General features: G+C 44.1%; 1 long non-coding RNA gene across 1 annotated transcript; it reads left to right on the forward strand.

Annotated features, from left to right (window-relative positions):
• Positions 1–15,140: 15,140 nt before the first annotated feature.
• On the forward strand, positions 15,141–31,762 carry LOC125754862 (uncharacterized). Its single transcript, XR_007409846.1, has 2 exons — positions 15,141–28,692; positions 30,821–31,762. It is a non-coding gene; the product is annotated as an uncharacterized LOC125754862 (long non-coding RNA).
• The last annotated feature ends 40,327 nt before the right edge of the window (positions 31,763–72,089 follow it).

The raw sequence follows: 72,089 nt of genomic DNA on the forward strand, positions 1-72,089 counted from the left end.
GAGCAGGAGGGTCTATGGCAAATGGATCCATCTCGGAGGGGCTAACCTAAGCCAGGGACCTACACCGCCACCTTCGAATTAGCAGGAGACAGAAGTTGCCATGAGGAACAGGGGTCATAGGAATGACCATTCCTTCCATAAATGTCTTTGCTATTTGTTATGAGCCATATAAAGGTGTATCTTCTAGTGTGACAGTTTTGGCTGATTAGAATATTTTCAGCAAAGAGAAAGAGAATTTAGATTTAATAGGGAAAGATATTTGCATAGCTGGCCTCGACTCTCTTTTGCTTTTCCTGGGGTACAAAACTATGTACAATCAGCAATTGTCCCTTTGCACCACGGAGAAGACAACATGAAGCTTGGGTGGTGCAGGTTTTATTGGAACCAGCTCACTGAAGCACTGTTGAAACAGGAGCAAGATGGTTTATGCAGAAACCTATAAGGAATTTGCCCTGAGCTCTGAAAACAGGGCTTAGGACGTAAATTCATACACACAATTCCAGCTCGAGTGGTGGTTTCTGCCCAACGTTCAAGGATGCTTATCAGAGCAGGAATCATAGACCTTAAGGGTTCTTAACGTTTTTGCTAGGTTTTTTTTTCTCTTTATTCAGAAGCATCAAATGAAGGCATTAGTTGGACTTAAGTATATTTCAGAATCCTGAAAGTAGAACTAGAGAGTTCACCGAGCCTCCCCCTTGCCCACCCACCCCCACATGCTGCACTCACGCTCCCTTTCCCTCTCCCTCTCTCTCTCTCTCTCTCTCATGGTCTCCAACTTTCCAATTCCCCCTAGGAATTCCCTCTGATCTGCTCCATCAGAGCCTCCAAGGAGCTTCAGGGTTCTGCCCTCCTCACTGGGACAGTGATGTTGGTTTCCAGTCCTTCCTAGGGATGTCTTCCACTCAGAACTTCTTCCCAATTCACTGTCCTGGCTGCCTTGATCATCTTTCCCAGGGTCGTAGTCCTGCTATCCTCCCCCTCAACTGGATCTGACAACCAGGAGCCTGGTGTGCCGCCACCTCTGCTACCCGCTCAGTCTCCTATGTCAACCTTTCCCCAGCCTGGGTTCCAGGGGCCTTTCCCCAGTCATCCCTGAGTCAGGGGCAGAGCCCCAAGAGTCGGTCTTATGAAAAATGCAAAGCACCTGCTTCTGGAAACCATCCCCATCTTCATTTCCAAATGACACAAAACAGGGTCTTCTTGGCCTGGCCCCCTGGCCCTCCGACAAGCTGTGTTCTGGCAGCCCTCTCTGCCTGGCCAAGCCCCAAACCAGCCCTCTTCTTGCTCAGCAACACAAACTCTGGGAAAGCACTGTCCAGCCAACCAAATGGAAGACCTTCTGACGGCACCCCGCGACAGGAGTCTGGTACACGGGCTTCACCTTTCTAGAATGAAGGGGAAATAAGAAGACCCCATCAGAGACACTGTGGCCTGCTCTTGGCGACAAGTAGTAGGCCAAGTAACCATCGGCTGGTGACGCTTCCCTGATGAAACTGGGTATCTGCAGGCAGAGGAGCCCTCTCACAGGGAAGCCCTGGCAGCCACCAATCAAAAGCCCCACTGAGGACCTACAGATGCCTTAGGATCCCCAGCAGGGAACATCCCACCCCAAGCCCAGAGCACACAGAGGATGCCACTGTGTGCCCGGGCAGACCACGAGGCCGGGTCACAGGGTGCCTTGGGAAGGGTTAATGCAGTGATAGAACGAGAAACCCGAAATCCAGCCAGACTAGCACTAGTGAAAGAGAGCTTTCTTTTAAGTAGAAAGGAGACTATCACAGAACAGAGAACAGAAACTGGAAGAGCAGTCTCAGCATCTCCATGTCTCTCCCGCTAGACTGGCGGGTCTGCTCCGAGGCCCCTCTGGGCAGAGGAGTTGCGTTGATTCCTGCCTGCATATTCGCACATGGGCAGCAGAAGGGAGATCCCCAGGTTGCCGTGCATGGCAATGGCCCACAACTGTCTATTTCTCAGATAAAATTCTCCAGTGAGAGCCACCAACAGATTCCTTATCCTCTTCCCCCAACCCCCCACTGCCTACCCAGGGACCAAAGACCTGCCCCAGACCAGTACCTCGGGGAAAAGAGAACAGGATCGCCTGGGAGGAACGTGGCCCCAATGGTGAAGCAAGAAGGGAGGTGGGGGAGATGGGAGCACACACCTCTGTATGGCAGGGGTGACAGTATCGTGTCAAGTGGCATGTACCACGCCCACCTAAGGCCTGACTCTGCACCCCCCCCCCACTAGAGTAGCATGACCAAAGTCACAGGTGGGGCTCCAGAAATCAGTGGTCCTGCAGGACAAACTGCCTCCAAGAAACCAAGAGGCCTGAGCGCCCAAGAAAGGTCTCAGACTCTTGACCCAAAGTCCCACTGGTCTGCAAGCAGAGGCAGCAGAGGGGAAAGGAGATAGAGTAGCCAGCCACCTGGGCAGAGGACAGGAAGGAAGAGGTGACCCAAGAGGCTGAGTGAGGACCTTCTGGAGAAGGAGGGGTTGGAAATGAAGACTGGAGGTGTAGCCCTTTCCCAGAGGGCAGTGTCCACCAGAGGAGGGACGAGTGTTAGGTTTGAACCCCAGCCCTGCAGGTGACTCTAAGGTTCTACTCTGTGCCTCAATTTCCTCTTCTGTAAAGCAAAAGCAGCCCATATTTCACAGGGATGGTATGAGGATCATACACATTCCTTGCTTGACCTATGCTGGCTTCATGGTAAGGGTTCAATAAATGAGGCCTGTTAACAGTCCAGAAGCTTCCCCCATGTGAGGAGAAGCGATTCCCTCCTCTGGACACACATCATCCGCGCTGATTTTCTCTCAGACCTTAACACACACCACCCTGGGCTCCCTCAACTCCCCACCTAGCCGGCCAGGGCAGGAGGGCCCCATCCTGTCAGCCATCCCACCCTCACCCAGGGAGTGACACAGGGCCAGGCACCCATGCATCTGCATATGGCACTTAGTACCCTGCCCATCCCTAGAAGGTGATGTAGATGAGTAGCTGAGGGGACCTCCTCCTGAGCCTCAGCTTCAGTCCAGTCCCTGGCCACATGTAAGTAAAGAATGCATATCTGTGGACCTCAGTGTCCTTATCTGTAAAATGGGACTCCAGGCCTTCAAGCGCTCTTAAAGGCCTCTCTCAGAAAAGAAGCCAATTTTTTTTTTTTTAAGGAAACAGACTCATCTTCTGGATTTAATACACTGAGAAACATGAGAAAGTTACCCTCACAGAAAATGTCTGATTCAAAAGTGCATTAGATGATAAGAAGTGGTCAAGTTGACCCCAGACAGCTCCACCTGAGGTCAGAGTAGCATTATAGTTAAAAACAAACAAAAACAAACAAAACAAAACAAACAAACAAACAAAATACCCCAGAGCAGGCGATGTCTATGAAGAAGAAAAAAATTCAGAAGTGAGACTGGCTCCGTCTTAGTGAGCCAAATCACAGAGTCCTGTCCTCCATGGTCATACAAACCTCTGTGTGGGCGAGGGCGTTTCAAACCCCATAGAGTCTTGACCAATGCTGAAAATGTGGCCTTACAACAGCTGGGAGGCCCCCGTCCACAGGCAGCATGCCCTTATCCTCAGAGAGGCCCTGCCTGGACAGGATGATTGTTTGCCCTCCTTACCCCTCCCCACCCCACCGTCCCCAACCTGCTCAGATCCACCACCCAGGCAGGCCCTACAGCTGGCATGTCTGCCACCCCCGCTAGACTGTGAGCTCCTTGAGGGCGGGACACTGTCTTCCTCTCTCTCTCCAACGAGCACACACACTTTCAGACAGCTGACCTCAAGAGATGACTTAAATATTTGAGACATGTTTTAATTAGGCAACAGGCTTTGAGAAGTAGTGGTACCACGGAACTAAAGGGATACAGACAGAAAAGATGTGAGGAGTGAAGACTGGCAGTGGACTCAGTGCCACTGAGATGGGTGTGCCAACCAATGGCATCCAGCCAGGTGAAAGCACCTGCAGAGATGGGGCTAGCACTCAGACAAGCAGCTGGGAAGATGTCTGGGGGAACTGATGCGTTGGCGAAGTGCCCTGGGCCCATATGAGATGAGCCTAGGAGAGAAAGGTGACCGGGGCTCTGAGGCTGTGGTTCTGGAGAAGCCCCATCCCTTAGAGGAGGGAGGCTGGCCTCAGAGCAGAGAAGCAGAGGGAGAACGAGAAGGATCATGGAAGTAAAGGGAGGAGGGAGTTTCAAGAAGAAAAGGCTGAATATTGAGTCAGGGTTATAGGTTATAGAGTGGTTTTGAGAGAGATGTGGCCAAGGGCAGAGAAAACACCAGTGAAATGGTGATACCAGTGGTAAAATTCTGCAGAAGAGAGAGGAAATAAATCGAGGCATGATAATAATACAATGAGTAAAAGAGGAGCAAGGAAGATTTCTCATAAAAAAAAGCAAGCACGGGAGCCTTAGCCAGCTCTCTGTTTTTTTCTTTTTACGGGGAAAGTCAAATTTTTCCGCACTCTAGTAACCAAGTTTTAACCAGGAGAGAAGGAGTTGAGGTTTTCCAAGCCTTCTTTAAATTCCTCTTTGGTCAGCCCCCTCTCATTCAAGTGTGCCACTTATACCGTGGGAGAATGGCAAGAGGGAGAAACTCGCATTAGGGAAATTCCCCAAAAGGACAAATTGGAACCCTGTCACCCGCCTGGGCTCTGTGTCTCACTGCACAGAGCACAAGGAAGTGTGGGTTCTTCCAGAGGCGAACATGGAAAAAATTTGCCTTCCCCACATCGCAAGCATAATCTGCATCTACAGACCCAAAGATCACCTCCCATGCACTCAAGAGATTTCTCAGAGGAAATTGTGCAAGGAGAGATGGGGCAGGTGGGGATGGCAGCAAAACACCTGCCCCCCAAAACACAGTGCACGTGTGGACTCTGCACCTCCATGCAAGTGTCAAGGTTCTCTTGAGTCTGGGAATCATCCAGACCTGAATCTGGGGGCACTGAACCCACCGACGGCTGACCTTGAGTAAGAGACATTAATTCCTTGAGGCCTGTTTCTTTGCCCATAATACAGGATGACTTTCTCACTTTTTTGTGAGCACTGAAATAACGTATTCAAAGCCCCTGGCACAGAGGCTGGCATACATACTGAATGAAGAGTTGCTGTTATCACTATGGATACAGTGTGAAGATGGAGTTCATGCCAGATTTGGCAAGGTGGGCAGGGAAAAATGCAAGGGGCTTCTTGGCGGAAGTAGAAATTTAAATTAGCCTTTCAAAAATAAAAATGAAAAATAAGATAAAATTCACCTTTAAAGATACACAGGGCTTTACCTAAGCAAAGTACTGCTTAGGAAGTTTCATCTATTCACCCAGTCACCCATCCATCCATCCATCCATCCATCCATCCATCTATCCCTTCATTCATTCATTCATTCATTCATTCATTCAACAAACATTTTTGGAGTGCCTAGAATTCACCAGCATACAAGGAGCATTAGTAATGTTCACAGTGAGTCTTTTATTTAATCTGTGTTGTGCAGACATTAACACTAAGGCTAGGTAACATAGTTAAGTGACCAAGGTTTTCTAGTCAGGTGTCAGAAAATAAGCCAAACTGCAAGCCCAGGACATTCCTATTTTCCTTTTTCTTACACATAATCAGAAATACTGTAGAGAAATGACCTGTGGCCTGGATCTCTAGAACCAATCACACTGTATTTCTTAGTAGAATGTTTCCTTTTCTTTTCAGCAGCCATGGCTTTTCACAAAGAATCAGGTGTACACATTGTGGAATTTCTGCTTAAAACATCTTTCCTTCTCATATATAATGGCTTTTAAAGTAATTCTTGATATGTCCTTTTGCTGGAAGTTCTTTACTGGAGAACCACTCTTTGCTTCCCCACAGGGAGCGTACTCTCCACAGCAGAAGCAAGAGCAAATGAACACGAGAATGGGGATGATTGGCAGAGGGGGTGTGAGAGACTTGAGGGTCTTTTTTCTGGCCAGAATCTCACTTTTGCGAAGAAAACTCAAGTACTTAACGAAGTTTGACTGATTTGTTCTTTGTTATCCAGTCTCATATGCCCATTTTTCCAATTTCTCTGTAGAAGTCAAGCCCATGCTTTTTCACTATGCTCCCTATTCCTTTTTCCCTATTCTAAGACAAAGCCAACAGGTAGCCTATCCCAAACCCAATGGTACCTGGAGCTAAAATTGCTGCAAAAACAAAAGGGTAGAAGCTGTTCAAGGTTGTCCTGGACCTGTGGAGCCCAGATCCTACGGTTTGAAAGGGTCTTCGACCATCCACCTACCTCTTCCTGAAGCTCTTTGCACCTGGATATTCCATGTCCTCAGGAAAGAAAGGCTAAGTCCTGTCTTCCACCTGTATGTGGGACCTGGAAGAGCTGTAGTCATACTTTTGTCAACCGTGGGGTTATTTTTCCCATGGCTGAATCATAAGGCCTATCATTGTGGGTGGCTTGGATTCCCTCTCCAGAACGAAGCCATACTAATCTACTTTGTGGGTATCTATCTGTCCAGAAAGGGAGCTTAGGTACCCAGCACATGTCTTTAGAAAACTTGGTGTTTATTACTTGTGTTGATTCATATCATCTTCAAAACAACCATTAAGAGCCTTATCACTCAGAGTGTGGTCTGTGAACCAGCAGCATCACCACCATCTGGGAGCTAATTAAAGCTGCAGAATCTCAGGCCCCGCTCCAGGCCAAGTAAGTCAGGATGTGCATTGTCATAAGCTTATGGGTGTTCGTATTCCAGTTTGAGAGGCTCTGCTCTATCTAGACACTTACTAGTCCTAGTGTCCCCATTTTATAGATAAAGAAACCAAGGTGCAGAGAGACGAGATAACCTGCATTAAGAATATGGGAAGAGAGGGATCCCTGGGTGGCTCGGTGGTTTGGCTCCTGTCTTCAGCCCAAGGCGTGATCCTGGAGTTCGGGGATCAGGTCCACATCGGGCTCCCTGCATGGGGCCTGCTTCTCCCTCTCCCTGTGTCTTTGCCTCTCTCTCTCTCTCTCTCTCATGAATAAATAAAATCTTAAAAAAAAATAGGGGAAGAGTAATTGGCAGAGCCAGGATTCAAACCCAAGATGTCAGGGGCAGAGCTCATCCTTTTCCCACTACACAACACTGACATTTAATCACAAGTTAAGTATCTTCCCAAAGTAATTTCTTATTCCCAGCCCCAGCCCTGAGTCAGAGCCCCCACCCCTTTGTTACCACAGGCTGTCTGAAGTACTACGCTCCCCGTACTTCCCTGGATAGCATGTTCAGTGTCTCCCCAAGACTTGAAAGACCAGGTCTAAATCCTATATGCTAGGACAAGACCTCTGACAATATGGCCCCAAGGCAATGCCTTGCCAACTTCATCTTTCAGCTCTTCCTGCCTCCCCACTCATGTCACCCAAACTCATGGTACTTTGTATCTTCTCATTTACTGGGTATTCTCTCAACCTCGCTCCTCCTTCCACACCTGGTAAAAAGCCAGACCCTCCTACAAATCCCAGCCTTAGTGTCCTTTCAACATGGGAGCATTTCCCAGCTGCCTAGATCAAATATTACCACCCCAGGCCCTCTGCTCTCATCACCTCCAGTTCATACCACTCTGGTAAATCTTAAGTGTGTTTCCAGATGTATGTGTCTCCTCCAACTCAGGATGTGATCTCCACATTCAGAGGCCACACTATATGTGTTTTTGAGTTCATGTTGCCCACCACAGGGGAAGGCTTCTACTGGGAGTCAATGCAAAGCGCAGGCTACCTGGTCCTATGGACAAATGGCGGGGATCAGGATGTCTTACAGAAATGAACCCTCTGCTTGGTAGAGTAAAATGGCCACCTTTCAGATTGTGTCTTCACTCGAATGAGGCCTGGAAGAAGTGGCCGACATTGGTCAATGAAGAGCCTCATCTTAAAAGGCACAGGTTGGAGAAGATGGTGTTGCTACCAGAGTTGTTCCCTCTGTATCAGAGACCAGAAGGAATTCCTGCAATGTTCTGTGAGCCAAAAATGATAGCACATATGAAGCCTACAACAACCGGGCCATTGGGCGTGGTGCAACCGGACCCTTCAGGGTGGAGAGGGAATTATTTCAGTTGTTCATAATTCAGGGTCATTGGTTACTCCAACGTGCATTTTCTTTTACCAAATTTCAATGTCTTATGCCAAATCAACTTGCCCTTCACAATAGGTTTTGGGGAAGTTTGGGTCCTTTTAGAAGCAGTCCAGAACACAAAACCAATTCCTTGACCATATCCACTTGCGTGGCAATATTTGGTGTTTTGTTTTGTTTTGTTTTTTGAAAAATCTCAGATGTCAACACCTCCTCCAAAATATTCAAAGAAAAACCAAAAAATAGGCCGAAGCCTGTGTCAGAAGAAGGAGCTTGAACAGCTTCTCCATTTTTTCTTTAGCATTAGAGATCATGCCTATTTGGAGAGAATCTCTATCCTCTGTATTGTAACTTCATTACCCCCTGAATTTTCAAGCCTTCATAATATTCACAAGTGACCTCCAAAGACAGTGATCCTGGAGGATGTGCAAGATGTGTTTCTACTTCTCACTTCCCTGCTGTGCGGAGACCCTAGGAGTGGTCTGTGCATGTCTGCCATGGAATATTCCCTTGCCCAGTGCCACTCCAAACCTTCCATGCTATCAGCCCCCATTTCCCCAGCTCTCAACCTGGGTGAAGACAAACTGGACAACTGACTCCAGGCTTTTAACAGCACTCTTCTAGGCACCTGCAGAATTGCTTCACACTTGCCTGTTTGTCACTATTCTAAATCCAACCAGTCTCTCCCAAGTACAGTTCCTCTGCCGGCATGGAAGGTTGTGCCATGAAAGGCTACCCACAGTACGCCCACCATGCCCACCGTGAAGCCCTCCCTGCCACCTCCCTTCACTGGTAAAGAACTTTTGAAACTCAGTGGTAATTGATATTTGGCATACCTGACTCTATGTTTCCACTATATTGATGGCAGGGGCTAAATTATGCTCCCATCTGTCTCTCCCCAAGGTACCTGGCACCTTAGCAAGTGCTCAATAAATGTTAGTTGGATTACTCGGGTGAATAAGTTCCCTACTCTTACGTGTGCACAAGTTTGTGATTATCCAAAAATCTATGTTTAGATATTTATCTGTCCTAAGTACAAATTTAAATTTTGCTGTATTAAGATGAGGCAAATTCAAGAGTGAGAATATTCGTAGGAGTCTGACTCACAAAATCTTTCTTTTCTGTTAGTGTTAGGAAAGTGCTAGTAGCTGCCAGTAAAATGGTGGTTACATCCCCCACGCAATAGGGATGAAGCAGTAAGGCAGTAAGACAGAAAGCCCAGGTGAGCCAGAGTTTTGCCACCCAAAGGCAGCTTTTTACCTCCATAGCTACTGCTGACAGGAGGTGGGGGTGAGGGGGATCTGTAAGGATATTGAAAAATGCTATGGAGGGAAAGGGGGTTGAATTAGAGTAAACGAGCCTTGTGTGAGCAGCCCTCAGACAGAGTCTCTTGAAAATATGTATAACTGCAAACAGCAATAGGAGTAACCATGAAAATAAAAATAAAGATCCTGCCTTCTGGATGTCTGAACCCTAGTGCTCCTGTTCTTATAAAATTTTGAAAATTCATTTTGAAAAACTGTAGCAGAGTGATCGAGATCCCTTGTAGCATCCAACTTGTGGTGAGAAGCACATGTAGTGGTTCAGAGTTTAGAGCCGGGCTGCCTGGGCTGGAAACTGGATCCTCCATTGACCAGCTATGATCTTTAGCAAGTAACCTAACCCCATTATGTCTTAGTTTCTTCCTCTGTAAAATGAAGGTAATAGCTTATAAGGCTGCTTTGAAAACTAGAATGGTTCATACTGAGGAATCGATGAGTTAACATTGTCAAGTGCTTAGAACATGGCTTGGCACATTTAAGCACTGTTGTTTAACACAGAGCAACTTTCCACACACAAGTGATAAGTGTGAATCAGAAAAAGATACAAAGCCAAAGATAATAGTATTCATATTGTCTTCTTCTGTGAAGTGTCTGTTCAAGTGTTTTGCCCATTTTCATTGGGTATTTTGTCTTTTTATTATTGATTTCTGAGAGTTTTTTATATATTCTAAATGCAAATCCTTTGTCAGCTGTGTATATTTGCACTAAATGCAAAAGGGGCTCTGTATCATTAGTCATTAAGGAAATGCAAATTAGAACCACAATGATGACACTTGCCCACAAGACTGCCTAACATTAAAAAGACAGATGATGCCAAGTGTTGGTGAGGATGATGAGCCAACTATGGCTCTCAGTGTATCGCTGGTGGGAGTATAAAATGATGTGACCATTTTGGAAAACAGTCTGGCAGTTTGTCCCAGAATCAAACATTCACCTACCGTATGACTTGGGTATTTAGCCAAGAGAAATGAACACACATGTTTACACAAAGGCTCATACCAGAATGTTTGCAGCCACTTTGTTCATAATAACCAAGCACTGGAAACAACCCAAATGTCCATCAACAAAGGAATGGATGACATCTCTTGGTATTAACATAGTGGGATTGATACACACAATGACTGAGATGAATCTCATGGATAGTATGTTTTATCTAAAGATGCCAGACATGGAAGAGTACATACTGTGTGCTTTCATTTATGTTAAGCTCAAGGACAGTCCAAACTGGCCCGTAGAGCTAGAAATCAGAAAGTTGTTACCTCTGGGAGAGAAAGGGATTGATTGGAAAGAGCCAGAAAGGAATATTCTCTGGCAGTGGTTCTAACCGGGGGTAATTTTGTCTCCCAGGAAACATCCAGCAAGGTGAATGTTGACATTTGATTATTGTGCTTCTGGCAGCTAGTGCACAGATGCTGGTAACCATCCTACCCTACGCAGGACAGCTCCCTGCCAACAAAGAATGATCCAGCCCCACATGTCAATAGTGCAGAGGTTGAGAAATCCTGCTCTAGGGTAAAGGAAATGCTCTACATCTTGACTGGTTAAATGAGTTCTGTGAAGTTCACTTTGTTATTGTACCTCCACTGAAGAATAACACTGAACAAAATGACAAAAGACAAGGAACCAGACCAGGAGAGAGGTGTTCACTTAGGCACATTTGGTTTCTTTGCTAACCTTATCCCGAGGAAGAATTGTCAGTTTTACTACACCTATGCTGTACCTATACCAATATTTTATGTGTTTTTTATTTTGCTTTAGTTAACCATTAGTCAATATATATAATTCACATAGAGTGTAAGTTCATTTACTCTTCACTAATCTTGGGTGGTACTAACAAAATCCTGCATTAACCACCAGAGTTCCCTCTGGGGTGGAGAAGAGAGCTTAACCAAGAAGAGCCAGTCCATCAATATCCTGGTGATTAGAAACCTCACACACAATGAATGCGTAACTAACGTATGAGACACAGTCCCCGAGCAGTTTGGAAGATACTGATAGCGTTTTTAGTAATTTTTAAGCCTTTCAGAAATAAGTCTATAGGAAAGCATGAAAAGCTAGGAAGAGCGAGAACTTTCTGACAAAACAACAGAGTGCAAGCACATCCGACCACAGACCACACGTTGGTACAACAGTCAGGGAAGTGTTCGTAGTAACAATCCCATCAGACTACATGTAGTTGGAGCATTTATTCCATGAGCATTTTCATAGATCATAAGTTAATAAGTTGTCACAGCAACTCTCCAAGATAAGGCAGGTATTAATTTTGTCATGAATAATCTGACACTTAAGAGTTCAGAGGCTGTGCTGAAGTCATTATGGAGGTTTCAGAACACAAAGACACCCTCTTGTGGATGGGCATTGATGGGGCAAGTACAGGACAAGGAGAGTGTGGGGCCAGGACAACAGGTAGCCTAGAGCCTGAGCCTCCCATTCCACTTCTGGACCGCGCTTTGGGTACTTGGGAAGGATGAGTTGCTTGTCCAATGAACCCCAAGCCCACTTCTTTGGCCAGCAGCAAAAGACTCTTCCCTGGGTCTGTTTTCCTGAAGATAGGCCACACTGCCAGTACGAACCTGCCATGTCCATGTCCATGGGGCAAGAAAGGAAGGTACAGTTAAAGCATGGGATTGAGGTTGGGTCATTCACAGGCGAGTACTCGTTCTCTGCTGCATGGGCTGCTGTTTGGGGTGAGAAGAAAAAGAGCAGTCAGGCCAGGGGCCATCTCTCCCTGTGTGGCAATGTTCTGATATACAAATGCAAGAGTCCTGAGAGCTCTAAATGTGAACCAAGCCGTTCAGGTGATCATTAAAGTGAGTAAGCGTTGATAGTTTGCTAGCTTGGTTTGTAACTTCTATTTTGTCAGACATTATGTGAGCCGCCTTTGGTACTCTTGTCCTAGGCCTTAGAAATGTTTGGGCAGGTCTGCGGTCAATTAAAAACAGGACGTTCCAGGACATGTAGTTGGACCATAACACTAGGGGCTTGTAGCTTCAGTGTGGGTAGTAAAGGGGAATAAAGAGGTTCAAAGACTTCCCGTTTGCTTAGAGTCCCCTACCCCTTCTGTCTTGGAATTCTTTTCCATTGTGCACTATTGTTTTTTCTCCCAGCTCCTCCCTGACTCCCTTTTATACTCCTAGTAAAGTCAAAGGAGTTTGGGGTGACTGTTTCATTAACGTTATTTCTAAAATACCTATGCTCCTGACTTTAATGGGAATAACATTAATGCTTCACTTTTAAGTTTGGATACAGGATGTTTCAGGAAAAACTCTTTTTTTTTTTTTTCATGGAAAAACTCTTCACTACCTTTCTGTGTAAGTACCCATCCCCAATTTCCTGAAGTTTATTTGATATGGATGCTCTGTTTTATCAAATAATTTGGAACATCAACTATTATTGTCTGCTCTTTTTTTTTAAGATTCTATTTATTCACGAGATACACAGAGAGAAAGGCAGAGACATAGGCAGAGGGGGAAGCAGGCTCCCTGCAGGGAGCCCAATGCGGGACTGGATCCCAGGACCCTGGGATCAATCACCACCTGATCCAAACGCAGGCACTCAACCACTGAGCCAGCCAGGCGTCGCATATGATTAACCTACTCTTGTTGATAGAAACATTCAACAATCATTATGCATTTCCTCTGTAAATCCTTTTTAGTCACTTCAAAATGTTAAATGTTGGTATTTTAAGATTTTGTATCATTGTTGATAAGCAATACTTTTCTACAGTGTTACTTTCCCCCTCTTTTGTCTGATTTTTTTAAAGCCAGAGATAGTTAACAAAAGATGGTACAGGTTTTAATTTGTGAGAATTTGCTTGTAAATCTAATAGTTTTAAAGATTTTTAAAATATCTTGTTTTTTTAAGGATTATTATTTGAGAGAGCGAGAGACAGAGATAGAGCATGAGTGGGGAGGAGAGGGAGAAGCAGGTTCCCCACTGAGCAAGGAGGATGCGGGGCTCCATCCCAGGACCCAAGGATCATGACCTAAGCCAAATAAGTTGCTTAACCAACTAAGCCACCCAGGCACTCTTAAAAATGAAGCAAAATGGAAACTTTTAGTGAACTTTCATTCCAGTTACTATACATTAAAGCCACAAGATTTCTGGTTGGTTCCTTTTTATAATTGTTAATTCTTTATCGACATTCTGTGTTTGGTGAGAAATCATTCTCCTGGTTCCCATTAGCCCTTTGAGCATAGTTAAGACAGTTGATTTAAAGTCAAAGTCATCATTTAGTAAATCCAATGTCTGGGCCTCCCCCGGGGGGCTTGGGGTTAATTTTTTTTTCCCTCTAACTGGGCCATACTTTCTCGTTTGCATGCCTTGTCTCTTTTTTTTTTTTTTTAAGATATTTTTTATTCATGAGAGACACAGAGAGAGACAGAAAGAGAGACAGACACAGGCAGAGGGAGAAGCAGGCTCCATGCAGGGAGCCCGATGTGGGACTCAATCCCAGGACTCCAGGATCCAGCCCTGACTGAAGGCGGCACTAAACTGCTGAGCCACCCAGGCTGCCCTGCCTTGTCATTTTTTGTTGAAAACTAGATATTTTGAAGTACTTATAATGTGCTGGTTCTGGAAATCTGCTTCTGCCTATTCCCCGGGGTTTCTTGTGGCTGCTTGTAATCATTTGTCACTGTCTGTTCAGTGATCTTTTTAACTGTTTTCGTAAAAATTGTATCCTTTTGGGGGTGTTGGTGCCCCAAAGTTCTATTAGCTTAGCGGTCAGCTAGTGATTTGACAGAGATTTTCTTAAACACCTAAAGCCAAAAGAAAAAATTTTCTTAAACACCTAAAGCCAAAAGAAAAAATTACTCAAAAATTACTTTGCAGATTGCTTTGGAGTTGTCCTCCTTCGACCCTTGGCCCAACTGCTGACGGTTCTGCCCTAGCCTTCCCTTCCTGCTACACAGAGCCTGAAAAATCAGCCAGACATCCAAGCTCAGCGCAGCCCTGGGCTTGCACACTGCATTCTAGTTTCCCCAATCTCCCCAGAACTCTTCAAAGCCCATATTCACTCCTTCCTCAGTCTCTTCCTTCCCTGGCTTTCCAGCCCACCTGCTGCTTGACCACCTGTTGGCCCCAGCCCCAAGGGCCTTCGGGTCATTAAATACTTTTGACAATGACCATCCAGGAAGCCACCCTGGTCCTGGGAGGGTTCCAAGAGGATGAAACAAAGGAAAGGCCTGAGCTCATCCCTCAGGGTGCCACACAACAGTTAAAACCCACAGTCACGATTTTTTTAGAACAGAGCCCCCATTGCCCCCTGTGGCACCAGCAAGCCACACCAGGCATATAGGCTGATGTAGTCTCCATATTTGCAGCTGCACAGAGCTGGGGAGTCAAAGTCAAAACACCACGATGCTCTCACAAAAATTTAGCAGTTTCTTTCTTCATGAAGCACTCCCGACTGTTGTATTTTTATTCGATTCCAAACTTCCGAAAAGGTGGGTCCTGACAGTTCTTGTCAGCTTAAGCTGGCTTCAGTGAAAAGCTGAGCTTCCTTTTCAACAATGGTACTTTTTTTTAAAGATTTTATTTATTTATTCCTAGAGGCACAGAGAAAGAGAGAGAGAGAGAGAGAGAGAGAGAGAGGCAGAGACACAGGCAGAGGGAGAAGCAGGCTCCATGCAAGGAGCCCCACGTGGGACTCGATCCCAGGTCTCCAGGATCACGCCCTGGGCTGCAGGCGGCGCTAAACCGCTGCGCCACCGGGGCTGCAACACTGGTACTTTTAAAACTTCCTTAATTTTTAAATTTTTGAGCAGAATCACCAAAAGGTCCAATTTTAACATACTGAAGTTTCATTCATTACCCGGGTTAATATCAACTTTTCTTAAAATTTTGACAGTAGTTTGAAAAAAAAACGTATCCTATAGGGCACAGAATATAGTTTATATACATTAAATCAATACTATTACCTAATTTACTCAAATTTTTCATATGTAAGCTTTTCCTATTTACTAGAGATGAATGACACATTTTGTTATTACTACATTTTTCACTTTTCCTCACATTTTTAAATTATTACTTTATATTTTTGTGCTGTTATTCATCATACCAAAGTAAATGATTTCTAAATGTTTATTGTGGCTTGTAGTCTTTAATTCTTTATTCCATTTCATTTTTTTGCCCAAAATTCTATTTTGTCTAATATTAAAAATACCATCTGTGCTTTTTTGCTTTGTATTTTTCACATCTATTTTTGTCATTTCTTTCCCCTTTAACTTGAATATGTAATTTTTAGTCTTCTAAAGTAGTGCATACTTTCATTGTATTGTTTTATAACCAATTTATTATAAAATTTAGTGACACCTCAGTCATTTTGCCTTATTTTTTTTTATCCTTGCTTACTCTTTTCCATTTTTTCTATGCTAAATGGTATGTTTTCTTTCACCCATTGATTTAAAAGTTGTGATTGTTTCTTTTCTACAAGTGATTTCTTTAATTAGAAATATGTATCTATATTCTTTTTTAAATATTTTATGTATTTATTCATGAGAGACACAGAGGCAGAGACCTAGACAGTGGTAGAAGCAGGCTCCCCACAGGGAGCGTGATGCAGGACTCCATCCTGGGACTCTGGGATCACGACCTGAGCCAAAGGCAGAGGCTCAACCACTGAGCCACCCAGGTGTCCCTGTATCCATATTTGAATTCCTTTTTCTCTGCCAATGTCAAAGATTAAATGGCATTCATTGATTAGCCCTACCTGTGAGTGATGATATTTGGCCTGCTTTTTCTTTTCTTACTAGCTTTCATAATTTTCTATATTTGGTTTTAATAATCTAGGATGTAGATGCATATTCTTAACATATTTAACATCTATTCTTTAAGGAATAATTTGTGGCACTTGCAGTATTATAATTATATTAATAACAGTTTGAATTTATTTATACATCTTATAAGCTTCATTGCTCACTGACAATTCTAGGAAACCACAATTCCCTCAGCCTTGGGATGATTATATGTCTAAGACTGAGAGAAAGCATTTCAATTTTTCAGGAAGAGTTGATAATCTTTCAAATGTCTGGGTCCTCACAGCAGGTCTAAGAATTCCTGGTACAGGACTGCTTATTTCTCCATTATACTCAGTAGGCACAAGGATCCAAGATATTATTAGGGACACATAAAAATATTTTCTTTAAAAATTGGGAGAAAAAATTAATATGATCCAGCCTGGATATTATTAACTTCTACAGATATCATTTTAATATCTTTTTGTGGAGGAAGGGACCCACAAAGACTTTGTCAGCTTAAATCACCATCTTCCTCCTCAAATCTCTATTGATATCATTCAATTGTCTCTCATTGCTATTGATTCAGAAAATGATGGCTTTGGTTTCTTGGTGTTTGACCCAATCTTTTGATCCTGAAATTTTTTATTCTTTATGTTCAAAACACTACTAGTATAAGTCTAGATGATTATCATTAACTTCATCTAATATGCAGGAGGAGCTCCAATGTGTTTAAACCTTCAACTAGGCAAGTGTCTTCTATTTTTTTTTTTTTTTGGCTTGATGACTATTTATGTACATTGTAACTTATTACAAAGCAAATACTCCACTCCATCCATGACTCTGATCCACTTTCCCATTATGACTCTGACCCATCCTCCCATCATTTTAGATTGACTCCTGGGAGGATTTCTCAGGCCAGCATTTTTACTGACTCAATTTTTAGAGTCTCCAATCTGCTGTTCATTGCCTCTCTGCCATTCTTTTTTTCTTCTTTTAAAATCTCTTTAAAGAGCAAGCACAAGCCGTGAGGGTGGGTAGGAGGGATAGAGGGAGAGGGAGAGAGAATTCTAAGCAGGCTCCGCACCCAGCATGGAGCCCAACACAGGGCTTGATCTCACAACCCTGAGACCATTACCTGAGTCCAAATCAAGAGTCAGAAGCCTACCTAACTGAGCCACCCAGGCTCCCCCTTCTCTGCCATTCTTAAGTCAACAGTCAAGGTTTTCATCCCCGTGCAGGATTTCTTGATCTCACCTGTTTCTTCTTTTTTTCTTTTAAGATTTTATTTATTTATTCATAGAGACACACACACACACACACAGAGGCAGAGACACAGGCAGAGGGAGAAGCAGGCTCCATGCAGGGAGCCCGACATGGGACTCGATCCCTGGTCTCCAGGATCACACCCCGGGCTGCAGGCGGCACTAAACCGCTGGGCCACCGGGGCTGCCCTCACCTGTTTCTTCTTCCTAACAATCATCAGAGAGATAGAATTCTCTCCTTAATCTTGCTGCATCTAACATCTAACCCATGTTTCCAAAGTTATCTTTTAGCAACAGTAGCATGGGCATTCATTCATTCTGATTCCTCAGTGTAAACATCTTCTTTGCAAAGGCAATTTATTTACTTGCTAGTAATGTTTTACTCCTTTTTCCTATCTTTATAGAGGAAAGTTTTTGCTTGTCCAGCATTGGCATTTGAGACAAGTTCCATCAGAGAACATAAAGTTCTCTAGTCATTCCAGCCCAAATTAAGAGAAGAGGGGACATTTTGAATAAAGTATGCTGTTATTTTGATCTTCTGAAAGCCAGCAAGGGTACAGCAGGGAGGTTCCAGAATCAACAGCTGTGAGAGAAAGGAGCTCCATAAGCATGATCCAGAAAATCTTGTCTGTATTTAAGCAGCAGCCAGGAATCACTCAGGCCAGATGAACCACTCATTGTCTGAAAAAGTTGCCCTTGATAGGTGTTAGCCATTCACTGCATGACCATCCACACCCAGGACTGACAAGAAACATCTGCTTCCTATGGCTGCCAGGCCATATGTACTAAAGTGCCTGCTAAACAACCAGGAGGTAAGGGTGAAATTGAGATGAGTCTAAGGCTTTGTGGCCTACACTTTCTGCCAGTCCTAATACCTCCAAGGAAGGGGACACAGGTCTTCAATCCTTTTTCTCATCCCTTGAGGCCATCTGGGTTTCAGAATTCAGAATTTAGAAAGAGGCAGAAGAAGGTCACCATACAGCAAAGTATCTTGATGGGCAATGGGAATGTAAGTTCTATCTCCATGATGTACTACTTGAAACAAGGAAGCTGGGTATCCAGTCAGTAGATGATTAAGAGTGAAGGAGAGGGAAGATAAGGCATGAATTCTTAAGTACTTTCAGTACTTTCAACTATGCAGGAGCAAAGCAGGCTCCAGTAGCCTGAGGGAAGTCCTCTAAGGAAGGTTTTTGGGTCTCCAGTGCTGGGAAATAAAAGCATACGAAAATGAAATGATAAAAACAGATACCAGGATTCTGATCAGAACACTGACCTTGCCCACCACATAGGTATCACAGGACATCCCAGACAGGTTTCAGGCAACCTCTTGAAATCAAATACATTATTCTGCTATTAAAAAAAAAAAAAAAAGGAAGATTCCCCAGTAAGTGGAATAATGGGTACAAAATAATCACCTTGGAGATTTTTTTCATAATGTATATTATTAAAGACTACTGAAATAATGAGACATAGATCATAAATATTGTAGCACCTTTTTTTTTTTTGGCCCTTTGAGGTATGAATGGTATATAAAAAGCCATACATGAGTTTGAGGATAAGTATACACTCTCTAGCACTTCTTCTTAAGAGTATTATTCAGTGTTAACTTCAAATGCATATTGATTCAAACTAAGCTAATAGCTTCTGCCCCAGGAGGTGAGGGGGTGTTTTTCAGGACTGGGTTAGAGGCAGGCATCCTTGAGGTGGGAGCAAATGCTCTGGTGAAGACCCAACCCCATGAAGCATGGTTTTTCAAAGTTTTCCCTGTGCCCTTGCTCTCACTAGCCACAAGTTTCTACCCAAACAGTTTCCCCTTGAATAAACAGCTGCTGTCTCCCTTGGGTAAGTCTATGCTGTCCCAAGCCTTCACACTTCCTCTGTGGGAATGTTTTCTCCTATGCTCACAATGTCATGACTCTGATCCATTACAGCTGAGGCTAGATTTTGCAGCCAAATCTATCTTGGTACCAATTTTGAAGTCCAAACTGTGCTTTCTCAAATCCACTCATGTTTTGGATTTGCAGATATGGGGATCTCAGGCCTATACTAGGAGCTTGAGATCTCTTAATGCCCCCATCCCCTAACTCCTCTCCCAAGCAAGCTCTTTCTTTAAGCGAGTGAAATGGCAGGCAAATTCCTCCTCGATCCATGAATAGCCATGCAGCAGAAATTCCTCAAAGTTTCCAGAATGTGGATGCCACACTACAGCACTGAGGTAGCTCCTATTTTATTTTCCAGTGGAAATCAAGAAGGGGAGAAATGTGTTTTTGCAGATTGCTCTCTTCCCCAAAAGTCCTGCTTATGACATATAATGCTGGAAGTGAGGACTAGCGTGGAGGGGGGAGGGGGGGAGATGGCGAGAGCCATGAACTTTCCAATAAAGTGTCCTGTTTTGCTAATCAGGGCCTTTATTACTGCCAGCAAGTACTAAGTTCTTTCCTAGGTATTTACGGCAGTGTCTGCCAGTGTGTGTGTGCTGTTTAATGTTTCTTGGCCTCATTTCAAATACCTCCTTCAAGATATAAACTCTCTTGATGTTGCTGTTGTGTGCTCTCCCATAGAGCTGGCATCATTTATGTCAGGAACATTTATCTGTTAATTTATACCAACCAATTATTTATAGACCCAAGTACTATAAGTCAATTTGCTTTGGCAATTTGGAAATCACACATAATAAGCTGTTCTGGCTTTAGGGGACAAAACACTCTAGTCCAGCTCTATGTCCATCAGATCAGAAATGTCTCCCCTATAGCAGCAAAGGTACCAAAGTACTCTAACAAGAGAAATAGAAGTTTAGGGAAAATAGAAAGTTAGTTTTTCTTCCTTGCCCATCATAAGAACCAAACTCTTAGTATTTATTGGTATATCCAACAGAAACAGTGGTCTGGAGCATACCTCAACTCAATTAGTTGTAGAAGGATTAATCCTCTGTAGACCACTGTTAAAAAGTGTAACCAAGAAACCAGATTAGAATGAGCCCCAGTCTGTGCACAAAAATCTAACCCAAATCTCACACATCATGAAGAATCAATACATTATCAGTAGAACTTTGGTCTTTCTCTCCAGCTTCTATATCCCTTGGAACCCAAATATTGGACACCTGGAATGGAGGGCAGCAAGGGCTCTGAAACCAAGCAGCCCCAATTTCACTGGGCCTGGGTCTAGTTTTGGAAATTAATTTCACCTCTAAAACCTAATTGCTCATTAGTGAAGTGTGCCTCTTACCACCTACCCCATAGATTTGTTGGGAAATTAAATGAGAGGACATTCTTGAAAACATTGGCCATCTCAGATGGCACTCAGAAGTTGCTATCACCATTATCATGAGTGAAAAATGCTCACCCCAGGCCTTGGTCAAAAGACCAAGCTATATTATGGCCATTATGCTCTCCAGTTTGCATTATTTTCTATAAAAGTTGATAGAAATCCGGCCTCCATTGTAATGATGGCCAGTCACCCACCAACCTAGAGAAGATGCATTTGTCGCTGCAGGTGATGACTACAGAAGTGGACAAACCAGCTGCTGAGCAAACCTGCTGGAGGTGAGCATGGGCCAGAGATGGTTGGTGACTCAGAGCCTCAGGCAGAAGGGCTTTCTCCACCTGCAAGACACTGAGCTAGGAGCAGGGAACCCAACTCAAAGAGAGTCCTTGTCTTCAAAATAGTTACCAAAGGCAATGGAACAAGGCAGCCAATGCCCAGTGCCATAGGAGAAATAAATAGGGGGTCTTGGACTTACTAAGTCTAGCATTTGGGTGAGCCTTGAAGACGGGCAAAATTTGAAGCAGGGGAACTGGACGGGAAAACACTACAGCACGAGGAGGAGGGGGGTCACTTCCCTGTCACCGGCAAAATTATCAGAAAAAGATAAAAGTTGACCAAACAGCACCCAGTGGAGTCAGGCTGGCCTCTTGGGTCAGGCATGACTCTGTATGGGTATGACATAGGGGCATGGGCACAAGCATTTCCATGTCCTGTTCCCTCTAATGGAACTTCAGCTTTGCTTTTCTCTCCTAACATACATTTAAAGGCACATTGAAAAATTTTTCTCTGCCCACTGAGGGCTAAAACTAGAGCAGCTGGAAGTGCATTAAACAGCACATTAGCAATTTGTATGTAGTCAGTTTCTCTAGCTTGAAACATGGGGCACAGAATCTCAATATTCTGCTTCCTAAGCTACTGACTCAGGAACAGACCTCAGATAATCTCCTCCGCTGCCCTCGGCAGAATCTGCAGGAGAAGCCACTCCAGAAAGTTCCCCCGAGCTTGAACATCTGTGGCTCTCAGATATTTCATTCCCAGCCCAGACTTCCTGTCTGTGCCAACCACTCTGATTAAAAATGCGTCCAAAGTAAACCTCAGGCGACTGAACCTTCCTCAGCAACGTGGGGGGCACTTGGCATTAGAGGGTGGTCACCCCAAGTCATTGTAAACCATTGCCCCAGGTGCTCAGCAGCTGGCTGGAATGGCTCATGAAATTCTATCCTTCCAGCTTCCCAACATGCTGAGAAGGAACCCAGGGAAGCCAACAACCCTGTCCCACCTGTGGAAATTAATGGTGCCAGCTCAGCATATTGGCAGAGAAAAAAAAATTTACACAGCAAACAAACCTGCTGAAAAATTGGAAATATTTGCTTAACAGAAGCACATTGATTAAAGTCACTCCAAGATCAAATTACTCTCCTAGGCCGGGCAGTTTCATCCTGGAGGGCAGCAAGACTTCTATTGGCAGAGTATTGATGAAAAGCTCACGCTATGTCCAGATGCACCATATTAGGGGCGTTAATCTCAGAAGTGGTCCATAATTTTACTCCTACACTCTTCATTTGGAAGAGTTAATTCCAATACAAACAGTAATAAGGGAAATAAAATCATTGATGTATGTCTTTCCAATATCCGTCTTTGGTAAGAACTTTTCATTTCTATGGTCAATTAAAGCTCATCTTAAATAAAAAGTTAAGCTCATTTTCAAATTGACTTCCAAGGTTATTTGGTTTCTTAAGTCCTCTACAATTTCAAAGGAAAAAGGCAGAGGCAGAGCCACTTCACTACAAAAGCAAACAAATCACCAAATAAATATGTTTAACATGAGATTTATAAGATAATTTCTATACAGAGAGCATACTTATATATACGGAAAACATACATATGGAGAGCTACATATCGAGAGAGAGATTAGCAGTTCCAAGAAAGGTCCCTCACCTGGTACCTGAAGAGAAGGGCATCTGAGGGCCAGGCCAAGGTCAGCTAGCTATGTAGGGCAGTCTTTCAGCTGTTTGAAGAGCCTGGCTAAGATCTCTCTAGGCCAGTGCAACTAGCCAACTGAGAAACCAATTCTTCACTGCAACCCTGAAAATAACTCCCATTCAATTTGCCACAGCATTTTAAATAATCTGAGAAGGGGCAGCCAGTGCTTTGCCTGCCTCTGCTCCCTAAGACCAGCCATGATGAAACAAGAACATTTCAAACTCTGGCTCAAGTGGCTTCTTTTGTGACCCTCTGAGAGTTGGAGCCCAAGCCGCACCCTGGAAAAGAAAATTTCAGCGCAGGTCTCCTTGCCCTGTGGGCCTAAATATGCAATAGGTACACGGCCCAAGAAACCTAAAAGGTAGTGAGAAAAAGTAGCAAGGCGCATTGGGGCCAACTGACTACACATGCCTGGACCCTCCTAGCTTCTGCTGCCCTGTTCCCACCCAATAGGACTCAGGACTACCCACTACTCCCATGCAGGGCATTTGGACAGTTTCCAAATGCTGAGCTCAGGCCTGGAATGACCCTCCCTTAACTCCCACTAAGTGTGAGTCTCCAAGCCACAGGAGCATGCAACTCTCTCCCCGACCTCAACCACATTCAGGCCACCTGTCTCCAGGCTAGGACAGTCTACACTTGCAGACTAGACACCCAAGTAACAATGACCGTGAATGCTCCAAGAAGTTCCTCCAGTAGGCAAGATAAGCTCCCTCCACCCTGCTAGAAATCATAGACCCACACTTCTGGGGTGCCTGGGTGGCTCAGTTGGCTAAGTGTCTGCCTTTGGCTCAGGTCATGATACCAGAGTCCTGAGATCGAGTCCCGCATCCTTTGGCTCTGGTCATGATACCAGAGTCCTGAGATTGGGCTCCTGGCTCAGCAGGGAGTCTTCTTCACCCTCTGCTCCTACCCCTGCCCATGCTCTCTCTCTCTCTCTTTCACTCTTTCAAATAAAATCTTTAAAAAAAAAAAAAAGAATCCACACTTCCCACCCAACCACCTGCCTCTGAAGAAGGCATGGAACCCACACGTGCTTGTGCAGACACACACATACACACACGAGAGCACTTAGATGGGATTTGCAAAGGTTGTTTACATTCATCAGGAACCTAGAAAGGACAGGGAATGAACAATGGGATGGAGGGTATCAGTGCAATGGGGGTGGGGCAAACACAGTGGTGGCCAGAGGAGACAAGGGAAGGGAAGCCACCATGTTTAAGCACCTAGATTCCAGGAACTGTTCTGGGTATGCTTTTTCTTATTTTTCTCATTTTATCCCCACATTACTTCTCTGTGAGAAGCCAGGGTGACAATCCTGCCTGCACATTAAAATCACCTGGGGGGGTGGGGGATTCTTTAATACAGGTACTGAGCTCCCAACTACATCAATTGAATCAATCTCTAGAGGTAGGGACCATGCATCCATGGGTTTTAAAAGCATCCCAAAGGGACACCTGGGTGGCTCAGTGGTTGAGCATCTGTCTTTGGTTCAGGTCGTGATCCCAGGGTGGTGGGATCGAATCCCACATCGGGATCCCCACAAGGAGCCTGCTTCTCCCTCTGCCTATGCCTCTGCCTCTCTCTGTGTGTCTCTCATGAATACATAAAAAATAAAAACAAAAGCTTCCCAGGAAATTCCACTATGCAGCCAGGACTGACAATCACCCTACCAAGGAATCCTAAGCCCCTTTCTCACTCTTGTATTATGAAATATCCCCCATAGCATTGAAGAGCAGGCCACACTGGGTGCCTGGAGACAGCCCTTGCGGGGCCAGCCTTCTGAAGCTCTCTCTCCCCCCAGGCTCTGGACTTGCTGAAATAGCAATGAAGTGTCACTCAGAAGAACTTGGGATTCTTGCTTTCCATGATTCAATTAGGGGATGAACTGGAGTTAATTTTGCTTTCTTAAACTCCTCAAATTCCTAAGACTGTTTCAGTCTTGAAAATATAGAATCATGTACCTTAAAAGATTCACAACTTTTCAGATAAGACGGTTTGTTCTCAGGGATCCCTGGGTGGCTCAGCGGTTTGGCGCCTGCCTTTGGCCCAGGGCACGATCCTGGAGTCCCAGGATGGAGTCCCGCGTCGGGCTCCCGGCATGGAGCCTGCTCCTCCCTCCTGTGTCTCTGCCTCTCTCTCTCTCTCTCTCTCTCTATGTCTATCATAAATAAATAAATCTTTAAAAAAATATTTTTAAAAAAGAAGGTTTGTTCTCTTTTTTTTTCTTTTTTCATCAGGATGCGGAGCCACCTTGCAGGAGCTCCCTCTGATTATGACATGCAGTGAGCAGCCAAATGTCATTTTGAAAAATAAATTTTTTGACTTAGGAGAAAATGCATGCTCTAGTTCCTGATAATTGATTCGCAAGGTTTCAATTTCAGTAGCAAATTGCTTCTGCTGCCCAGGTATTTCGTATCTTACATGAGCACTTAGAAAACTCAATATTCTTTATGCTGACCAAGAAGTGACAGGAAGAATTGTAATTTAAATTTTGGATCACTTCTCTGCCTTTAAACATACAGATATATTTATATATTATATATAATTATATGTATAACTCTAAGAGTTTCTAGTTACAAATAGATCAGGGTAGTTGAAAAAATGAATAATGTTAATAGTGTTTCTTAAGTGGACTTTTACCCTAAGAAGAGGCTCTGTGCTCCCCAACCATGGGACTAGTCCTGATGATAACAGCATCTGAGAGGGAGTGCACCATGCTGGAGGACTAAGAGTCTAAGGTTGGCTCAGCTGTCAATGATGGAACCAGGGTAAGAAGCCAGCACCCAAACAAAAAGAAAAAGAGCAGTGGACCCAGGTCAGGATTCCAGAGCTTCAAATCCCAGTTCTGTCCAACTGTGAACCTTTAAAAAAAAAAAAAAAAAATCCATGCATTTCTCTCTGCAGGCACAATTTTCCCTTTGTAAAAGTAGCAGGTTGGGAGACAGACCCTCAATGTCTTTTCCAACATGACCATCCTGCGGCCTGAGGACCCTGAGGCCTAAGCATGGTTGAGGCACCAGCCTCAGAGTCAGGCTGACCTGAACTTGGCACCCCCTTGGCCGCTTAGTGGATGGATGGCTCTGACCATCCTTTTCCTCCTCCCTGCATGTCTGTTTCATCCAATGTAAAACTGAAACGATAAACAGCTGCCATCTCACAACATTATAGACCCTAAAATGCCTGGCAAGCAGGTAAAGTGCCATAGAGGTGTGCTCTTACTAACTATCCACTGGGAAATGGGTCAGGCCTGAAGACTTGCTCAGTCTTCTAACTGGACCACCTGGACCTTGTGCTACCTTTGAGAGTTCACATCTAGATTATCCAGAAATGCTCTTGACCACTCCTCAGTAACCATCATGGACAGCATATGAAACCATTCGAACAGGACCTGCACTCCTTATGGGTTAGATCAGGGCACTCCAACTTCTTTTTTTTTTAAGATTTTATTCATGAGAGACACAGAGAGGGAGGCAGAGACATAGGCAGAGGGAGAAGCAGGCTCCCTGTGAGGAGCCTGATGCAGGACTCGATCCCAGGATCCCAGGATCACAATCCAAACCAAAAGCAGATGCTCAACCACTGAGCCACCCAGGTATCCCAGGGCACTCCAATGTCTAAGGGTGATACTGCTGTCCAGGGACCACTGCCCCAGAACAAAGCAGCTGTGGGTTAACCCTCAAGCCTGCAGGGTCCCTGCTACTGCTCAGAGGAACTGTCTTCCCTCTCTTTCTCTTTCTCTCTCCCCACATTCACCCAAACCCTTCACTTCAATGCATCCCAAACTTCATTTTCTTCCTGGCCCTTCCTTTTGTCCCCTTTTCCTACAAAAGGCCTCACTATGTTCCCAGGACTTGAGTTTAGCCCTTAAATGACATGAATTACAGGTCCTCCAGGTAAATATTTCCCTGAAACCTCCCAAGCATCACACTTCAACACAGACTATCACAGCCAAGGTCTCCTCCAAATGTACCTCAGTTCCTTCAATAGGATCCAACCAAAACCTTCCCACAAAGACTAAAGGAAAGGCTGGGCAGTCCTAAATGGGGAAGAGGGCAAGAAAAACACCAGACCCTAGAGTCACTGCTTCAAGAGTGGATAAGAAATATAAAACTATTTGACCCAGCATCTCATCTGACAATTGGGACCCTCCTACCACAGCTCCACTGTATAGCCCCCATGTCATTTTTGTTCACATCCAATAAGGAAACTTTTGCCTGTTGATGGTAGTCTTCTCATCTGCAGAGAGCTCATGATTCAAATCCCTTCCTTAGATCACTTCCCTATGGTTCCCTTCTCTGTAGCTAGTTTGCTGGATGAAGGAATCTCAACATATCCCCCTGGGTGCCTGACACCTTCACATGGATACCAGGCTTCTCACCCATGAGTATCACACTAACTGTCCCTTGATGCTTCATCACCCTCACTGCCTTCAGGCCCTCTTGCACCTGGACAAGAAATCTAAATCCAGAGATACCAGCCTGAGTCCTAAGTGAGGTGATTATATTGAGAGAAATGTCTGATTCTGGGGAAGGGATAGAATAAGTATGATCAGGGAGGTGCTCTTCAAGGCTCATATACTCCCAATGTATTATGACATCACATCCACCAAAGGAAAGCCCTGAAATCACAATAAAAAAAAATCCTGTTCACTCAATCTCAGGTGCCTTCTGCTCAGGAGAGAGAATACCCCAGGGTTACGATGCCCATAGTCCCAAGAATATAGTATGATACCCTAGGACTGTTGGTTTTAGTAACTTTTCCCCAGTGCTCACCTCTCCCCTTCCCCACCTAGTTGTCTTGCACTCACGTGCAGAAAAGGCAATCATCACTTCAAACACATAAAGCCCAGATTCTAGGCTGCTGCCAAATAGGAAAGAGAGGGGCAGAGGTATCAAGTATTTCATATCACAGAATGTGAGCTCCAGCAGGTATGGTCTAAAAAATGAGAGCAACTTGCTTATGACTTTATTTGGCCAATATTCCACCTATTACCATGATTACTATTGATAGTGGTTATGTGCAGTACATGAAGTATGGAGAGAAACAGAGTCATACAGATTCACATACACAAGCACAAGAACATGTGTGTATACACACACATTCCACACACACACACCTTTGCTCTATTCCAAACTTAGCAAAGGGAAGAGATGGTGCATCAAGCCATAACCTCAGCCCTCTATTATGGACTTTGAAGGTGTTACACACATCCCTGAATAGAGGCATCATTATCCTCATGTTATGAATAAGGAAACTGAGGCTCAGAGAAGTAACACAAATTCTACAGCTAAATTACTTAGAGCCAAAATTCACATCAACGTCTATCAAATCCTCCCAAGTCTGGGACTCGACCCCTCCTATTCTTCTCTCGATACAGCCACAAATCACATCACGTAAAGAGAGAGCCCAGCACACATAATTCTGTGCTTCAATACATAGTTTAGTGATCTCAGCTGATAACCACTGTTCTGGCTGGGCAAAACACACACGCAAAGGAAACAGAGATGAGCAGAGTCAGCAGGAGTTGATCTGGTCCCATTTGTCATAACCCAAACTACTTTAGAATCACTGTAACAGGATATGACATGCAACTCCTCCTTTTGTCTCAGAGTTTCAGTTTTGGCAGAGCTCCCAAAGACTGAAAAGAGCAGTGGTGCCATGTGCCCCCATTATGAGGTCATGTGGTAGATGTAGCAGGCTCTTCATGCAGGAAGCACAACACCACTTCTGTCTGTGTGGGTTGGTCACCCACCTTCTCCCTTCAAAAGATGGCCTGGGAGAGGAAGTTTCTTCAGAGGAGTTAAGCAAGTCTGTAGAGGTTCCCACACACCTCCACAGGACATGGGGTCTGTCACTTGATCTCAAGCTGAGTGAAGGAACTGCAAAAGTGTTAACAGAGAGCATTTAGGGGTCATAAGGATTGGCATCTACACCTACTTGTGGGGAGAGTTAAAGACAAAAGATTACAATTCATCTTCCCTGCCCGGTGGCACAGCACTGGAGCAAGCTTTACCTCTGCAGGTGGCTGGCAAAGGTAGGTGGGATTTTGTGGTGGTAGTTTCCAGGGAAGAGCCAGCCAAAAGTCCCATCCAAGAGGATCCTCATGATATTAATTATTCTAGCTTCATCTTAAATCTTTGTATTAGATGAATAGCCTCCCAGGTTGCTCTTCTTCTGGGAAGACTTGGTGGTCCGCTGATATTCCACTGAAAAGTTCAAAACCAGTTTGTGCTAGTCCATTTGGAATTGTTATAGATCCATTTAGCAAACACTATCCCCTATATGATATTCAATTATCCTATCCATAAACATGGTATGTATTTTCATTTATTTAGGTCTTTCCTAAAGACCTAAATGAAGATTTATGTATTTTGGCTAGATAAAAATATTAGATATCTGTTTTTAGATTTATCTCCCAGATGCCAAACTTACATTGTTTGTTTGTCTTAAATGCTATCAGATATTCTAATGGCTGCATAGAAATGCGATTTGAATTGTGTTCATTTTATATTCACTTGAGCTATTAATAATTTTAATAACTTGCCTGTAGATCTTTTAGGTTTTATGTATAGATCCTTAGGCTTTATTTCATTTAATTCGTTGCTTTGTCTAGGATTGCAGTACAAAGTTTAAAAGATGCAATTAGAGCAAGCATCCTTGTCTTATTTCTTATTCTAAAGTGTTTCTAGGTGGGGCAGCCCCGGTGGCTCAGCGGTTTAGCGCCGCCTACAGCTCAGGGCGTGATCCTGGAGACCCGGGATCGAGTCCCACATCAGGCTCCCTGCATGGAGCCTGCTTCTCTCTGCCTGTGTCTCTGCCTCTCTCTCTCCTCTCTGTGTATTCTCATGAATAAATAAATAAAATATTTTTAAAAAAATAAAGTGTTTCTAGGGATGCCTGCGTGGCTCAGTGGTTGAGCGGCTGCCTTTGGCTTAGGTTATAATCCCAGAGTCCAGGGATCGAGTCCTACATAGGGCATCGGGCATGGAGCCTGCTTCTCCCTCTGCCTATGTCTCTACCTCTGTGTGTGTGTGTGTGTGTTGTGAATAAATAAATAAAATCTTTTAAAAATAAAAATTAAAAAAGTGTTTCTAAGGGTTTACCATTAAGTATGAGTCTTGCTATAGATTGATTAGGGAATTGCCTTTATCAGATCTAAAAGTTATCTTAGTTTGCTAAGAATATCATGAACAAATGCTAAGTTGTATTGAATAATTTCTCTACCTCAATTGTAATGATCACATGCTTTTTCTCCTTTATCTGCATAATCTAGTGAATACCATTAATTTCCCATTTAAGTCAATCTTACATTCAGGATTTACTCTAGTAAAACCTTTTTGCTCTAAAGCATATTTTGCATGATATTAATACAGCTCCATGAATGAGGGCTTATGGACTATTTGCTAATAAATCTTTTTCTATCTGTGTGTTTACAAACTCTGTATGTCCTGATGCTTTCAGTTAAAAAGCATGTAGCTGTTTTACTTATTTTTAAGCCATTCTGATAATCTGTCCAAACCAGCAAGCTTAGAATACACACACACACACAAGTGTATATATGGTGAATGCTAAAATACTTGAATTCATTATGCTATCTTTGTGCTTTCTGCAAGTTTTCTTCCCTATTTTTTCTCTCTGCTTGTATCTTTAATATTGTTTATAATTTGTCCTACTTGATTTTCTCCCTCTAAATGTGTAGAAGTTACATGCACTATTTTATCTTTCTTGGTTTTTGAGAAATTCTATCTCTGGAAGTTCTTTAAGACCTGAATAAAGAGGGCTTTTTCTTACAAGAGTGTTTGTATTTACTTAAGCCAAATGGCAGGAGGTGTTACCAAATCATTACTTTCTTTCTTTCTTTCTTTCTTTCTTTCTTTCTTCTTTCTTTCTTTCTTTCTTTCTTTCTTTATAGTAAGCTCCATAGCCAACATTGAGTTCAGTGTGGGGCTCCAACTCATGACCATGAGATCACGACTTGAGCCTAGATCAAGAGTCTAACACTCAACCAACTGAACACCCGGGAGTCCAAAATCATTACTACTTTAAACTCAATGAATTCTCTTCTTAGGGTCCTTTAGATCTTCAGTTAGTGTAAATTCTAGCTCCAAGCCAAGATTGCAGTTAAAAATTCTCAAGGGACGTTGTGTTTATTTTTTTATTAGGTTTTGTTGCTGCTGTTGTTGTATGCTTGAATCTGGAGCCATGACTGATGGAAAGACGTTTCTTTTTGTGGGATTGACTGTGTGGACATCCCTTGGCTCTATAACGACTCAATCCGCATCACTTGCCATCAGGGAAATACAAATAAAAACCACAATGAGATACCACCTCACACCAGTGAGAATGAGGAAAATTAACAAAGCAGGAAACCACAAATGTTGGAGAGGACGTGGAGAAAGGGGAACCCTCCCGCTATTGGTGGGAATGTGAACTGGTGCAGCCACTCTGGAAAACTGTGTGGAGGTTCCTCAAAGAGTTAAAAATAGATCTGCCCTACGACCCAGCAATTGAATTGCTGGGGATTTACCCCAAAGATACAGATGCAATGAAACGGCAGGACACCTGCACCCCGATGTTTATAGTAGCAATGTCCACAATAGCCAAACTGTGGAAGGAGCCTCGGTGTCCATGGAAAGATGAATGGATAAAGAAGATGTGGTTTATGTATACAATGGAATATTACTCAGCCATCAGAAACAATAAATACCCACCATTTGCTTCGATGTGGATGGAACTGGAGGGTGTTATGCTGAGTGAAATAAGTCAATCGGAAAAGGACAAACATTATATGGTCTCATTCATTTGGGGAATATAAAAAATAGTGTAAGGGAATAAAGGGGAAAGGAGAAAAAAATGAGTGGGAAATATCAGAAAGGGAGACAGAACATGAAAGACTCCTAACTCTGGGAAACGAACTAGAGGTGGTGGAAGGGGAGGTGGGCGGGGCGTGGGGGGGGTTACTGGGTGACGGGCACTGAGGTGGGCACTTGACAGGATGAACACTGGGTGTTATTCTATATGTTGGCAAATTGAACACCAATAAAAAATACATTTATAAAAAAACACAAAATTACCTTTTATAAAACTTCAAAAAAATATATAAAGGGCCATCCCTTGCTTGCTTACTGTTGGTTTGCTTGCTTAAACTTATTCATCTCTGTTTCACATCCTTGCTCCCTTGCCCTGTATAGCCAACCATTCTCATATGTTTGATTTATATGCAGTTGAATAGTGTGCCCCCCACCAAAAAAAATTCATGTCTACCCAGAACGTATGAATGTGAACTTATTTAAAAATAGGGTCTTTTGCAGTTATAATGAAGTCACAGTCGAGTCATATTGGATCAGAGTAGGCCTTTAAACCCAACATGACTGGTGTCCTTATAAGAAGAGATAAATTTGGACACAGAGAAAGACTGAGACATATAGAGAAGGAAGGCAAAGGCAGAGATTGAAGGGATGTATCTGGAAGCCAATGAACACCAAGGATTGCCAGCAACCACCAGAAGCAAGGAGAGAGGCATGAAGCAGATTCTTCAGAGTGTCTCCAAAAGGTACCAGCCCTGCCGACACTTTAATTTCAGATTTCTGGCTTCTAGAACTTCGAAAGAATAAACTTCTATTTGTGTAAGTCACATAGTCCATGATATTCTCTAGAAACCTATGGACCTCATACAATGGGGACCCTTCCACATGTGTTCTTGCAAAGCATGCATTGCTTCATACGACTGTAATCTTAATTTACACAAATAAGATTGCACTGGGGATCACTCCTGCTTCCATCTCATGTCTCGTAGCATTTTCTTTGTGATATATTCATGGCATATGTAATCTGCTACTGTATATTCACCTATTGCCAATCTACCCACAGCGAGGGGCACCCAGAAAGCTTCCAGCTCCCTACCACAAACAGCTGTGATATACATCTGCACTAATGTCAAATGACTCTTAAGACAACTTCTTTTGTTCCTATACCCAAAAGTAGGAATGCTAGGTCAGAAGGACTGTGCCTATTTAATTGAAATAACAATGAGGAGATTGCTTCCCAGAATGGCTATACTTTTCACACTTCCAGCAAGGGCTTCCTCTGTCCTCACAGCACACCAATACTTGTCATTACGTGGCTTTCTACACCTGCCAGGAATAGGTATAAAGTAATGTCACAGGGGGCGGGGCCAGATGGCAGAGGAGTAGGGTCCCCAAGTCACCTGTTCCCACCAACTTACCCAGATAACGTTCAAATCATCCTGAAAACCTACGAATTTAACCTGAGATCTAAAGAGAGGGCAGCTGGAACCACTAGGGTTCTAGGGAAGAGTTTGCGCTTCTAACAAGGTAGGAAGACGGAAAAAGAAAAAGAAAAAGAATCCAGTGGGGGAGGGGCCCCGCGAGGAGCCGGGCTAAGGCCCCCGGCAAGTGTCCCCAGGACAGGAAAGCCCCATCCCTGAGAAGCAGGAGCTTCACCAATCTTCCCGGACACGGAAAGGCGCTTGCAGGGAGCTCGGGCAGGATCCCAGGAGGGGCGGGGATGCCCTCAGGCTCCCGGGGGCACTAACAGAGGACCTGCGCCGTGGGGGAGAGCGGGCAACACCCCGCGGCCCAGCTCCCTAAAGGGCTGCAGCGGGCGCCCGGCGGGCCCGGGAGCAGCTCGGAGGCGGCTCAGGTGGCGGCTCCGTGGAGGGGGCTGCACGGCCCTGGGAGCGCGATTCCAGCCGCGCAGGCCCTGGAACCCAGGGCGCTGGGGGACACAGCCCAGGATCCGGCGCTCCCCCAGGACAGGCGGAGGCCGCGAGGGCCCAGGACAGCAAGGACGCTCCTGCCACCAGGCGCCCCCGAGCTGTGCAGATCGGTGCCGCCCACCCCAGCGCCCCCCACACCCGGAGCATCCAGGCTCCCGCGGACTGGGAGCTGCGGGAGTTACTGGGGAGCTGACTCCAGGGCTGGAGAGCGGGCTGCTGCCAGGGGAGTTTTCCCTCCTGGTGTCACTCTGAGCCTGGGACGGAGCAGGGCCACAGGGAACAGGGGCCTCATCGGGTAAACAGCTCCCACCTAGCGGTGCACCAGGCAGGGGCGAGGCAGCTCCCCAGGTGCACACACCTGAGAATCAGCACAGCAGGCCCCTCCCCCAGAAGGCCAGCTGGAAAGACAGGGGAAGAGTAAGTTTTTGACCAAGCCGTGCTGGAAAGCTCCAGGGGAAGTCGAGGGATTTACAGTATATAGAACCAGAGGATACCCCTCCTTGTTTTTTTGTTTTGTTTTGTTTTTTTTATTTGGGGGGAATTTTTGGTTTTTTCTTTTTTTTTTTTTTTTCTTTTTTGTCCTCTTTTTTTCTTCCTTTTTCCAGTACAACTCGTTTTTTGCCACTCTGCACTAAGCACAATGACTAGAAAGAAAAGCTCACCACAAAAGAAAGAATCAGAAACAGTACTCTCTCCCACAGAGTTACAGAATTTGGATTACAATTCAGTGTCAGAAAGCCAATTCAGAAGCACAATTATAAAGCTCCTGGTGGCTCTGGAGAAAAGCATAAAGGATTCAAGAGACTTCATGAGTTCAGAATTTAGATCTAATCAGGTCGAAATTTAAAAATCAATTAAATGAGATGTAATCCAAACTGGAGGTCCTAACAACAAGGGTTAATGAGGTAGAAGAACGAATGAGTGACATTGAAGACAAGTTGATGGCAAGGAAGGAAACTGAAGAAAAAAAGAGAAAAACAAAAGATGATGAGGAAAGGTTAAGGGAAATAAATGACAGCCTCAGAAGGAAAAATCTACATTTAATTGGGGTTCCAGAGGGCTCCAAAAAGGACAGAGGACCAGAAAGCATATTTGAACAAATCATAGCTGAGAACTTCCCTAACTTGGGGAGGGAAACAGGCATTCAGATCCAGGAGATAGAGAGATCCCCCCCTAAAATCAATAAAAACCATTCAACACCTCAACATTTAATAGTGAAACTTGCAAACTCCAAAGATAAAGAGAAAATCCTTAAAGCAGCAAGAGACAAGAGATCCCTAACTTATATGGGGAGAACTATTAGATTAATAGCAGACCTCTCCACAGAGACCTGGCAGGCCAGAAAGGGCTGGCAGGATATATTCAGGGTCCTAAATGAGAAGAACATGCAGCCAAGAATACTGTATCCAGCAAGGCTCTCATTCAGAATAGAAGGAAAGATAAAGAACTTCCAAAATAGGCAGAAACTGAAAGAATATGTGACCACCAAACCAGCTCTGCAAGAAGTGTTAAGGGGGGCTCTGTAAAAGAAAGAGGAAGCCCAAAGAAATAATCCACAAAAACAGGGACTGAATAGGTATTATGATGACACTAAACTCATATCTTTCAATAGTAACTCTGAACGTGAATGGGCTTAATGATCCCATCAAAAGATGCAGGGTTTCAGACTGGATAAAAAAGCAGGACCCATCTATTTGCTGTCTACAAGAGACTCATTTTAGACCCAAGGACACCTACAGCCTGAAAATAAAAGGTTGGAGAACCATTTACCATCCAAATGGTCCTCAAAAGAAAGCAGGGGTAGCCATCCTCATATCAGATAAATTAAAGTTTATCCCAGAGAGTGTAGTAAGAGATGAAGAGGGACACTATATCATACTTAAAGGTTCTATCCAACAAGAGGACCTAACAATCATGAATACTTATGCCCCTAATGTGGGAGCTGCCAAGTATATCAATCAATTAATAACCAAAGTTAAGACATACTTAGATAATAATACACTACTACTGGAAGACTTCAACACAGCACTTTCTACAAATGACAAATCTACTAAGCACAACATCTCCAAAGAAACAAGAGCTTTAAATGATACACTGGACCAGATGGATTTCACAGATATTTACAGAACTTTACATCCAAATGCAACTGAATGCACATTCTTCTCAAGTACACATGGAAATTCTCCAAAATAGACCACATACTGGGTCACAAATCAGGTCTTAACTGATACCAAAAGATTGGGATTGTTACCTGCATATTTTCAGGCCATAATGCTTTGAAACTAGAATTCAATCAGAAGATGAAATTTGGAAGAAATTCAAACACGTGGAGGTTAAAGACCATCCTGCTAAAAGATGAAAGGGTCAACCAGGAGATTAGAGAAGAATTGAAAAGATTCATGGAAATTAATAGAACAAAGATACAACTGTTCAAAATCTTTGGGATACAGCAAAAGCAGTCCTGAGAGGGAAATACATCACAATACAAGCATCCCTCAAAAAACTGGAAAAAAACTTAAATACACAAGCTAACCTTGCACCTACAGGAACTGGAGAAAGAACAGCAAATAAAACCTACACCCAGCAGAAGAAGAGAGTTAATAAAGATTTGAACAGAAATCAATGAAATAGAGACCAGAAGAACTGTAGAACAGATCAACAAAACCAGGCGTTGGTTCTTTGAAAGAATAAGATAGATAAATCATTAGCCAGCCTTATTAAAAACAAAAGCGAAAAAACTCTAATTAATAAACTCATAAATGAAAAAGGGGAGATCACAACCAAACCAAGGAAATACAAACCATTTTAAAGACATATTATGAGCAGCTATTCGCCAATGAATTAGGCAATCTAGAAGAAATGGACGCATTTCTGGAAAACCAGAAACTACCAAAACTGGAACAAGAAGAACTAGAAAACCTGAACAAGCTGATAACCAGGGAGGAAATTGAAACAGTCATCAAAAACCTCCCAAGACACAAAAGTCCAGGCCCAGATGGCTTCCCAGGGGAATTCTAACAAACATTTAAAGAAACAATACCTATTCTACAAAGCTGTTCCGAAAGATAGAAAGGGATGGAGTACTTCCAAACTCATTCTATGAGGCCAGCATCACCTTAATTCCAAAACCAGACAAAGACCCCACTAAAAAGAATCATAGACCAATATCCCTGATGAACACAGATGCAAAAATTCTCAACAAGATACTAGCCAATAGGATCGAACAATACATTAAGAAGATTATTCACCATGACCCCAACGGTACATTAAGAAGATTATTTACCATGACCAAGTGGGATTTATCCCCAGGATGCAAGGCTGGTTCAACACTCATAAAGCAATCAAGGTGATAGATCATATCAACAAGAGAAAAAACAAGAACCATATGATCATCTCAATAGATGCAGAGAAACCATTTGACAAAATACAGCATCCATTCCTGATCAAAACTCTTCAGAGTGTAGGGATACAGGGAACATTCCTCAGCATCTTAAATGCCATCTACAAAAAACCCCCAGCAAATTATCCTTGATGGGAAAGCACTGGGAGCCTTTCCCCTAAGATCAAGAACATGACAGGGATGTCCACTCTCACCACTGCTATTCAACATAGTACTGGAAGTCCTAGCCTCAGCAATCAGACAACAAAAAGAAAAGGCATTCAAATTAGCAAAGAAGTCAAACTCTCCCTCTTTGCAGATGACATGATACTGTACATAGAAAACCCAAAAGCCTCCACCCCAAGATTGCTAGAACTCATACAGCAATTTGCAGTGTGGCAGGATACAAAATCAATGCCCAGAAATCAGTGGCACTTCTATACACTAACAATGAGGCTGAAGAAAGAGAAATTAAGGAGTCAATCCCATTTACAATTGCACCCAAAAGCATAAGATACTTAGGAATAAACCTAACCAAAGACGTAAAAGATCTATACCCTAAAAACTACAGAAAACTTCTGAAAGAAATTGAGGAAGACACAAAGAGATGGAAAAATATTCCATGCTTATGGGTTGGAAGAATTAATATTGTGAAAATGTCAATGCTACCCAGGGCAATTTACACATTTAATGTAATCCCTATCAAAACACCGTGGACTTTTTCAGAGACTTGGAACAAATAATCTTAAAATTTGTGTGGAATTAGGAAAGACCCCAAACAGCCAAAGGAAATATTAAAAAAGAAAACCAGAGCCAGGGGTATCACAATGCCGGATTTCAGATTGTACTACAAAGCTGTAATCATCAAGACGGTGTGGTACTGGCACAAAAACAGACACATAGATCAATGGAACAGAATAGAGAATCCAGAAATGGGCCCTCAACTCTATGGTCAACTAATATTCGACAAGCAGGAAAGACTAGCCACTGGAAAAAGGACAGTCTCTTCAATAAATGGTGCTGGGAAAATTGGACATCCACATGCAGAAGAATGAAACTAGACCATCTCTTTCACCATACACAAAGATAAACTCAAAATGGATGAAAGATCTAAATGTGAGACAAGAATCCATCAAAATCCTAGAGGAGAACACAGGCAACACCCTTTTTGAACTTGGCCACAGCAACTTCTTGCAAGATACATCCATGAAGGCAAGGGGAAACAAAAGCAAAAATGAATTATTGGGACTTCATCAAGATAAAAGCTTCTGCACAGCAAAAGAAACAGTCAACAAAACTAAAAGACAACCTACAGAATGGGAGAAGATATTTGCACATGACATATCAGATAAAGGGCTAGTATCCAAGATCTATAAAGAACTTAACAAACTCAACAGCAAAGAAACAAACAATCCAATCATGAAATGGGCAAAAGACATGAACAGAAATCTCACAGAGGAAGACATAGACATGGCCAACAAGCACATGAGAAAATGCTCCGCATTGCTGGCCTTCAGGGAAGTACAAATCAAAACCACAGTGAGAATGGGGAAAATTAACAAGGCAGGAAACAGCAAATGTTGGAGAGGATGCGGAGAAAGGGGAACCCTCTTGCACTGTTGGTGGGAATGTGAACTGGTGCAGCCACTCTGGAAAACTGTGTGGAGGTTCCTCAAAGAGTTAAAAATAGATTTGCCCTATGACCCAGCAATTGCACTGCTGGGGATTTACCCCAAAGATACAGATGCAGTGAAACGGCAGGACAGCTGCACCCCGATGTTTATAGCAGCAACGTCCACAATAGCCAAACTGTGGAAGGAGCCTCGGTGTCCAACGAAAGATGAATGGATAAAGAAGATGTGGTTTATTTACACAATGGAATATTCCTCAGCCATTAGAAACAACAAATACCCACCATTTGTTTCCACATGGATGGACCTGGAGGGTATTACGCTGAGTGAAATAAGTCAATCAGAAAAGGACAAACATTATATGGTCTCATTCATTTGGGGAATATAAAAAACAGTGAAAAAAATAAAATAAAATAAAAAATAAAAATAAAAATAAAAAATAAAAAACAGTGAAAGGGAATAAAGGGGAAAGGAGAGAAAATGAGTGAAAATATCAGTGAGGGTGACAAAACATGGGAGACACCTAACTCTGGGAAACGAACAAGGGGTGGTGGAAAGGGAGATGGGCGGGGGGTTGGGGTGACTGGGTCACAGGCAATGAGGGGGGCACTTGACGGGATGAGCACTGGGTGTTACGCTATGTGTTGGCAAATCGACTTCAATTAAAAAAAAGTAATGTCACAATTTTGCTTGTATTTTTCTGATTAATAATGAGGCCAAGCAACTCTTCATATGCCTCTTGGCTTTTTCTATAAATTACCTGTTTGAATCCTTGGCCCATTTCTTCTGCTGGAATCCTATCTCATTATTGATTTGAGGGCGTTCTTTGTACCCTAGATCAGTAGTTCACAAATCGTGAGCAGGAGGATAGCTGCTGGTTACGCTTTTAAAAAGAACTTAAGAGGTCTGGTTTACATTTGTTACATCCATCAATATTTACCATTTTAGAAAATAAAACAAGACATTTTTAAAGATTTCTTAACTCATTTAAAAAGAACAATAAGAAACTCATTATATAGAAACATTAACATTTTTACGAGAAATAACTATCCTTTCTAAAACAAGTGATTTAATGAGGAGAGAGAACTGTGTTTTCATTTTTCCAAATCTTTCTAACGTGTGACTTAGTAAAAGACAGTTGGATACAGCATTCTGTCTGTCGTGATGTATGGTTTTGTTTGAATATATATATATGAAGATACGTAGTTGGGAAAGAAAGTAGTATTTTAATAGCCTTTGCTGATAATTTTAGATATTCTTCTTTGATAACATACCGCAGCTCACACACAGTAGCTTCTTAAAGGCTATTTGCAGTGTGGAATCCAAAATGATAGCGATGAGCTTCTGTACACTGTTCTGTAAAATCTCACTGGCCTGTCTTACACTTGCAGTGGATCTTTATCCGTGCATGGTCTTGTAGCATCATTCATTGATCATTTGGAAAATATCAATTCACAGAGTTGTACAGATCTTCCAAATGTTGACATATCTCATTCTACGGTATCAAAAAAGACACCGTTGTCAATATCACTACCGATCTCCGCAGAAGACTCTTGAAGTACCAAGAGTACTTGGTAGCTTGGAAGCTACCAAGCTCGCGACGGTGGATGCAAGTTCTCCAAAATTCTCATTTTTGCTTGAAAGCAAGAATTGTTATATCACTGACATACCTTCAGTCCTTTTCTTTGAAGTGACCAGCTCAACTTTATTCATTTCAGAGAAAGCGAGGTGGGAGGTGCTGGGATGGGAGGTAGGTGAAGTGGTTTACTCTCATTCTCAAAGGCTGTCCTGAAAACCCACCAAGGCCAGCAGCGACACTGCCAGGCTGCAGCTACCAGCTGGAGGGGAGGGAAGCCCTGGTTCAGGCCCCTCACTCAGCAGCAGAGGGCAAGCTCGGCCTGTCCTGTGACCACCTGCCTGGGAGGGAGGCCTTCTGGCCTCCAGCTCAGGGAGCTGCCTGCACAGACCACTCTCCAGCTGAAGGAACTTCCTGGGGGCTCCCATGTCTCACCTGTGAAGCAGGTAGTAGCAGCAGCTTTCAACTGAGCACTGCCAGGCGCTAGGTCCCAGCAGCAAACCAGTGAGACCAGGCTTGGCCTGGGGGTGCTTATGTTCTGGTGTTGAACACATGTGGGGCCCTCTGGTGAAGCTAAGGGGTAGGAAAGGAGAGAACCAATGACGGCCAGCCCTGGCTCACAGGGCGACCTCGTACTGCTGAAGAGACTTGGGGCATCACCTACAGGCCCTCACCTGGTAATTCCACACCCCCGGAATCCCGAATTGACCGTCATGACGATCGCCCTGACTCAATCCCTGATGCTTCAGTTAGCTCCTACAGAATTATTGCAGTTCAGTAAAATATTTTAAACAGTTGCTGCACATCCCACCAGGAGTGCCCCTAGGTCTGAACATCACAGATGAGTCATGAAAACTTGATCCTTCAATATAGCTGGGACAGATCTGAGATGTGAGGAATTTTAAACAAAACCATCTCTTAACTCTCCCTCCCCACCCTCGTTCACACACACACACACACACACACACACACACACACACCCTTTATGCCACCATTAAGACTCCATTCTTTCAGGGTCTTCAAAGAATTTTGGTCTCCTAGGAGTGCATTATAAAATGCAAATAACCCAGGAGGGGGTCACACCTACTGCCATCAACAGTTTACACTTGAGTTAACAATTAACTCCTCAGAAGAGGCTTTCAGATTGCAGAACTCCGAGAGTTCTCAGCAAACGGGCCTCCAAACCCCCAGAGAATCTCAGGTCTAGGAAGGGAAAGCGCCTTCCCCAGATCACACAGCCACTGGCAGGAGAGTCCGGTGGAGAAGCCCTGACTCTCTCTCTTGGCCTCCAGGGCCTCATGTTCCTTTAGGCATAATCGCAGGCTTCCAGAGGAAGCGAGGGTAGCTCCGGTCAGAAGGGCTCCCTCTCCAGGCTGCAGATATGCACCATATCCCTGAGACACAGGGAGTTGTTCTAGAACCTACCTTAAGGCCACCCTAATGCTGGTTCTCCAGAATTAGCACCAAGGCCTCCATCCTCTGGCTGCTGCCTCCTGCCCCGGCCCTCAGCCTCCCTTTTCCTGGAACCAGGCACTGGATTCCCCATCTGGCTGCCCCTCAAAGACTGACTGTCTGCTGTCCCTCCACCTGTGCTGTGCCCAGCCTGAGATCTGCTCAGGCTCAGCTTCAGGGGTCCTTTTCTGTCCAGAAAGAGGAATCTGACTGCTACTGTGATAAACTCATGTCACATAGCACACAGGACACCCCTAATTAGGTGGCAAGATGGAAGAAAAGATAAGACATCCAGGAAACAAGAAAAGGAAGTGGTGAGTGTCTTTGGGGCAGACCGTGAAGCAGGCTATCTGAGTGCCATGGAAAGCAAAGGAGAAGAAAAAATATCCAGTCCCGGTACCATGCTGAGCTCCCGGATCAAGCTTTGTTGGGCATCAACTCTATCTCTGGACCCTCCAATTACATGAAAATTCCTATTATCTTTTAAGCTAATTTGATTTGGATCTACTGTAGCTTACAGCCAAAAGCACCCTCACTAATACAGAATTTCATGAATCCAGTAGGATTCTAGACGGCCTTAGGTGGCATCTAAGAATGCCAAAAATCCTGAAATTCAAAATTGTTGTTTCTGGGGAGATGAGACATCTGGGGTGAATACACTCACACTCGAGCTCTAAAAAGTTCCTCTCAGTAATTCAGCATTGCTTTCACTACTCATAGCTCCTTTTGTATGGACATTAAAGTTCGACCCCCATTAGAGCTTCTCAAATTGTTGCTATTTGCAACAGAACAAGTTGGGGATGCTCTAATTTTCTCAGCCGCCCCTGTGTCAAGGGTAGCTCACTCTGACCTGAAGGCCTGAGGGTACAGATGTGTAAATTCACCCTCCCCACTCCCATCCTCCAGCCCTGTTCACCCCTGCCAGCCTTCAAAGGGTTAAGCTGGACAAGTAGCTTTTAAGAACAGCTAGAAACAAAGTGCTGCCCCAGGCTGACAGCAACCAATAAAAGGTCAGGGGGTTGAGGGAATCATTTTCCATGGGAATAATTTTCTAAGAGAAATGGTGAAGTTAAGTCACCAGGTGGGAGGCATAAAGGACAGTCTTTCTTGGTTCTCAAGAAATGGATGATATTTGACCTTACAGATTTTTGCCTGTCTCCAATTTATATAATGAAAGTAAAATCTTGGCAGGATTAAGTGACTGTTTATGTATAATGTTCTACATGCATAAGATATATATATCATATGTCTATGATACATATATTATAGGGTTTTTTTAATTTTGTGAAACAGAGTCACCTCTTTAGGAATAAGCACGAGAGAAGAGAGAGAGGGATGTAAAAGGTTGATACCCTTTGACTCAGTAACACACTCTCGGGAATCCAACCCCAAGAAATATATTCAACAGGGGAAATAAGCTTTATGTGCAAAGATGTTCACTGCCACATTATTTATGATAGAAAAAAAAGGCCTAATGGCTCAGCAAAAAGGGGTGAGTTAGTAAATTATTGCTTGTCAGTGTAAGGGAATATCCCCGGGACACTATAAATGCAAAGTAACAAGATGGGAAATGTCACTTTAAAAAAGCAGACATAAAACAATATGTGCAGGTTGATTGTGACTATGTTGCTCTGTGTCTTGAGTACACAAAGACTAGAAAGGGAGAGGTCCTCTTTCTCTCAGCTTTGTTTAATGTTAATCTCTTTTCTCTGATTAAAAATGTAATGTCTGGGGCACCTGGGTGGCTCAGTCAGTTGAACGGCAGACTCTTGGTTTCAGCTCAGGTCTTGATCTCAGGGTCGTGGGATCGAGCTCCACGTCGGGCAGTACACCTCTGTGAATGTATGAAAAACCACTAAATTAGACACTTTCAATGGGAGAATTGTATGGTATGTGAATTATACCTCAACAGTATGTTATGAAATATATTATTTTGTTTTTTAAAAAATGTGAGCCACTTTCAATGAAGAGATAAAAAAAATGTTTGTTTCCAATTTAAGTAAGTGCCATTGAACAGCTGGATTGTGCAAGATTTTTTAAATAAATTCTTTATGTAATTTACTAAGTTGGTGACAAATGTGATCTTGAGCCCTGTCTTAACCAAGGCACACTCGATGTACTTAAGGAGACAGGATCCTCCCTGGTCTCTCTTGGGATGGGACGGACAGTGTTTCCAAAATCAAGCAGATGGGATTAAATCATAAACCAACAGCTTATCATAGTATTCCTGAGGACAGCTTTCTTATCACTTTTGAGCCTCTGTTTTCTTTTCCAGAAAATGGAGCCTATTCCATGTTCCTGATGTGGTGCTTGTGAAAATCAAAAAGCATCAGGCTTATAAAGCATCTGAGACAGAAGATGTTCGGGAGCTGCTATATTTTTATTGGAATATAATACGAGATGCAACAGGACCAAATTTTAAAATTACTTGGAGTTTTGTCCAGAGGAAGGAGTCCCTCCAAAACAATGCCAAATGGATCTTCTGCCCACAACAAGCCTGATGAGTAGTCCACACACGTCCATCTGTCAGAGATGTGTCTGTCTGAACTACCCCCGAGGAAGCTGAGGTGTTTTCTCAGGGGCTGATCAATGGTCCTGGTCACCGTCCACTCATTCCCAACAGCCTGACCCAACAACAACCATATTTGTCCATACAGCTCATTCCATATCACCCAAGCCTGGAAAGGAGAGAAAAACTTCATCCTTCATCCACAAGATCCCAAGCCAACTGCTCAGTTCTGTAGACTAGAATCAGCTAAAAGAGTTCCCAACCAGCCATCTAGACTCTAATTGGAGATTTTTATTCACCACAAAACTGACTTCACGCCAAAGTGAATAACCTGTAGCATAACAGTGATCACAACCTTGGAGTCATAAAGCCCTGGGCTCATATTGTCTCTACCCACCCCCCCCCCCGCCCCCCGCTTCTAGGCATGAGCCAAGTCTCAGATAAACTTACTTATATCTAAATTCATTTTACCTCCTTCAGAAAATGGGGCTTACCACAGTCTGACTCATGTTGTACAGAAGATTAAATGAGACAAAACATCAACATAAACATTCTCTGACACATGATAGATGCTCCATAAGTGGTAATCTTCCCCACCCCTTCCTCATTATGTTTTAATTGATGGGTTTCTCTTCTGCTAAGATAGGCTCATCCTCTTCCTCATTCTCTTTCTCCTATTTCCGGGCCCCATGCCCACCCTCTGATTTCTTCTTCCTCCCAAATCAACAAGTGCCAGAGCATAAGCCTCCAAATATCCATCAGCACCAACTCGGCCCACGGCATATGGCCCCGCACAACCTTGCCATGATCTCATCCAGTTGGACTGTTATTTTTATAGACTGGTATTAAGAAGCATAAGCCAGAAATTTTATATACATTGTCACGCTGGGTATTCTCAGGCCTGCAGTGCAGATGGAGCGTTCCTAGAATTTTATGGTGCAACACATGGGCCTCTACCCTCCTCTTCAGACCTGCCACTCTTTCCAGGGTCCAGACGTAAGTGTTGAAGGGCTCTATGCCCTCTCTCCTCCTTGGTGCTAACCAAGGTTCCCTGCCCTAGTCACAGTCAGCCAAGCAGCCATGGCTCAAAGAGAAAGCAGATTGCCAGGGAAATCAGGGAATGATGCAGGGCTCCTGGGCATCCCACCACAGGAGAATCATTGGTTCAACAACCCATAAACTAGGAAGCTGAGCTGCTTGTCCCCGACAAGCAACCCTGCTCCTCAATGCCCAGAAACTAGGAACATAGATAGCATGGAGCAAGTCTGAGATGGTAAGTGTTCTAATCCCCCAACCTCCCATTCTCCCATTCAGGGAAAAACAAGAATTTCACAACTGTTGAATGTGTAATAGAGTGTTCAAAACTGTAATAAATCATCTGCATAAATTATGAAACATAAAACATGGATGTTTCTTCTGTAATTATGTCATACATATTTTTCTTTTTTTAACTGAATTTTTAGAAAGATTTTATTTATTTATTAGAGAGACACTATGAGTGGTGGGGGGAGTTGGAGGGGGAGAAGCAGTCCCCTCTGAGCAGAGAGCCCGATGAGGGGTTTGATCCCAGGAGCCCAAGATAATGACCTGAGCCGAAGGCAGACACTTAACCAACTGAGTCACCCAAATACCCCTATATTTTTTTTCCAAAAGTAGAAAAGCAAAGAAAAGGTAAAGCACTTTGGTCTAACTAAAAGGAAGATGACACTTCAGTAGCAAGACCACCTCCCGACCCCTCTCCCCCACCTCTCTCTCTCTCTCTCTCTCTTTCTCTCTCTGACTTGCACTGCTTTTCTTCACTTATTACATGCATTGCTGACTCTCAGTCACTCAATAGTTTGCTGTCATCAGTTGTGGTTTCTTTCTTGGTACCTGCAATGATTTGAAAACAATGTAAAAAAAAAAAGGTGAACTAACATAATACTGCCCTTAACCAAGAAAGGAGTGTGTGTGTGTGTGTGTGTGTGTGTGTGTGTGTGTGTGTTCACTCCCTTCCTACAGACTAAGGTATGAGGGGGAGTAAGAGTGAGGGAGCATAACAAGAGTTTTCGAATCTCAGGCTTGGGCTATTTGAATCTTGGTGTGTGCAGATTTGATTTTGGCAACCAAAGTGCATCAGAGGAAGTATGTCATCCGAAATGAAAGTGTAGGTGGCTCAGTGGCTAAGCATCTGTCTTTGGCTCAGGGTGTGATCCCAGGGTCCTGGGATCAAGTCCCAGATTGGGGTCCCTGAAAAGAGCCTGCTTCTTCCTCTGCATACCTTATGAACAAATAAATAAAATCTTTTTAAAAAGAGAGAAATGAAAATGCAAGGGGAGGTTAGAGTTAGTTAAGCTCAATCACATAACAACCTGACCACTTATTCTGCCCTCTTGTCACAAACTAGAGAAAATACTGTCACATATTAGAGCAAGATTCATGCTGACAGTCTTCTGGAATCACTGCACTGTATCACTCCTCTGTCTTTATATAATTCTCAGAACAGAGCCCACCTTTCTTGTCCCACTTACATGAATGAAGACATGTTAGCAACAAGTTGTCAAGCTGATGAAGAATCCACACCTCCATCTTGAAGGCAAATGCTATTTCTGTCACATGGCCCTGTATGTATTCAATATCCCTAGGCCAATTCCTAGCAATTCCTACATAATTTGTTCAAATATCTTTGCCTTTCTACCCTAAAATGCACTAACATTTAAAAGCCCATTGGTTAAAGATGATGCTAAGAAGAGTAAACTCAGAAGTTTGGTTCCTTATGTGGATCAAATCAGTGATCCCACCAGTGGCTTCATGCCTATCTCCCCATTCCTCAATAGCAATGGATAAAATCTCTGCCCTTCTTTCTTCTCTCTCTCTTTGTTTTTCACTCATGCGTGCATGGCAGACAACTGGCTTACCATTTATAAGTTTACCATTCCACTGTAGAGTTCATTTTGGTAACCAGTGAATTTTTCATCTACGTCCTACATCCCAGAGAGAGTTGCCAAATAAACCATGTAGAAATCACATTGTGGATTCCCCCCCCCCCACACACACACACAAAATTCATATATTGAAGCTCTATTCTCAATGGGATGATATTTGGAGGTAGGACCTTTGGGAAGTAATTAGGCTCAGATGAGGTCATGAAGGCAGAGTCCCCATAATAGGGTTAGTGCCCTTATAAGAGGAAGAGACACCAAAGAGGTGTCTCTCTCTCTTTCTACTGTGTGGGAACATAGCAAGAAGGCCATCTGTAAGTCAAGAAGTAAACTCTCACCAAGAACCTGACCATGTTGGTACACTGATCTTGGGCTTCCAGCCTCCCGAACTGTGAGAAGGTAAATGTCTGTTGTTTCAGCCCCCACTCTGCAGTATTTTGTTATAGCAGCCAGAGCTGATGGAGACACCATACAATGGTGAACACAAATCCATTGCCATCCCCAGATGAACAACCAAAATCCAAATTAACCTCAAGCTTGAAGACCATGAAAATGGCATCAACATTTTTATGGCCAGGGTTGTAAATAACAGCTGAATCACTCAGAAGTCTTTAGTGAGCAGCTTTCAAATTCTTATCGAGTAAATTGATGGAAAAAGAGAGAAAGGCATTTCCTGTAGTCGGTTCTGCTGACTGTAACCAATAATGATCTGACTTTACTAGATTTTACTGGTACAAATACGTTACCCATACCTTGGCAAGAGAGGGTGAAAGAGAAAAGTAATGGGGCCATTGTCATGGTGGCTCTTAATGGCTGCCCCACTCCAGAGGCCTGTGAGATCCCATACTGAATACTGTTGTTCCAAAATTCACCAAAACTGTTCTTTTACCTAGTACTTATGTCTACCTCAGGAGGGGATTTCTGCCAATTTAGTAAAAAGGACAAGGCGAGGAATTGAAGATGTCTATCCTTAGGGCATCCAAAGGAGGGACTTAACTAAAAAATCCAGTAGCTGCTAGTACTGCTCTAATATCCTGCATTTCCTCTGACACGATGCCCAACACCTGATTCCTATAAAACCCGGGGTATCCACTAGGACGAGATTTTGCATTCTTATCTCTGATACCCTGTCCAGCCCCCTCAACTGACCCAAAAAAATCAAAATACCCAGAATTCCTCCATTACTGAGTCAATTGGGAAAGTAGGACAAGGTTGTTACTTCTTTCCAATTCTTGTCAGAAAAAAAAAAAAAAAAAATGGACTCTGTTTGACTTCCTAAGGGTAGACAAAGAAGATGGATGCCTGCAAAGCCTGTATATACTGTAGAAATGCTGCCCCATGCAGCAAACCAGGCCAAGGCTCTTGCCTCTGAGTTAACAGTGCCATAAAAAGCTGTGCTTATCCTCCACTCTTAGAGAGGCTCGGGAAATCTTTCCTGCCTTCCTGCTTAAATTTCTGGTGTGCCTGTTTGGAATAAGGCTAGGAAATCTTCTCAAAGAAGCCCCCCAGGTCCTTGAGAAGGGGCTCCTTGCCCCCCTCTACCCACTGATCTGTTAATCCCCAGCTGAGTTACCAGGAAACCCCAAAACACTGTCTGGACCCCAGGCCTGAGAATTGTCATGTCAGTCAATAAGAGAAGGAGGCACATGGAGAAGGTGTGGCTGGGCTGTCAGTTCCTGCCACGAAAAGTGATTGATGAGAAGCCAGGAAGAGTTCCTGGCTGGGTTGCTGAGCAGAATACCTACACAAACTAGAACCCTCACAGCAGACTTCTGCGTGCCATGAAACAACCCAAAGGCACAGTATGAATTGTTTTAGCCAATGCAAAACTATTGTCTCTCTTCCTTCCCTAGAGAAAGACACTGCCCTGGAACCCAAGGAATTGAAGGGCGGCAGGAATGCAAACTCAGTCCAGGATGCTGCTAATTGTGGGAGTGATCATGGATCCTTCCGTAGTTAGCAAACTCCCACAGAGAAACCAGACATAGGTAGCCAAGGGTCTGGAGGGAGAGGTGAAAGAGGGTGGCTGCCCCCGAGCCTTGCCAGCAGACTGCCAAGGGCAGCGCAAGGATAAGAACACGGGGCATGCTTCATCAGTGACTCAGTGTAAGTTCAAGAGCAAGAACCCATAGGGCTTGCAGGGAGCCCGCCCAGAAGTCAAACCAAGGAGAGGAGTGACAAATGACCCCGAGGACTGCCACCCTGGGGCATCTATAATGTACCAGACCCACGTTACCTGAGTGCTTTTTCACCATCCATGGCAAGTAATATTTCCCCTATTTCACAAGCAACAAGGAATGTGCCTAAGATCATGGTAAATGAAGGACTAGCAATTTGAAAACACATCTTGTTGTGCCCAAGGTTGCGAATCCGAGAAACCACCGAGGAGCCGACACCGATGCAAACACACGAGGGTTTATTTACAAGCTCGAGCTTGGGTCCACGTATACCCCACTCGGCGGAGCAGGGACTTGGACCCCGAGACTGAGAGGCGTAGCAGCTTTATAGGGGCCAGTGGCCAAAGGGATTGTAACATACGCAGAAAAAAAAGTGGGTCCACACATGTCGGTCCATACGCAGGTGGCCAAATGAATGACATTTTACCCTATAGTATCCATCTGAACTGGCCTATCACTCTGGTCAGAATTGGCGCGCAGTTTTGGCGGGCACAAGGCAGGGTTACATTGTCACGAGCCGATTTCCGGTAAGGGTGTGCCCAGAGGCCTGACTAGGGTGGGGCAGCGCCTTAAGCAATAAGCAGGTCATGTGGGGGTGATACAGGAGGTGGCCGGTGCAGCACAAAATGGAGTTAGTCCTGCTCTGCTTGTCCAGGGTAGGGGATTTTTGTTAAATTTCCTGGGTCCCACAATCTGACTCCAGAGAGCATTCACTGTAATAGCTCACCACTCTGCTCCAAGAGCAATAATGTTTTCCTTAGTGCATAAGAAGTAAGAACTATTTCGGGGCACCTCAGTGGTTCAGTGGGTTAAGCATCTGCCTTCGGCTCAGGTCATGATCCCGGGGTCCTAGGTTTGAGCCCCACGTCCAGCCCCTTGCTCAGCGGAGAACCGGCTTCTTCCTCTCCCTCTGTCCCTCCCCCACTCATGCTCTCTCTCTCCTTCTCACTCTCTCTCTCTCTTTCTCAAATTAAAAAAAAATCTTAAAAAAATAAAAAAGAAGTAAAGACTATTTCTTTGCCTCCTTGGCCAGTAAGCCCAGCTCCCCTGCCCCATGCCCAGCCTGCACAGTCAGGGCGACCCCATCCTCTCTCCCTCCCACTTCTAGGCACACCATCAGGCCATCTCTTTTACTAGATCCCATCCTAAACCCAATGCAGGGGCCCCAATCTGGAAGAATAATCCCTGCTAATATACTATTGTTCACCAGTAATTGCCTTCCTCTGGTTCCACCTCCTCTAAAGCCATGGGCAATTTCTCCCAGCTTCTACCTTCTTGAAGCTTTTGTTTAAGTCTTTACAAGACACGATTTTCCAAAGAAATAATTAAGGCTTTCATGCCCCACACTTTTAACAAATATAGCTTGACCTCATTTCATCCCTTTGGATGGAAGCTGTTTTCTGGCACCTTAAAGGGATTTCCATTCAATTATCCTCCAGAATCCTCTTTTCTCTTCTTCTGTCTTTCAACACAAAAAGCTTCCCATTTGCCTCCAAAGGTGAAATTAGGTGCTTGGCCATTCAGCAGCAGGCAGAGTTTTAAATTGGATGAAGTAATAATGCTCCTTTGAATTTCAGGGCAGCCTTCAGAGAAAGAAATTAGAATCCGTCCTATGAAGCAGCTCCATCGTTTGGTGCCTTCTATTCTCTGTGCTCTGGGGAAGGGGCAGAGCAGAGTGGGGCACACAAACAGACAAAAAGTCTCTTTAAGAAGTTTATTTGGGAGTTAGGATAAAGCCAGGGCAATGGTCCCTCCTCCCTCTGTGCGTCTGGATTCCCGAGCTGGCGAGGGTCCTTACACGTCACCATCCTCCCCTGCAGCCCCTGCCTTAATGCTTGGAGGAGAACCTTCCAGAGTAGGACCCAAGTGGCAAGCACCACCAGATCATAAGCATTTTATTTTCAACAGAGGAGAATGAATTCAAAAGGAATGGTGATTAAAATCAGACAGAAGGCACTGGGGGAAAAAGTGAAAACAAATGATTAGGATTAATTTGACCTGAGCCTTTATCCTCTTACTTGAAACAATTTCTCCCCAGACATCAGACCTGACGATGAACAGCCTCCTCACATCCTGCGGAAAGCATCTAAATGCCTACCCTCTGTTCAGGACTACCCCCCGCCCCCCCCAGTACACGTGCACACACATACACACACACACACACACACACTCAAATCCTAGGCATTCAAAAGAACTATTTACAGGACAAACCTTACCGGTTGGCACCCTCTTAGTAACTGGAAGTATTTTAAGTAACTCCGATGCAAAGAATATCATCCATATGCTGCCTACATACAGCATGCCTAAAATACCTGGCATTTACTGTCATCCTGTAATGACTTCATTCCAGGAAAAGTAGGGAGTATGTAACAAAGTGACAGCATGTCTCTGGGATAACCTGCCAAATTTATAACAAAATTGAGGGATTCACCTGTCTAATTAATCAGGTGTCACCTGGCAGAGAAGAAGGCCTAAACAGCTTGCCAAAAAAAAAAAAAAAAAAAAGCCAGTTTTGATGAATTCTGGGAGAGGTGAGGCAGGGCAGCAGGGAGACCAAAAAGCTCTCAGGAATCCGGCAAGAAGTCAAGGGCCAGAAGCTAATCAAACGCAGAAGCAAGCCAACAAAGGCAGCTTTTCCTGCTTCTCAATTATGCCAGAGACCAGAATGGGGCTCATTCTAGTACTTCTCCTAAACGTGGTACATCTGCTGCTCAAAAACCCATTGATCCCAAGAGCCTTGTGCGATTTACAAGCGTATCTTTTCAAATGAGAAATATCCACTGATCGGGGCACCTAGGTGGCTCAGTAGTTGAGCATCTGCCTTCACAACTCAGGTCGTGATCCCAGGATCCTGGGATCGAGTCCCACATTGGGCTCCCTGCGGGGAGCCTGCTTCTCCCTCTGCCTAGTCTCTGCCTCACTCTCTGTGTCTCTCATGAATAAATAAATAAAATGTTTTTTAAAAGGAAAGAAATACCTGCTGATCTAAGTAGGCCTCTCCATGAGCTTCCCTTTGATAGGCAGATCATCCCCACTGTGTCTAAAATTACGTTCATCTTCCCACATTGTTTAAATGAGGAAGCAGAAACACTAAAACACAAGTTATTCCAAAATATACCTGAATACTTGGACCCACTAGGCACTTTTTGCCAAAAGAGAGAGAGAGAAAGAGAGAGAGGGCATCCAGACCATGCCCACCCAGCCCAGAGGAAACACTGCCATGGAATCAGGCTGTGTATACCCAGCCAGCATCCCTTTTGGTGAAAACATGGAATCCCTCAGCTATTATTAGCTTAACTAACTGTTCTCAGGAGGTTAAAGCAGATTGCTTGGGCTCCAGCCCCAGGGGTTTTAGATTCAGTGGGTCTGGGTTGGAACCCAAAAATGTATGTTTCTAACCAGTTCCCTGATGCCGCTGGTCCAGGGACCCTCTGTAAGAACCACTGATCTCAATGACCAATTTCTTCATGCGTATGAGGTCCAGCCCCTGCAGTCAACTTAATTTCATCACTAACATGTCCCAAATGGGGGAATCAATGATTTGCAACCAGTGTTTCTTTCTTTCCTTTTTTCCCCTACCATGCAGATAAAGGTTGTTACAAACGAAGGGTTGTGGCAGGAAACTAATTTTGAAAATTCAGCCTCCCACCCTTGAAAATGATTAAAAGTCAATTTGAAAGGTGCCAAAACCTAAAAACAAGCCAGGTGCCTTTCAATGGGTAACTGTCAAACAAAATCTGGCCCATCCTTACAATGGAAGCTCTTCTGCAACAAAGGGGAGCGGATCATTGATACATGGTAGCAACTGGGATGGATCTCAGGGCCATTGTGCTCAGGGAAAAAAAAAAAAAAAAACAGAAAAAAACGCAGTCTCAAAAGGTAGCCTGCTATAGTCGTCCTTTTATATAACATTCTCAAACTGATGAAAGTTTAGTGATCACTGAAGAACAGATCAGCAGTAGGGGTTGAACCGGGGAAGCTATGCCTATACAGAGGTCAAGGAGGTTTTGGGGGGATGATCAAACAGTTCTCTTTCCCGATTGTGGTTGCGGCCATCCAAATGTGGTAAAATTTCATTGAATGCACGCTAAATTTTTTTTATAAAGGAGTTAATGTAAGAACTAGTAAAAGCTGAATAAGATCTGAGGTCAATGTCACGTTTTGAATCATTGTGCTCTTGTGTTAGATCTTATCATTGGGAAGCCCGCTGAAAGATATGGAACCTGTACTATTTTTGTAACTCCTATGTATGTATAAAATGATTTCAGAAGAAAAGGTTTTGGTTTTTTAAAACACCTGAGCGTGGGGAGGAACACAGAATTTATTTGAGTAAACAGGAGGCAGCGGTGTGACATGGACACACTTGGTGAGCTGAAACAGGTTATGGTCCTGAGTCTGTTCCTAATGCTGCAGAGACAAGCAAATTACCAAACCTCTCAGACTCTAGTTTTCTCCTCTGTAAAATGGAACGGGGGATTAGACTGCTTTTTTATTTCCTAACAATTGCTACTTCTCACCTAAAACACTTTGGTTTCCAAACCAAAAGTGTTTTCGATTAGGTAAGCCTGCTGCCTCTGAAAAACAAAATCTCCTTAAACTTCCTTGTGAGGTTCCCATTGGTTTCTGACTTTGACGATGCTGCGAGAACTACCTCCTCTTGTTGTACTGCGATTTCAGGGGTAGTCAGTGAACAAAGGGGCCTCGATTCTTCCCATTCAGACTTTGAGAGGTACCACCTCCCATATATGTCCAGCTATCACTCCTTACGCCCAGAAATAATGCTGAGCAGAGCCCATGCAGAGGCTCGGAGGCAAAAAATTTCCGCATGTGGGGAAGACGCAAGCCAAGACCTAGCAGTCAGAAGACAGAGTCCACGACCAAAGGACTCGAGAAAATGCAGAGAATCAAGTATGGTTTGTGAACAAGAAAGATTTCATGAGTCTGCAAGCACTGGGGATGCAGGCAGATGCCCCGGGTTCCGGGGCAGAAACAACTCCTTGACAGCACACAACACTAAAACCCGCTAATGGCCAATGCATAATAAGGAAGAAATGCTAGTAGAGTCCCTGGGTGGCTTGGCCAGTTAAGCATCTGCCTTTGGTTCAGGTCCTGAGCTCAAGGTCCTGGGATGGAGCCCCGCATCAGGCTGCCTGTTCAGCGGGGACTCTGCTTCTGCCTCTCCCCTCCTTTCACTGTCTCTCTCTTTCTCTCAAATAAATAAATTGAATCTTAAAGAAAAGAAAAGAAAAAAAGAAAGAAAGAAAGGAAGGAAGGAAGGAAGGAAGGAAGGAAGGAAGGAAGGAAGGAAGGAAGGAAGGAAGAAAGAAAAAGAAAGAAAGAAAGAAAGAAAGAAAGAAAGAAAGAAAGAAAGAAAGAAAGAAAGAAAGAAATGCTAGCAAACATACCTTGAATTTTTTAATAGCTCAATTATCAGGAAGAGCCATCTGGGCTTGTTTTAGGATATTTTCAACCAGAAGCAACAGACAGTACCACCCCAATTGGCCTTTTAAAAAAAAAAGGGAATTCAATAACACAATTAACTAGAAGTCCAAAGATAAGGCAAATTCCTGTGATGGTTGCTTTAAAGCTGCACTGTCCACATTTGGCTACTGAGCTCTTACAATGTGGCTAGTGAAAACTGAGGTTTCTATTAAATGTATAATACTCACTGGACTACAGAGACTTTGTCCCAGAAAAGTAAAATATCATTAATAACTTTATATTATTACATGTTAAAATTGTATTTTGAATAAACGAAGTTAAAATATGTTATTTAAATTAACTTTACCTGTTTATTTTATTTTTCTAAGTGGCTCCAAGAAAATCTTTAATTACATATGTGATTCACATTCTATTTCTACTGGAGCAATTTTGTCCCACGGGGTATATTTGGCAACGTCTAGAGACATTTTTGACCATTGTGACTAGGCTGGGGGGGCGGGGGGTCTTATTGGCATCTATTGGGTAGAAGCCAGAGATGCTGCTGAATATCCTATAATGCACAGAACAGATTGAAAAACAAAGAATTACCTGGCCTAAAACATCAACAGGGTTGAAATTGTGAAACCCTGCCTGCAGAGGATTCTCTTCTCTGCTATTGACATTCTTTAGTTCCTTTGAAGGCCAGTTTCCCTTCATGGTAGAAAGATGGTTGCCTATACCCTTAGGTTTCTCATTGGTGTCTAAGGAGAAAAAGCCTGCTTCCCATTGCTGTCTCTCTTTTTTTTTTTTTTTTTTTTAAGATTTTTATTTATTTATTCGTGAAAGACAGAGAGAGAGAGAGAGAGAGAGAGAGAGGCAGAGGGAGAAGCAGGCTCCATGCAGGGAGCCCAACGTGGGACTAGATCCCGGGTCTCCAGGATCAGGCCCTGGGCTGAAGGTAGGCACTAAACCGCTGAGCCACCCAGGGATCCTGAAATCATTGCTCTCTCTTAAGACCAAAGAACTTTCTGCTCTGAAATGAGTCAAAATTCAGAGATTTCTTTCTGTATCAATGAATAAAGTACCATTTTCATTAACAAATTCACAGCATGATACAAAATATACTTCTATTAACGTACCTTGCCCATCTCTATTCTCTGAAATAGACCTGGGAGCAGCACTTAACTGTTAACAAGGAGCAATGGCTACCCACAAAAATTTTGTAGATCTCACGCAGTTACCTCAATAGACTACTTTAAGTAATCCTCAGTATTTTTCGTTATCAAGTAAAGATATGTTCTTTTCTACCACCGCAGTGGCAAAACAGAATGTTCTCATCAAGTGATGTTTAAACAACTAGTTTTATTTCTCCCCAAATGAAATATCCAAATATCTATTTGCTCAGTTACGGGACCAAACAATCTTTCTTGTTATTATTCATTCTTTAGATGAAATTCAGTAAACCATAGGTGGCATTTTTAACTCCATTGATTTTCAGAAAATGTAATGGAAGTTAGGTGGAGAGCCAGGGGAACGATGAACAGCCGGGTTTAAGCGAAGATATTCTCCATTTTTAACCAAATCAATATTCAATCACCTTAGTGCCCAGGAAAGCATATTTCTACGAATAAGGGAAGTGACTTAAGATTTATGTTATGGAGTGGAAAAAAACACGTGCTTTTCATCTTTTTCTTTGGAGAAGAGGATCCAAGATTTGGGGAGAAATAAAGCAAGGCAAATAGACCCTTGTCTGGTCAGAGTAATCAGACATGAGGTCAAAGCCTCTCCAAAAGCCATTTGTTCAGGAAAGCTCTGCTCCTTCATTTTCAAGACATTTTAAAGACGTCTACTTCTGTTCACTTTTCTCTTTATCTGCAGTTCTCTCCTCTGTCTCCAGAGAGTCTCATATAATTGAAAGTGTGCCAAACGGGCTATAGAGAAAAAGAGAAGAATCTAGACCTCACTCCCCTGCCACTCAGGCCTCCCCTCAACCCCACCCGTCCCCTACTCCATCCCCTCTCGCTCCAGGCTCATAGTTAAAATGAAGTCTGGCCATCCATATGCTCTTCTTAACTAGGTAACTAGATATTCCCTCTGGGGAAGTGAAGAGGCACCCCACCCCTTTTTCCAGCTATTCTATCCACTATATTTCAGTTCGTATTATACCCTTGCCTCCTAAAAGAAATGCAAAGAACAGTATATTTTTGTTAGGATAATGTTAACTGTTGTAACAAAGAAAACCCTAAATGACAATGGGGGCTTAACAGGAAAAAGTCCTCACTCTGGTAACACTTCAGTGTCTTTGCTCCTGGTTGGGGTGGAGGATGAAGGGTCTGTCCAGGGACCTGGGCAGAGTCTATGCCACCTCCTACAGGTATTTTCCAAACTTGGCCAGGGGGTCATCTTCCTGCAGGTAGGTGGAAGGTAGGTACTCCACTTAACCAGTCCTGCCTAGGTGCCACCAACATCATGTCCATTCCCAAGTGAAACTAAGTAACATCCCTGCCTCAGCAGCCACTTGCCAGGAAGCATCCTGCACTGATGAGGGTCCCCTGAATTTGGGGTGGACAAATTTGAGTACTCGCTGCCACTGATATCACACCAGCATTTTCATGGGCCTTACCCAAGGACAAGGGACTGGTCTAAAACTTGGTTATTCTAAAAGCCTAGTGCCTATTCCTCAAACTGCACATTTCCTCCTTGCAGCAGGCTAGACATGACACATCTTCCAGAGATTGCTAACTGTAATTTTGGGAGGTAATAGGAGTTAAAAATGGGCTTTGGGTTTCTGCAAGGTAGTTAAAATACCAGCTCTGCTGCTACCAGTCTTCTTAAAGATCAATGGAAAAATTAAGATTCTAACAAGTGTTAAATTAGAATTTGTTGCTGATTTAAAAGACAAGATTCTCCTCTAAAAACACATATTTTAAATCTCCTGTCTTCCTTTTAATTCCACAAGCCTCGAGTTGAAAGAATTTTGAGGTTTGAAGCAAAATACATTTGTTTGGCTTGGTTTACTTTGTTGACATGATTTATTTTTTATGTATGTCCTTGAGTGTGTGTATCCACGTGTGTATAAATTACTGTCTTTTTATGCAGAGTTGCACATGCATTTTATAATGGATCCAGAGATTAGTAATTTATGAGATTTTTATAAACTTAACATCTGAAGAAATTATAATAGGTTATATTAGTATAAATGCGACCAGATGCATATTCTTCAATGTTCTAGAGGGATTCCATCAGCTCCTGAACATTCTCAGCCTGGGTGGATACAAAACCATCGCCCTCTTTAGAGACAACACCAAAGTGGGGAGTTCAAACATAAAACATCAAACAAGTCTATGGCTATTTATTAGTTTTAACCTTTCTTGGGACTTTCTTCCATACTGATATTATTTTAGGCTCCTATTCAAGTAAAGCACCTAACAAAATTAAGTATTTTTGTCATTCCAGAGAAGGAAAAAGATAAATAAAAAAGAAATAAATAGGACTAGAGCAGAGCACACAGTAGCCTTCACCTTGTGCCTTGTCTCAATGTCACTATTCTTCCCATGGTTCAGCCACTTAACACAACTGCCAGTGAACTTTGCCCCTAACAGTCCCTCACCAAATCGCAGAGGTCAGGGGACAAAGAGAGATGAGAAATGGGATAGAGTGAGGACAGAGGATAGAATCAGTGTCGGGCTTCTGGAGGTCCCAAGTGATCAGAAGCCAGATGGCAAGTCATTGGTGAAGTCCATGACCTGAGCCAGGAGCACCAGATCAGGATGGAAGCCCCAAAAAACTCAAAAGTCAAGAGCTGGCAAAGACTGAGCAGAATGAAGGTTGGGTGAGAATCAGAGTTAAAAGAATCCTGATTAGCCATCATGACTAGCTCCAAAATACTGATAGCTTGATTTGGTGGGCCAATAGCAAGTTGGTACATTGGGAAGGCTTCAAGGATCAAGGCCATGTCTGCCACTACAAGTTTTCTGTAATATGAACAAATGGCTGTGCTTCATGGCCTCTTTATCCATTTGTCCATCGAGTGCCACTGAGTTCTGTTCCAGGCCCGGAAAATACTAAATTGTAAAGCAGACAGTCCTTGTCCTTGAGGTGATCAGGCCAAAGAAAGAAATGGACAAGCAATGAAATGAACAATGAATGCAGTATAATGAGCAATGGGCCCAGAGCTTTCTGGGAGCACAGAGGAGTATATAAATCATAACAAAGAAGAGGCTGATAGGGAAGACAAGGGAGCATGACAAAGGCCTGAGCTGATTTTCCCAGGCCTCCAGATCTCATATACAAAGGGCTGAATAGCAATCAGCTCTAATTTAAGTTATCCATTTATTTACAGGGAGCCACCCAAAATATTTCTTATTGCTTCTAATTTTGTGGGTTGGCAGTTTGGGCTGGGCTTAGGAGAGCTGTTCTTTTGTGGTCTTTCAGGGGATCATTCACGTCTACAGCCATCTGGCAGTTCAGCTGGGGCGGGATGGTCTAATGTGGCTAAACTCACATGACTGTTCACACTGTCTGACTGTTCACACTGTCTGTTTCCTGGGTTTCTCTCTTTGTGTGGTCTAAGAGAGCAAGTTTCAAATGCAAAAGTTTATCACACTTCTGCTTCCATCATGACCATTAGTGTCCAATTGACCAAGGCAAGCCATTTGGCCTAGCCTGGAACGATGTGGGGGGAACCACACAGGGTGAGGATATGAAGAGGTGTGGTTTACAGGAACAATTATTGTTACAATCTACCAGAGCTCTCTTCTGGTATATTGGGATTAGATCTGATCCCAGATCTGATGTTAGATGCGGTTGAGGTAGAATGGAGTTTGAGTGGGGAGCTTCTCCCCACTACCTATCTCCATCCTTCACAGGAAATCCAAGCTTAGCTAGGGGCCCGGTCAGGAGTCATCTCTGCTGACAGCCAAAGCCTCTGAGCCTACCCCAACTCCTGGGACCAGGATCCACTGGGTCAAGATGGGGCATGAGCTCCCTCACAGCCTGCCTGTCCAAAGTCACAAGAAACAGGGACCTGGGACCCAGGTCACTCAATACTTTACAACCCAGACACAGGATAAGAAAAGAAAAAAGAAGATGCTGGAGAAGACTGAACCATTGGGACCTGGTGGATATTTGGGAAAAGCAAAAAGGGAACTTGACAGCTTTGGGGACCCTCTGAATCCCAGAGACCTAGATCCTAGGGGTCACAAGTACCCAGCATGTTTATTATCAAGACCTCGCACAGTGACCCCCAATCAAAATATGTCTTTTCTCCAACCCAGATAAACATACACACCCAACAATTCTTCACAAGAGCATAGAATCTCAGTGTTGTGAGGAACCAGGGAGGTTGTCTATCCGACTCCTAATTTTTCTGATGAATAAACTAAGATCCAACTAATTAAGTGATCAACAAAGTAGTAAATACAGAATGAGGAAGGGAACAGCAAAAGGATTAAGGACACAGAATCTTAATTTGTGCTGGATATTAAAGATTTGCAATCCCCTGAATAGTAGGATAGTTGTGGGTTTTATTCCCATATCTGATTAAATCAAAATGAGATTTTTTTGTTTGTTTGTTTTTTGTTTGTTTAATCCAATGGTTAGAAAAGATGTGAGGAATCTGAAGAATCTTATTAGAAATAAGTTTTATTCCTGGAACTCATTTGACCATAGCCTTTTTTTTTTCCAGTTTCATTGAGCTAGAATTGACAGAGATCACTGCATAGTTGAAGGCATACAGCATGATGGTTTAATTTGCATATATTGTGAAATGATCATCACAATAGGTTCAGCTAACATCCATCTTTTTTTTTTTTAAAGATTTATTTATTCATGAGAGACACAGAGAGAGAGGCAGAGACATAGGCAGAGGGAGAAGCAGGTTCCCTGAGGGGAACCTGATGAGGGACTTGATCCCAGGACCCTGGGATCATGACCTAAGCCAAAGGCAGCACTCAACCACTGAGCCACCCAGACATCCCCAACATCCATCTTGTCATACAGATAAAATAAAAATAAAGAAAAAAAGGGGGGAAAAAACACTTCTTGTGATGAAAACTCGTAGGATTTCCTCTCATCAACTTTCTTGTATATTATACAGTAGTGTTCACTATGTAACTCTTCATGTAGGAAAGAGTCAGAGACAAATCGCAAATCTCCATTGACCACAATCACTATTTTATTCATGTTAGACTTTAATTTTAGAACATTTTTAAGTTCACAGAAAACAGGTTAGACTTTACAGCAATAACTTGGGTTCTTTGTTTTTTGTTTTTTGTTTTTTGTTTTACTAAAGCCTAAAAACATGGCCACTCTGTCACCATTATAATAAAAATGCTGAAATGCTAAGACCCAAGAACTTTTTATGAAGATCTATATATTTTCTTGAAAGATCATGGGTAGATAGCCTTGCAAAACTCAGGGCTAGTCTAATTTACTGAAGAAAAACCTTCCCCTCACACACGTAGGCTAGGGAAACCGGGATCCATCTAAAGGGCAGGGTTTCTCCACCTCAGCCCTATTGACATTTGAACCAGATAATTCTCTGAGGTGGGGGCTGTGCATTGAAGGAAGTTTAGCACTGCTGACTAGCTGCCAACAGTGTGTGCACACATGCACAATTATTCCTCCCTCCCCTGTGCCTCCCAACCCTAAGTCTTGACAATCAAAAAGTCTCCAGATATTGCCAAATGTCTCTTGTGAGTAAAAATCATCCCTGTTGAGAACCACTGATCTAAGGAAATCAAGGTAAATCAGAGCCTCAAATACATTTAACATAATCTATTCTGTTCCCTTCCCCTTCTATAACAAGTTAGAGGAATAATTTGAGGTATATTTGTTGCCAGCTAAATGTTTGCCACTCTTACTTAATCCTCACAATTTTCTAACTTAGGTATATTGTTACTAAGGTCTTTGGCAGAGCATGAAGACTGGAGAAGGAAGAAATTTTAGAGACTCATGGAAATATTGAAAGTAAGACCCCTGAGTGGAACAAAGCAAATGTTACGCACCCAGTCATGATTTTTCACCCAGGTTAAGTCTATTGCTTTAAAACCTAGATCACATGTTTTCTTCAGTACTCACTCTGAGGTTCTTCATTTCTGTTATAATGACTCAGACTGGATAACAGCAGCAGAGTGTTTCGAAAATAAATAAATGGGTTTGGATTTTGTAAAATGTAAAATGTGCTGAATCCTTGAACTCTTGGTTTCAATCTGTTTCCATCCTAAGCCTAAGCATGACACATTTAGCAAGCATCACCCTTCAAAGAGAGTAGAGAATCTTCAATTGCTTTGAACTTTGTACATAGCAGGTATCACTCAAGAAAAGATAGTCAGCACCTTTACCTAATCTTTCAAGTCTCTGTGAGGGAGATACATCGTTCTCCACTTTCTGATCAGCAGCTGAGCCTCAGACAGCTTCAGCCTCTCAACCCTGTGATGGCAGGGCTGACTGAACTCAGGTCTGTGCAATGACAAAACAGGTACGCTTAGTATGCTAGCACATTCTCCAGGGATCAGCCCTAAACCAAGCAGAGGGTAGCACTGATGTGGGGAGAAAATGCGCTATACAGTTGACCCTTGAACAGCACAGGTTCGCACTGCACAGGTCCACCTATATGAAGATTTTTTTATAAATATAATATAGTACTGTAACTGTATTTTCTCTTCCTTAGGATTTTCCCAACATTTTCTTTTCTCTGGCTTACTTTATTGTAAAAATACAGTATATAATGTATATAACCTACAAAGTATGTGTTAGTCAATGGTTGTGGCATCAGTAAGGTTTCCAGTCAATAGTAGGCTATTAGTAGTTAAGTTTTGGGGAAGTGAAAAGTTATATGTGGATTTTTTTACTGCATGGAGGTCGGTGCCTCAACCCCCACATCATTCAAGGGGCAATTGTACTTAAATGAGAGGGAAATTCTACATAAATATGATTTTTGAGAAGATCTTTTAAAAGGCAATGGGGGGGGTGCCTGGGTGGCTCAGGCAGCTTAGCATCTGATTCCTTCCTTCCTTCCTTCCTTCCTTCCTTCCTTCCTTCCTTCCTTCCTTCCTTCTTTCCTTCCTTCCTTCCTTCCTTCCTTCCTTCCTTCCTTTCTTTCTCTTTCTTTCTTTCTTTCTTTCTTTCTTTCTTTCTTTCTTTCTTTCTTTCTTTCTTTTTTAGATTTTATTTATTTATTCATGAAAGAATGAGAGACACACAGAGAGAGAGGCAGAGACACAGGCAGAGGGAGAAGTAGGCTCCATGCTGGGAGCCGGATGTGGGACTTGATCCCAGAACTCCAGGATCACACCTTGAGCTGAAGGCAGACACTCAACTGCTGAACCACCCAGGCATCCCAGTATTTCTTTTTTTTTTTTTTAAGATGTTTTATTTATTTATTCATGAGAGTCACAGAGAGAGAGAGAGAGAGAGAGAGAGAGAGAGAGAGAGAGAGCAGTGACACAGGCAGAGAGAGAAGCGGACACCATGCAGGGAGCCCAATGTGAGACTATCCTGGGACCCTGGGATCATGCCCTGAGCCAAAGGCAGACGCCCAACCACTGAGCCACCCAGGTGTCCCTAACATCTGATTTCAACTTAAGTCATGATCTCTGGGTCCTGGGATCTAGGCCGCTAGGTATTGGGGGTGGCCCCTGCTCAGCAGGGAATCTACTTGTCCTTTGTCCTCTACCCCTCCCCCTACGTGTGCTCCCTCTCTCTCTTTCAAATAAATGAATAAAATCTTTAAAATAAATACATACACACATATACACATAAATGGTACTGGAGAGAGACATGCATTTGGAAGCATTTTGTTTATGATTATTTTGGGGAGAAATGAAGTGGGCTAAGGAAGAAGAATTTAAAGATCATAACTCAGTCAGCAAGAGGAATCTGTCTCCATGAAGAAGCAGGAATTATAGAGGAAGCAAAAGGAAGAAACTGAGTCTGGAAAGGAGTTTGTGGGAACCTGAAGCATCTTCCTATAAGGAAGGTTGGAACTTGCGGGGGAGGGGTGGCGGGACAAAAGATTGCACTGAGTTGCTTGTTCAAGATTTCCTGGCAGAGTGCCTCTCTCCCTCTAGTTTCATGGTGACCCCAGTAAGTCAACCAGGTGTCTACGAATCTGTGGTGACTCCCCCCCACTCATTGTATTACTTCACAGAAGGAAACCATTCCAGCCCCCTGAACTGTAAGAGATTTAGGGGAGTACATACATAGAGACAACTTACTCTTCCCAAGACCTTGACAATCCTCCATTTGTCCCTAGGAGCTTACATCATCACCAAACACTTAGGTTTTCTTGAGGAGCTAAGGTCAGGAGCTTGCTAGTCTCTCCTTAGATATTCAATGATGCCTGCTGGCTAGAGGGAGGAGAGGCTCTTCAAGTTCAAGAACCCTATTCCAAGACTCCAAGAGTGAGGTAAGAAGAACAAGGCAAACTCAGGGCCAGGTAGACTGAGTCTTCACTATGAAGCCAGGTAGTCACAGAACTGTCCCCTATGTCTGAGGAAAAAGAGTCTACAGTGCCCAGGGGTGGGGACCCACCAGGAGCCTCACCAAACACTCTGCCCCATGAATTGCATGTCAAGACAGGAGCATCTGACACATCCTGAGGGCTACCAAAGGGTTCTTGAGCCCCTTCCATGAAGCAGCCCAGAGTTGATGATAATTCAAACTCTTGGTCAGCACCAAACACCTGCCTATCTCCAGGTCTTAGGAGACACAGGGCTGTCTGCATGGGAGACATGCAATTGAAATCCGGTGGGAAAAAAAAGGTCACTCTTACCCCTAAAACCAAAATGGATATATCAGTGAGCAGAGTGCCAAACTCACAAGAATTTTTTTAAATTAAAAAAAATAATAATTCTGAATAAAAGTCACACCTTACCTGAACCACTTCTAAGACTGTCCCCTCTAAATAAATAAATAAATAAATAAATAAATAAATAAATAAATAAATAAAAATAAAAAAAATAATAAGACTGTCCCCTCCCCAGATCTTCGGGCTGGGGAGGCATGGCATAAGGGTTAGAAGTTGACTTGTTTCAGGTATTCACACTACTACTGGGAGCACTTGAAGAACCCCACACATGAATCTGAACTTCTGAATCCACACTGGGCTGACCTCAGGGCTGGGCTGGCTCTCACTATTTTCAGGGGGCTCCAAGTTCAGCCCAGCCAGTTGGATCTGTCACCAGATCCAACCCAAGAAGAGCATCACAAAGTCTTCCAGTCCCTTGGAGGCAAATGTCGAATCAAAGATACAGGAGGAAGAGGAGTCAAGACTGGAAAAATGAAATAGCAAAATCTTAACTTGAGACCCTTTTATTTCTCCCCAGAAGCTCAGCTTCTGGGAACAATGGATTCCAAACACTGTGCGGCTTTTCCTCCATGCTGATGCCAGTGGGTAAGATCAGGGGGTAGCTATTGTCAGTTGGAGATCCTCACCTGGGTTTTATTTCAAGTCTGTAAAGGGTTTATTTGGGGGAAGGGGGGAAGGAAAGGGGGATAGGGAGACAGGACAGATGGAAAATCTTAGGGAGGCCAATCCATGTGTTTTTGGCTTTGGGCTTTCTTTTAGTGTGTTTTTTCTTTTCTTTTCTTTTTTCTTTTCTTTCTTTCTTTTTTTTAACTTTTGTTTTGACAAGAGATACAGGTGTTCCCATTTGAAACATAAACTATATTTTAAAAAAAACTGAAAATTCCCGCAAGTCCCTTTGTCCCCCCCCCCCCAAAAAAAAAAAAAGGAAAAAAGGCAGACAGACAACCTTTGGGGAGACAATACCTTTCTGGCAGGGACTGGATTGTCTGGGATAAGCTGTCCAGATTCCAGCGCGGAAACGCGCCCCCAGGGGCCGGGCGGGTCGGGAGGGAGTCAGGAAGGGCAGGAGCAGCCCCCCTGCGTCCCTCAGCCCTGCTCGCAGCTGCCTTCAGAGGGGAAGGCGGGAGGCCAGGTGCCAGCGGGAGCAGAGGCCGCCGCCGCCGGGAAGCGCTCCGTGCTGCCATGGCCACAGGCAACCCCTCCAGGCGGGCCATCACTGGAGTTAAGGGAAACACTCTTCCCCTGGGGAGGCTGGGCAGCGAATTCCCAAACCACTACTACAAACAAGATCACAAAAGAACAATTAACAAGCAAAGGCAGGCACAAACCATTGAGCCCAGAAACAACAAAAATTGAAAGTGGAAGGAAGGAAGGAAGGTTGGGAGGGAGGGAGGGAGGGAGGGAGGGAGAGAGGGAAGGAAGGGGGCTGAGAGGGAGGGAAGATGAAATCCGAAATCCCATACAATTTGTCAGGAGCATGTATATGGTTCTTTTAAATCATCTCTTTGCCTCGCCACAATCCGGAGAGCGTTCACTTGTGAAATCTCAGGCCATGAAGTCTGCCAAAAGCATCAGCAGTGAATTAAAGCAGTTAGAGCAGACAGCAAGTGAAAGAACAACCAAGACCAATTATTTATGGATTGTTCACCTGCAATTCCCAAGCTTCCGCTCGGCTCAGATTGATCTCTAGTCGGCTAGAGACATCTGTTTTTCCAGTTTTGTCAACATCCCCAGAGTTCCTTTGCGTTAAGTTATGATTTGCCCAAAGCTCCGAAACTAGGGTGTTGATTTCATGGCTAAAAAAAAAAAAAAAAAAAAAGGTCCTTTCTAAAATGGAGAAACCAAGACCAAAATCCCTGAAGTTCAAGTCCTTGCACATGATGCAGTTCACAAAAAAAAATTTTATATCAGCTATGATGAGTTGAAGTGCGCCTCCCCTATACCAAAGTCCTATGTGGAAGCCCTTCCCATGCCACCCGGGTCCCCACTTCAGTATGTGACCTTATTTGGAAATAGGGTTGTTGCAGATGTAATTGGTTCAGAAGAGGCCATCCCGGAGTAGGAGAGCCCCCCAATCCAATATGAACAGTGTCCTTATATTTGGACAGACACCCACTTGAGGAAAAGGCTACATAAAGATGAAGGCAGAGACCAACAGTGATGCCCTATAAGCCAAGGAACAGCAAAGACCTCCAATGAGGCACCAGAAGCTGGGAGAAAGTTCTTTCTCAGAAGGAACCAACTCTGGCAAACAAAGATTCAAAACGATTCAGAAACAAAACAATTCTGTCTCATGATGCCCTTCACACTGGGCCCCTTTCGCTGGTCCTCAAAACAGTAGTAACAAAAGCAGGCCCTGCTGCTGGAGCATTACAACACGCCATAGAGCATGCTAAACGCTGTTCCGTGAGGCTCCTGTAACATCGCCACACACCTAGTGGCTTCAAACCACAGAAATGCATTCTCTCATGGTTCTGGAGGCCACAAGTCCAAAATCAGGGTGTCAGCAGGGCCGTGCTCCATCTGAAGGTGCTGGGAGGGATCCTTCCTCTTGCCTCTCCCAGCTTCTGGTGGCTCCAGGCCTGCCTTAACTTGTGGCCACATCACTCGTCTCTACCTCTGACTTCATGTGGCCTTCCCTTGATATGTCTCACATCTCCCTCTGCCTTGCTCCTACAAGGAACCTGCCACTGGATTGAGGGTCCAGTCTAAATCCCAGGTGATCTCGTCTTGAGATCCTTAATTACCGTTGCAAAGACCTTGAGGTCCTCTACCTTCAAGATAACTTGAGTTTCCAGGTAGACATACCTTCGGAGGGTCACAGTTCAACTACAGCACTTGATGTACTTCAGCTCACCTAATCCTCAAAACAACCCCCTAAGGCAGGCGCCCTTAATATCTTCATTTCACACATGCTGGATCTAAGGCTCCAAGAGGTTAATAACTTGCCCAAGATGACATGAGCTTGGATTTGAACCCTGGTCTGTCTGATGTCTTAATGCTACTTTCTCAGGACTCTCAACCTCCACAAGCCCCACAAGAGTGGAAGCGGAGGGGGCAGATACAGCCTGCGAGGTCAGGGATGGATTTTCAGATGGAGGGATGGCTAAGCCAGCCCTGAGGATGAAGACAAGTGAATGAGAAGAAGAAACCAGAAAAGGGCATCCAAGCAGAGGTAGCCCATCCGTGGAGCCCCAGAGCCACTTACTTAGATCACTGTCGAAGAGCAGCGTGTCACTCGGCACAGCTGGAACGTGGGGTGTAAGGAGAGAAGGGAGCCCTGGAGAAGAGGGCTCAGCAAGGCCAGGGCACTGAGGGGCTTGGATGCCACACGTGGCAGGCTGACCTTCGTCCTACAGGCTGTGGGAATGACTGACCAAGCTCAAGCTAAGGTGGGAATATGCAAATGCTGGACACCAGGAGTACTGACCAATGTGCAAAACTTGTCCACCTCCTATTGGCCAATCTGCCTGATGGCCCAGCTACAAGCCTGCAGGTATGAGCGCTGGTGGAACTGGTATGTCTCAAGGGGCCCCAGCTCCAGCACGTCTGTGTCTACAGGGCTCAGAAATCAAAGCCTAACTCTCAGACAAGCTGTCTTTTTGAAGGAGGCATATTCTGGTAGCAATGACAGTGAGGGCAAGCAAGAGAAAGAAATTCTCTGCTGGGAGGGTTGTCAGCACTCCAAGGCACCCACCTCTTTCCCTGAGACCCAGGAAAAGAGAACCGAACATAGTCCGTGCACTCATGGGCCAAGCATCCACCGAATGTACCAGGAAGGTGAGAGTAGCCGGGAACGCAGCTCACCTTTGCACAAGGCAACTGGAGCCACGGCTCCATCTCAGGTTCAGGCTGCCCTGACCATGCTTGGACCACAGCCGGGTGACGGGGGGATGGAGACGCTGGGAAAACAGAAGATTGTAAGTAACGTGGCCAGCAGCGGCCCCCCTCTGGAATGCCTGTGAGGCCAGCACCACCACCCTGACTTCCTGCTGGCATACCTGTGGCCGGTGGTGGGTCGACTATAGCTGGGCAGGCTATTTGCTCACCGGAATCTTGTGTATTTTGTGGGCAGTGCCACAGTGAGACCACCCCTCACCATAAAAATATTCCTGCTCCACCCGAGGTGGAAGGGATAGCGAGGGGGGGTCAGGACAGGATGGGCAGTGGTGGAGGGGAGGGAGCTCCTTCAATGAGCTCAGGAGACCAGCCACAGTGCCCAATGCCAGCCTCTGAGCAAGCCCCCCTCGGGGTTTCCACTGAAACCCCAGCAAGGGTGCTTCCCACATGTCTAGCTGTCTTTCTCCACGAACCAGATGATTTTTCTCTTTTTTAAGATTTTATTTCTTTATTCATGAGAAACACAGAGAGAGAGGGGGCAGAGACACAGGCAGAGGGAGAAGCAGGCTCCCTGTGGGGAGCCCAATGCGGGACTCATTCCTGGACCCCGGGATCATGCCCTGAGCCAAAGGCAGATGCTCAACCACTGAGCCACCCAGGTGCCCCTGGATGATCTTTTTTTTAAGGAAAGCGCATTTTCTGAAGTTTCCCTGGTTGAAGAAAATCAAAGAAATAAGAAAAATTGGGGTGAACTGGGGAGACAGGATATGCAGCTCCTGTAATTCGGTTTGATTTCAGTTCACATTTATTGAGAATCTACTGTGTGTCGGTATAGGCAACATTGTCTATGGCCTAGAAGCCCAGGTCCCTGTGTTCTCAGTTGGACGTGGCATTCAAGACCCTCTGGCCATTTCACCTGAGTCATGATTCAGACCCAGCCTTTCTCCTATGTAAACTGCCTGCCTTCCAGCTACTAGATACAGAAGGGCAAAGCGTAGAGTGTTCCGGTGCATGGAGCCAGGCTGCCTGGGTCCAATCTTCTTGCCATGTAGCTCAGTTTCCTCATCTGGAAAATGGGTAATAGCACCTTCTTTATGAGGCTGCCCTAAGAATCAGTGAACTCCTGCCTTATAAGTGCTGAGGCCAGAGCCCAGCGCACCGGGAGCCCTCAGCAAGATCCCCCTCTCTTATTATGACTCAGGGAACCCCAAAGGCCCCCACTTCCATTTCCTGTCCACCAGGTTTCCTTAGCCACAGGGGCCAAAGGAATTTAAGCCTCACACAAAATAAGATTTTTTTTCCCATCTCACGCCCTCCCAAGAGGAGCCCAGGAGCTCCTGGTTAAGTAGTTCTAGTTACCAGTGATCACAAAATCACTTCACTGGCCCTAACTTTTAATAATTTATTGGATCCACTTAAAATGATCTTACTTACAAATACTCTAGTTCAGTTAGGTACGAAGTCAAATACGGGCAAGTAATTGTATTTTCCCCCATCTATTATGTTTGGAAAGAAATTAGAGCAGCTTAGCGCATCCTTACTGTCAAAGGATTTCTCGGCCCACGTGCTTCCTGTAAGAAAGGAACAAGGAACCTTCCATGATTTGCTGCTGAAGATGTCAGCCCCTGGTGAGCCTCGGGGACTGGGCAGGCAGTGAATCAGATGCCATCCATCAAGCTGGGGTGATAGACAGCACACAGTTGTCTCCCTGGGGCTGCGCTTCCAGCTTGCACTAATCCCTCCTCCTCCTGGGTCCTGGAATTCTTTTAGGACCCACCTGACAAGTGGCATCCTTCCCCCATTTCAATACTTTCACTGCCTCCCTTTGTAACTCAGTTGGAGAAAACAGGAGCAAGAGGGAGGGGCTTGGTGTTCATTTGGTGTATAGGACCCTGGGTATGAATGTCCCTGTGCAGTAGGTGCCACTGGGAGGGGTGGGAAGAGGGCGGTTAGTCTGTGGCTGGGCGGTTTGTAAACAACAGAAGAATTCTTCCTATGATAGACTTATTTTATGAGATGGCTTAAGGGAAAGAGCTCTGACATCGGGTAAGTGTTCTGTAAATGGGAACACTCTAGAATGTGAGCCCAGTCAGCACACTTGCCAAAGTCAGAAAACCTTCCTGCGTGAGCATTTTTTAACTTGGTCATAGAATGTTGGATAAAACCACGGGGTTGTGGAATGATTTGACTCATTCTCACTTCTTCATTACTTTCAAATAAATTCTGGGTCCGGAGACAGGAGTGCTAGACACAGAACCATGCACATGTGGTGTTTCTAGCCCCATCTAACTTATTAGGAAATTGGGGTTTTGGAAATCTGTTTTTTTTTTAAGATTTTATTTATTTATTCATGAGAGACACACAGAGAGAGGTAGAGACAGAGGCAGAGGGAGAAGCACGCTTCCTGTGGGGAGCCCAATGTGGACTCAATCCCAGGACCCCAGGATCATGGCCTGAGTTTATAAAAGGCTCAACCACTGAGCCACCCAGGCATCCTGGGGTTATGGAAATTTGTAGCCAATGGCATACGGCTACCAAGTGACAAAGCCAATCCAGACTGGGTCTGCCTGTGGCCTCTGTAGGGAGAAATGCGATTCTAAGCTTTACCTCCACCAGGACGCTTCCCACCCAGGGCATTCATGACAGAGCTCATTGTTTTGTTTTACCCATGCCATCTCAAGAAGAGTGGATCTTCTCTTCTTCTCTTCTTTTCACCTCTGCTGCTTGGCTGGGGCAGCCCAGGGAGGTGTAGTTAGAGATGCCCTTCCAGCAGGGCTCCCTGGTCACCCTGTGCTGCTCTGGAGAACCTCTGTGAGGTCCACCCACCCTGTGCCTTCTTTGAGAGAAGCAGCTTGTGCCTAAAATGAGCCTGCGTGCCTGCCCAGAGGAGGGCTCTAGAGCACCCTCTGGGTACACCCATGGCCCAGCCTCTAGATTTAATGCCTCGCCTCCCTACGCATGTCACACATGAGGCGATTTGGGGTGGTACAAATGGAAACATGGTTAATGGCAGTTTGTGTATTTATTGTAATGCATATTAGTGATGCGTATCCCAGCTAACCTGTAATTTCATGGACATTGCTTAGGACAAGACTCATTTCATAGCCATCTATATAACGTGGTATCTGATGTATAACATGTAATATAGCCACCACCTCTACATCCCCAGTTAGGTGCGCACTGCAGCAAGAATACAGACAGATATCCCTCCCACATCTGAGGAAGAAGGGAGGAAATAACATTGCAGAGATGTCCTAGCTCGTTGGATGGCAACACAAGAGATGAAAAGTGCAGGTGTTCCTGGACTGAAAGTGCTGGCACTTTAAGTTCTGTCGTGTGACCTTGGGCGAGTTATTAAACTTGCCTGTATTGCTTTAAGTAATTCAAGTGGGACCAAAATTGGGGGGGTTGGGGGGATCTCTGCTCTTGCATTTAGCATTATCCTTATCCTCACATAGCCAATATGCCAAGCTACAGCAAAGGATTTTTCCCCCACACCCATGAATTGACTCATTTGAAGACATAAAGGTATTGAAACTAAAAACCAGGAAAAAAATGTTTACAATATTTAATAACTTACTACTACTGAATATCATCAAAGAACATAATGAGTGGGAACCTGGACAATTTTGAAGGAATTATCTTACTAATCAAAGACATCAGAGTTATCACAGATGCCAGTGGGGTGCTTGAAACATCACCCTCTGAGCAGGCCTAGGATTGCTTGTTGCCCTCGGGCTGCCCTGCTTTCATGCCCTTGACAGGATCAGCACCTGGAAGCCAAGACTTTGCCATCATGGACCAACAGGCAGAGAAGGTAAAACTTCAGGTAAAGATGATGCTTCCTTACAATTAACACAGCCTCTGCTCTTCTACCTTAAGCTAAGGACATTTCTTGTCAACAAATGCGTTTTGTGGTTTTAAGCTTATGAAAGGTTTAACAGGGAGTTTTCAAGTTAATAGCTCCAAGCCTCTT

Source organism: Canis lupus, chromosome 3 (genome assembly GCF_003254725.2).
Source record: "Canis lupus dingo isolate Sandy chromosome 3, ASM325472v2, whole genome shotgun sequence".
NCBI lineage: Eukaryota > Metazoa > Chordata > Mammalia > Carnivora > Canidae > Canis > Canis lupus.